The sequence below is a fragment of the Humulus lupulus genome, chromosome 7 (genome assembly GCF_963169125.1).
Source record: "Humulus lupulus chromosome 7, drHumLupu1.1, whole genome shotgun sequence".
Taxonomy (NCBI): Eukaryota; Viridiplantae; Streptophyta; class Magnoliopsida; order Rosales; family Cannabaceae; genus Humulus; species Humulus lupulus.
Genome location: NC_084799.1, coordinates 100,658,300 through 100,730,388, shown reverse-complemented (window position 1 = coordinate 100,730,388; position 72,089 = coordinate 100,658,300). Strand labels below are relative to the sequence as shown.

The window sequence follows — 72,089 nt, the reverse complement described above, 5'->3', positions numbered from 1 at the left end:
GGCTTCCTGTAGTTGACCATATTACAGGTCGCCCGATAGACATTCTCTCGCGAGTCTATCAAACTGGTATATTCCGTGAACTTGGGCTCATAGTCCTTCCGGGGCTTCTTTGAATGGTCTCCCCGGTTGGAGTTTCTTTCGCTTCGTTTGCTCCGCGATTGGCTCAAATTTCGTTCTGGGGCTTCCGCTTGCGGCTGCGGCATGCCAGGAGCGATACTACATCCGGTTTGTACAGCTCCGTACCCAGAGAAATGGGTTTGACTCGGTGTCTGAGCAGACGCGGAAGGCCCGTACACACTTGGAGTGAATTGGGCTCCTGGAAGCGTGAGGGCTGGTGCGGGAGCTTGCGAAGCAAAGCTCGGCGCAGTCATGGAAGGCGTTGGAGCTGGGGGAACTCCAAAGGCCTGCTGGTAGGCATCCTCAAGGTTGATGATTCCCTGAGCCTTTGACATGAATTCGGACAGCGTTTCTGCCCGTCTCCTCTGCATTTCCCCCCATAGCAGGGAGCCGACAGTAAGGCCCGATTGGAGGGCGATCAGCTTCATGTCATCGCTGACCTTGGTCTTTGCAGCAGCTTCCATCATTCTCTGAATGAAAGCTTTGAGGTTCTCAGTGGGTTGCTGCTTGATGTTGGTTAAGGAACCAACCTCCATGTCGTGGTCGCGGGCAGCAATAAACTGCCTCCTGAATGCGGACTGTAGCTCCTTCCAACTGTGGATTAATCCGGGAACTAATCATTTCCACCAGTCCTCCGCGGACTTGGTAAGGGTGAGTGAGAAGCACATGCATTTGGCGTCCTCACTGACACGCGCCACTTGCATCATTTTGTTGTATTTAGCTAGGTGGGTACGCGGGTCTGTCCTCCCATCATATAATTCTATGTGGGGCATTTTGAAGTTATCCGGGAGGGACGTTTCCGCGATCCTCCGTATACATGGTTCCAGGTCTTCCTCCTTAGAGTCTGACAGGGCCCCACTTTGCTTCCGGACCAGCTTGGTCAAGGCAGCAATCTGTTCCTCGAGCCTCTTCGTATCACTCTCCGGGAGGTCACGTCCCCGGAGCTTGTCATTAATATGATTTCGGAGGTCATCTCCGCGAGGCCGGGCCTTTTCTCCTTTGGCCTTTTCATACTTGGCCTCCAACCTTCTTCTTAGGTCCACCGTGGACCAGCTATCTTCGGAGTGCGAGTTCGCAGCCCGACCGTCCTGGTTGACGGAATCACTGGGGCGATTGTTCCTTCCCCTAGGCCGGGGTGCCTTAGCACCGGGCCCTTTAGGCATGGAGTGCCCCCTTGGGGCTGAAGGACGTCTGGGCTTAGGAGCGCCAGAGACCTTCTGCGCGCGGGGGGGGCAGTCGGCCTTGTGATTCACGCCTTTAGGAGGTGCAGGGGCGTCAGCACGCACAAGCTCTCCAACTTTTTCTTTGCCCTTGTTAGGGGCGGCTTTGGATGGTCCAGCAGCGGCTGGATCCGGCATAGCGGCATCAGCACCACCTAAAACAGAGGCGTCCTCGTCCGAGTCGCCTAGGTCTCTGAACTTGCTTTGGAGGCGCTCCATCATGCGCTGCATTTTTTCGGAGAGGCGCTCCTGCTCAGCAAGCTTGGCTTTGGTGACCTCCAGTTCTTCGGCTACTTGGACCAGTTCTGGGTCCTTCTCATAGTAGCAGCCGTCCTTGTAATAACCGTCTTGGACATACTCTTCTTCGTCTTCTAAGTATGTTGTATCTTCGATACTGACCCGATCCTGGCGGGATGTCGGGTCTTCACCTTGGTAGTCCAAGGGTTCGCTTTGCACCACATCTTCCATCACAGTATCGGGGTTGACCGTAGCATTTTTGTCAACAGCGGATTTTCTCGTAGTCACCATCTCTTTAGCACGAAGTGAATACAAAAAACGTACACAGAAAAAGAGCTGACTAACAACTTCCTACAGCTCTCAATGAAAGCACCAAAATGTTTACCGAGTTTTTCGGAAACGAATACAAACAGAATAATAAAAAGATAAGAACTGTAGAAATGCTGAAATGTAACTAAACAAACAGTGTTTTTACGTGGTTCAGGCGTTAACAAGCCCTAGTCCACGAGTCGATGTTATTATACTTGGAAAAGGTTACAGTAAGATGGCTGGTGCACAAGAACTTCACACACTCACAGTGTTTCTCTCGGGTTCTCTTGAAGAAGATGAAGCTAGAGAGATTTTAGTAGAGTTTTTGCTCTGTGATTTGTTGGTCCTCTCTCTTCTTGTAAAATGAAGGGGTCTTTATAGCTAGGGTTTCGGATTAGGGTTTTTCTCTACGTACATGAGTCTTAATTACACCAGCCATAAATAGAGATACAATTACTGTAGTAGCATGGCTACAAGACTCTATGTGGGTATATTTACGTGAAAGTATGGGGAACACACAAAGTCAGCCGTCTTTTCCAAGTTGTCAGCGGAACAGTAGGCGAAAAGGTACCCTTAGGCGTGCTGGGATGTGTGCGGCTTTGACCTGACGGGCGTGTCAGGCGGGATCCTGTGTCAGGCGGATATCATTCCAAATATGCCTCCTCCAGGACTCGACCGTTTGGCTTTGTTCCTTGCGAGGCACGGAACTGTTTCCGCGGAGACCACTTGAAGAGCTTCTCCTGGAAGGGGCTTCCCCGAAGGATACCCCTTCGGGAGTCCGGGAGAGTTGACGAGTTTCCGTGTTGTGTTTGCTTGGAAGAGTAATCCGGACACTACACGGGAGAGGCGAAGCCTTTCTGTTCATCCGCGAGCTCTGGTCACCTACCGTGAAAGACATCGATAATTCTGCTTCCCCGAGGACATCAATCTAAACGCTATCCGGAAATCTGGATAACACTAATGGTTCAGCTTCAGTCCACTTAGTGAAATAATCCACAGCAACTACCGCAAACTGCACTCCTCCTTTTCCTTTCGGTAGTCTCCCGATCAGATCAATTCCCCATACTGCAAAAGGCCAGGGACTTTGCATTTGCTTTAAAATGTTTAGAGGTGCTTTGGGTATCCTAGAAAATCTCTGACACTTATCACATTTCTTCACATATTCCATGGAGTCCTCGTTCATTGTAGGCCAGAAAAATCCTTGTCGCAAAATCTTTTTAGAGAGACTTTGCCCCCAGCATGATCTCCACAAAATCCCTCGTGTACTTCAGCTAACAAGTTTTTTTACTGGTCGGGCATCACACATCTAAGTAACAACATAGAGTACCCTCTTCTATATAACACCCCCTCTATCATGACATACCGAGCCGCCTATCTCATTGACTTTTTGGCATCATTGCGGTTATCTGGTAAGATGCCTTGTTCTAGGTATGTGATGATGGGTGTCATCCAAGTGTTAGTTACTGTAATTGGCATTGCTTCCTGCTCGGTGATACTTGGGTTTGCAAAGTATTCGACTGGTACTATATTCAGAGTGTCAACATCCTTTGCACTGGCTAATTTTGCCAAGGCGTCTGCGTTGGAGTTCTGCTCTCGTGGCACCAACTTGATTGTGTACTCTTCAAACTATGCTAGCAAGTCCTTAGCTTTATTTAAGTATGCCACCATACGCAAACCGCTCGCCTGATAGTCCCCTAAAATTTGGTAGACCACCAGCTGAGAATCACTATTAACTTTGACTGACCGAACATGAACATCTCTGGCCAGTCGTAATTCTGCTAAGAGGGCTTCATATTCTGCCTCATTATTGGAGGCATTGAAACCGAACCTCAATACACAGTGGATTTGATGCTACTCAGGTGTGATTAATATAAGTCATGCTCCTGCATGATGTTCATTCGAGGATCTGTCTACATAAAGTTGCCAGGTAGGAAAAGTATTTCTCTACCCAACTACATTTTCTGTTTGGTCGGTAATATCAAGAATTTTGGTGCATACAGCAATGAAGTCTGCCAGAGCTTGTCCATTAATGGTTGATCGGGGTTGATACTTGATTTTGAATTGGCCTAATTCAACAGCCCATTTAAGTAGCCGACTAGAAGTTTCTGGTTTCTGTAAAACTTGTCGTAAGGGCTGGTCGGTGAGCACTTTGATGGGATGCACTTGAAAATATGGCTGTAGTTTGCGAGATGCAAGTACTAAACAATACGCAAGCTTTTCGATCAACGGGTATCTTGATTCTACTCCTATTAACCGCTTGCTAACGTAGTAGACCAGACACTACACTTTATTTTCCTCTCGCATTAGAGCAGTGCTGACAGCATGCTCTATGACTGCTAAATAAATGAAGAGGTCCTCTCCATCTATGGGTTTCGATAAAACTGGAGGTTGAGCCAAATGTTTCTTTATGGCTTGGAATGCCTGCTCGCATTCCTATGTCCAATTAAATTTCTTGCTTCCTCTAAGTAAGTTAAAAAATGGGACACACTTGTCCGTTGATTTAGAAATAGACCTACTTAGAGCAGCAATCCGCCCAGTCAAACTCTGCACATCCTTAGTTTTGGTCGGGGATTTCATTTCTATGAGTGCCTTAATCTTCTCATGATTGGCCTCGATCCCGCGTGAGTTAACAATAAATCCGAGAAACTTCCCATAACTTACTCCAAACGAGCATTTGAGGGGGTTCAGCTTCTTGTGATACTCTCAAGTATTGCAAAGCACTCCCTCAGATCTCGTTCATGCCCCTCATCTTCCTTTGACTTTACCAGCATGTCATCGACGTATACCTCCATGTTTTTGCTGATCAAGTCGCGAAACATGCCATTCACTAAACGCTGGTAGGTGGCACCTGCGTTCTTCAAGCCGAATGGCATAACCTTATAACAGTATAATCCTATGTCTGTCCAGAAGCTGGTATGCTCCTCGTCGGGAGGGTGCATACTTATTTGATTATACCCAGAGTAAGCGTCCATGAAGGACAAGGTTTCATGACCAGAAGTTGCGTCAACCAACTAGTCTATCCTGGGTAGGGGAAAACAGTCCTTGGGACATGCCTTATTCAAATCAGTGAAGTCCACGCAGGTCCTCCACTTCCCATTGGACTTGGGTACTAACACTGGGTTAGAAACCCATGCCAGATAGTAAGCCTCCCTAATGAACTTGTTTTCCTTCATTCGCTCAACTTCTTCTTGTAGAGCTCTTGCTTGTTCCTTGTCAATCAACCTTCTCTTCTGCTACACTGCCAGGTAGTTTTCATCCACATTGAGCACATGGTTGATCACAGTTGGTGAGATACCCACCATATCCTTGTGAGACCAGGCGAAGACGTCTTGATTCCTTCGCAAAAATTCTACCAGCAGTGCTCTCACTTCCACCTTTAAATTCTTTCCAACTTTGACCACTCTGGTCGATTCGTTCTCATCTATCAGGACCTCCTCTAAGTCTTCCATAGGTCCTACTTCACTCTCCAAATCCCCAAAGCAAGGATCAATGTCCATTCTCTCGCTTTGGGCAATACCCTATTTGGTGACTTCATCACCGGATGGGGTCTGTTGCTCATTAACACCAGGAGTACTTTCTTGGTTGGTAACTTTTAAAAAAAATTCTTGGTCGGTAAGATTTACAATGTCACATTGGTCGATGTCCATCTCGTCTACTACTTCTTCTTTCTCCCCGCACACAATCATGTTATTCTCCTTGGTTTCCCTCCGTTCCTTAACCACTAAAGCATTGTAGCATTCCTTGGCTTCTCTTTGGTCTCCCTGGACACAACCTATGCATGCACTAGTTAGGAATTTCATAGAAAGGTGCCATATAGACACTGCTGCGTGTAGAGCCGTGAGTAGTGGTCGACCAATCACCACATTGTACGTCGACAAGCAATCTATTATCAAAAACTCTGTCATGATGGTCTCGTGTCTAGGAGCGTCTCCTGTTGTGACCGGCAACCTGATTATTCCGACTGGTGACAATTCTTCTCCAGTGAACCCGTAAATAACTTAAGAGCATGGCTTTAAGTCATTGACGGATAACTTCATTTTTTTCAAAAGAAAATTTGTAGATAATGTCCACCAAGCTTCCAGTATCAACCAGGCACCTTTTCACTTTCATGTTTGCAATGAAGAGTGAGTCATTATGAGGATATCTCACGTGTCTAGCATCATCCTCTATAAAAGTAAGAGACTCACTAGCGTACCGAGGATTCTTTGGAGGCCACTCCTCAACAGTCATGACTTCTGATGTCGCATCCAACTCATGTCAAAGTGTCCGGGCATATCTTTCCCTTGCTTTATTACTATCCCCAGCCAAGTGTGGGCCTCCACATATAGTGTCTAAAGTAAAATCCACAGACTTAGGTTGCAAGGGTGGAGATCGCTGTCGTTTGAACCCAAGATTGTTGTTGTTTCCTTCTCCTTGGGGTTTCTTTGCCTGGTACTTTTTCAACTTACCTGACCGGAGAAGAAATTCTATCTCGTCCTTGAGATGATTGCATTCATTCGTATCTTGACCATAATCTCAATGGAAACGAAAAAACTTGTTCATTTCTCTTTTACTCATCCCTTTCCTGATGGGTGGGGGTTTTCGGTAGGGAACCTCTTTGTAACGATCCAAAATCACTAATATGGCTTAAGGGCCTTGATTAGTGTGCCGGGAGGGCATAATTGGTTTATGTGTGTGAATTTATTGATTTAATGCATGATTACATGATAAGCATGCTTGTATGATTATATGAATATAAATGTGATTAAATGTTATACTTGTGAGAACCACATTATTGTGTGGGTAAATCTGCAGCAGGCGATTTGAGGCGATCCTAGGGAGCTAGATAGCGGGAAAGTCACAACGAGGCTTAATGCTTGACTTTGGACAAGTCAAGGGGTATTTCAGGTATCGGGTGGTTATTTAGATTGCCGGGTTATGAAAATAAATAATTGGAGATATATTTGAGGTTAGGAAGTCTAGGTGGGAATATTGGGGAATTTTACTATTTTGCCCTCGGGAACGTTTCCGGTACCCCGAGCTTTGGGGATAGCTTAATTGCCTAAGGATAGACTTAAGGAGCAGTAGAAAATAGTAGAACATAATAAACCGACTCTTTCTTCTTTCTCCCTTTCACTCTCAAAGGAAACTCTTGGAATCTAAAGGAACTCAACTGAAAGCTCTGTGATATAGGCTTGGATCTTGAGGGATTAGCTCAATTTTAGCAAAGGAATTCTGTACGCCCTGGATTTCCCACGGGCTGTTTAGCAGGACGATCCTCGGGCTAAACATGATTTAGCCCGAGGCTCCCACAGGCCAGAGGCTTTATCTTCAGGACGGGCCCTTTCTAGCTCGAGGGGATGGAGTTTCCTGCTCCCTCTTGTTGTTCCAGGAGCTGGGAACAACATCCGGCGACCACTGACGGATCAGCTCGGGTTATGGATTGCTCCGGTAGCGAGCTTCTCAGGAAGCTCTGACCCTATGGGAAGTCAACACGCAAGATAAACGTGCATAATCCTGCCATCACGTGTCCGATATCCCCCTGACTTCTCGGACACGCCGCAGGAACGTGCGTATTCAGACACCCACGGACGGGTTGGGCCGTGCGGCCCATTATCTCCTTCCATACTGATTAGACCACACTTGTGTGTCAGGTTTAGGAAGTAATCATGAATATCACAGACTTGATATGACAAATGGTAAGGTCACGGGATGACCTCCCTACCAATTTCCAGGTGCCTTCTCCTATAAATATGGAGACCCTGGGAATTGATAGGGGTTGGAGAAAATAGTCTTGTAAGAACTATATATTTGGTAAACCAATTACCCAGAAAAGATCAATAATATTGACTAGTGGAGTAGAAGGATTTTTAACCTTCGAACCACTTAAAAACGTGTTTAAGGTCACCTAGTTCTTTTCACAAAGATTTCATATCTGCGGCGGTTCTACTTTTAAGTACTAATCTCTTTCTCTTCTTCTCTTAATTACCTGTTGCCGAATAACCGCGTCAACAGTTTGGTGCTTTCATTGAGAGCAAGTCCAATTAGTACTACCACAAACATACAACTATGGTGACCACTCGATCCAAACATGGCAACGAGACAGAACAGCATGACGGGCAGGAGGCCCGCCATGTTGCCCTCCCCGAGGAGCAAGTTCCTGAAGTCCAGCAAAGGCCAGGAAAGCAGCCGGCCGGCCAAGACGACACTGGTAGTTCGACGCCCCGGCCGCCTAATCCGAATCCAGGTTATTATACTGCGGTGGAGATGGAGAATGCTCAACTGAGGAGCCAGCTAGCAGCAGCTGGTCAGCAAATCCAGGATATTCTGAGTCGACTACCCCCTCTCACAACCAACGATAACGTTGGAGAGAGGCAAGGCAAGGCTCCTAAGTCTCGCCGGAGTAATCGATCCAGGTATAGCCGTTCGGGTAGACTCCCTGCAGCCAACTCCACCCCTTCATCACGCCATCAAGAGGAGAACTTCAGGGAAAAGCCTCAGACCGAACCGCAGCAGTACAGCCGTTCGGTTAGGACATCAACCCCTAGCTCTCAGCCTTCCTCGAGGACACCCAGAAGAGATAGGGGAAATTCCCAAAGGAGGGCCGAGGAGATCCGGAGACGTCAGCCCGTCCCCGAAGAGCGTCCAGTTCCTCGTCCAGATTGCCCAGCGCGAAACCATCAAGCTGGCAGGGCCGAGAGGCCCCCACCAAATTTAGTCCGTCCAGACGGCACTAGGATCGCCTCTCCGGTCAGGCATCCTCCTTCTCCCATCAGATATCCGTCTCCTCAGACCATCCGAGACATCCCGACCTACGGAAATAGTAGGAGAGACCCGCCATCGGCCGGGCCTTCCCGCAGCAGCAGGGCGCCGGGAGGAGGAGCAGGTCGGAGCCGCCAAAGACGTACATCGAGCCTGTCCAGCAGGAGTCACTGGACCGGTAGTGCACGGAGTGATCTTTCGGGAGGAGACCTGCGACAGCGACTAAGTTCAGCACAAAGTCACCATAATACCCATGGAGGCGACCTTCGAGATCGCCTCAACTCTCACAGAGAGGATCGAGTTAGGGATGGTAGCCAGGCCCGCTCAGTTGGGGTCCGATCCGAAGTACGTAATGGCGGGAATGCCCCAAATGACCTATCTCCAGATAGGAGGGGCAATAACCCGCCTAATATGTACAACGGGTCCGGAGCTGTTGAACAGCCCCGGAATAACCCAGGATCTCAGGACAAAACCCTAGAGCGCTTAACTCAAATGGAGGAGTTGATGAAGAAGCTCCTGTCGGAGAAAGAAAAAGACGAATATGATTCAGGGGATGAGATGGAGCTCTTCGCCCCCAACATAGCAGCAACGGCATACCCTTCTGGCTTTCGTATGCCTCACTTGTCAAAGTTCAACGGGGATGGAGACCCATCTGACCACTTAGGGATGTTCAACACCCTAATGATGGCTCATAACATCGGGCCAGAGCTTCGTTGCTTGATCTTTCCTTCCACCCTAACTGGACCTGCCAGGCAGTGGTTCAAACAAAGTAAAAGGCACTCAATCAGCTCCTGGAAGACCTTTTCGGCTGACTTCAAGAGGGCATTCCGCGCCTCTCAGGCCGCCAGGGTCCAGGCCGACTCCCTAGCTAACGTGAGACAGCAACCTGGAGAAACGCTAAAAGCCTACTTGAGCAGATTTGCAAATGTCGCTGCTCGAGCCAGAGACGCCGACGACAGCTCCAAACTCATGGCTATGAGGACCGGGATCCTAGTAGGCGGAGATCTGTGGAAGGATATTCAAAGGAGGGGGGTCAGCTCAGTTAGTGAATTCCTTAACAGAGCCCAAGAATGGATAAACTTGGAGGAAGCTGAAGCTTCAGCCGCGGGGACCAGCCAGGTCCTCGAGAAGCCCGCTGGGGCGGGAACAGAGATCGTAGTAGCGACTCCCGACGTCACGCAGAGCAACCAGCCCGGTGGCGGCAAAAGAAAAGGAAATGGTGAAAACGTCCAGCACGGTCAAAAGAAGAATAAGTCCGTGGATAAATTCAAGCCCGTGTTCACAGCGTATACCGAGCTCACCCAAACCAGAGAGAATATTTTCCTGGCCAACGCTACGCGAGTCCCCTGGAGAAGACCGGAGCCAATAAAGCACCCTAAGGGAAAGAGAGACGCTTCCAAATTCTGCCGTTTTCATAACGACGTCGGGCACAATACCGACGATTGCAGGCACCTCAAAGATGAAATCGAGACTCTCATCCGAGCAGGTCCGTTGGCGCAATACTCGCGGAACAGGGTCCCCACAGGTCGACCCGCTCCGGAGATCCCAGCCAGTCAACCTGGACCTCGATTAGATCAGGACGTCCCTCCCCCCGTGGTCGAGGGAGAGATTTCCACCATCTCTGGAGGGCCACACATGGCTGGCACGAGCAGAGGCGCCCAGAAGAGGTACATAAATGAGTTGAAGGCCCACAATGGAGGGGAGTTCGTCCCGGAACAGCGTCAATCAAAACAACAAAGATTAGAGAAACAACCAGTCACTTTCACGGAGGAGGACGCGGGCCATGTCCAATTCCCTCATAACGATCCCTTGGTCGTGGCAGTCCAGCTCGCCAACCGGAGAGTAAGGAGGGTGTTAGTGGACAATGGGAGCTCGGTGAATCTCCTATTCCGTTCAACCTTAGAAAAAATGGGTCTGACCGTCTCCGAGCTAAAGGCAACCTCGATGATGCTATATGGTTTTTCAGGCGAAGGGTCAGCAGCGATAGGAACGATCGAGCTGGTGATCACCCTAGGCGACGAGTCCCGAACAGTGTCCAAACTGCTCGAATTCGTAGTCATTGACTGCTCCGCTGCCTACAATGCAATTTTGGGCCGACCAACGCTCGTTGCTTTCGAAGCTATCACATCCGTCCGGCACCTCGCCATGAAGTTCCCTACTTCGACAGGGGTCTGCACTATCAAGGGCGATCAGCTCGCTGCCAGGGAATGCTACAGCATTTCCATGAAGGGAAAATCTAAACCCGGGCAGGTGGCGATGGCCATTCAGGATGAAGAGGAATCGCAGGGACCCAAGGCGGCCCCTGAGATTAAAGAACCTCGGGTTTCCGAAGACGAAAAGCTCGCCTTAAGCGAGGACATTGACCCCCGAGTAGGCGAGGACAGGTCCGAGCTCCAAGCTATTGAGTATCAGGCGCGGGGTCCCAAGATGGCCTCTTATTTGGCTAAGGTAAAATCCGAATTGTCTACGTTTGGGCAAGGGTCGATCGAGCAGATACCTCGGGAGCAGAACGCCAATGCAGATGCTCTCGCCAAGCTCGCCACCTCGGGGGAGGCAGAAACCCTGGGGTTGGTGCCAATTGAGTTCTTGGACAAACCAAGCATAGACGGAGATCGAGCGGATATTGAGATGATTGACATCAGGCCGACCTGGATGACTCCCATTGTTGAGTACCTCGTCGAGGGCAAGTTACCCGAAGGGCGCAACGACGTACGGCGAGTCCTTTATCAAGCTCCGAGATATACGCTAGTCGAGGGGGTGTTGTACCGACGTGGGCATTCATTACCTCTCCTCCGGTGTGTTCTTCCAAGTGAGGCGAAGGCCATCCTGCAGGAAGTTCATGACGGATTCTGCGGAGATCACACTGGGGGGCAAAGCCTGGCCTTGAAGATCCTTCGGCAGGGTTTTTACTGGCCGACTCTGTCCAAAGACTCGATCTCATACGTAAAAAAGTGCGACAAATGTCAGCGGTTCGCCGCGGTTGCACGAGCACCCCCGGCCGAGCTAAAAATGATATCGTCTCCCTGGCCCTTCGCCATTTGGGGCATAGATCTAATAGGCGCCCTGCCCACCGGAAAGGGCGGGGTCCGTTACGCCGTGGTAGCCATTGACTACTTCACAAAGTGGGCCGAAGCAGAGCCGTTGGCGACAATAACATCGAAAAAGGTGCTAGACTTCGTGGTTAAAAGCATCGTTTGTCGATTCGGCCTACCCAAAAAGATCGTTTCCGACAATGGCACTCAATTTGACAGCGACCTGTTCACCGAATTTTGCGAAAAGAACGGAATTGTGAAAAGTTTCTCATCCGTGGCCTATCCCCAGGCGAACGGCCAGGTCGAAGCTGTCAATAAAACTCTGAAGGCAAGCCTCAAGAAGAGGTTAGGTGAGGCAAAGGGGATCTGGCCAGAACAGCTCCCCCAAGTTCTGTGGGCCTATAGGACCTCACATCGGACTCCCACGGGTCACACTCCTTTCTCCCTAACCTTTGGAAGTGAAGCGGTCCTCCCCGTGGAGGTAAAGGTCCTGTCGCACAGGGTCCGGTCCTACGAACAAGACAAGAACCACGAGCTCCTATGCCACTCCTTATACTTGATGGATGAGAGGCGAGAGGATTCACAACTCCAGCTCGCCCATTATCAACAGAAAATCACTCGCTACTTCAACACTAAGGTCAAAAGACGTGCCTTTAGCGTCGGCGATTTGGTCTTGAGGAGAGTTTTCCTGGCCGGGAAAGATCCCAAAGATGGGGTTTTGGGACCAAGCTGGGAAGGACCATACCAGGTCATCGAAGTCATCAAAGAAGGGACGTATAAATTAGCTCGACTTGGTGGAGGGGCGGTCCCGCGGACTTGGAATGCAATCCACCTAAAGAAATATTATCAATAAACATTTGTAAGACCTAGAAGGTCACCTTCCATGTATAAATAAAAATCAAAAGGGTAATTTTAAAGTAACAACGAAAGACCCTTTCCCAGTTACTTGGGGGGCATATGGTACCCGGATATATCCAGGTCTCCTTAACGACTTAGGTGTTAATTTTTATCTATGGATAAGAGTTATCACAAACTAAGTCCTATCCTGGTCTTAACCAGGTCATAAAACTTGGAAGTTAACAAAAATTTGTTGACCGTGGTTCTTCTTTAAAGAGCCCGGGATACGGATAAAAGTTGACGCGATCTGAGTTTTTTCAAAATAAGCTCCTGGTCTTAACCAGGTCATAAAACTTAGAAGTTAGCTAAAATTTGTTGACCGAGGTTCTTCTTTAAAGAGCCCGGGATACGGATAAAAGTTGACGCGAACTAAGTTTTTTCAAAATAAGCTCCTGGTCTTAACCAGGTCATAAAACTTAGAAGTTAGCTAAAATTTGTTGACCGAGGTTCTTCTTTAAAGAGCCCGGGATACGGATAAAAGTTGACGCGAACTAAGTTTTTTCAAAATAAGCTCCTGGTCTTAACCAGGTCATAAAACTTAGAAGTTAGCTAAAATTTGTTGACCGAGGTTCTTCTTTAAAGAGCCCGGGATACGGATAAAAGTTGACGCGAACTAAGTTTTTTCAAAATAAGCTCCTGGTCTTAACCAGGTCATAAAACTTAGAAGTTAGCTAAAATTTGTTGACCGAGGTTCTTCTTTAAAGAGCCCGGGATACGGATAAAAGTTGACGCGAACTAAGTTTTTTCAAAATAAGTTCCTGGTCTTAACCAGGTCAGAAAACTTAGGAGTGAACTAAAAATTTGTTGAATGCGGATCTTATTTAAAGAGCCCGGGATACGGATAAAGTTAACTCGAACTACGTTCATAAAAATAAAGAGATAAATTATGACCAAATGCATAAAAATATATATGTAAAACTGGTTAAGCAAATTGTCTCGAGGCGGAAACGCCTCACATAAAAAAGAGAATTACAATAAAAAAAAAAGTGTTCAAAATACGAAAACAAGAAGCATCCTAAGCCCCATCAGCTGGCCCTTCGGAGGTCGCGGTCTCACCCTGCTCCGCCGCGGCAGAGGCCTCTCCAGTCTCCGATGGAGGAGCCTCCTTATTCAGGCGGGCTTGAATCCGCAGCAACAGGAATGCCCAGAGGTCCGGCGGCATGAAGGAGAAGTCCGCGTCCGGATTGTGGGACCAGCAGTGATAGAATAAGTCCTGTAAGGACTGCTCCGACACGACCCGCTCGTCTTTCAGGGCGGCCTGGGAGGTCTGGACTTCGGCCTTCGCCACCTCAAGGTCTGCCCGCGATGCGGCCAGGGAGTTTTTAAGCTCTAGGTTCTCGGAGCGAAGCTTCTCTAGCTCGGATGCGGCCAGGGAGCGTTTAAGCTCTTGGTTCTCCGAGCGGACCTTCTCTAACTCGGCTTTTGAGGCCGCCAAAGCGTCTCTCACCTCCTGAGACTCCTGGAGGGCAGTCTGGCGATCTGCTTCCAAACCCTCGAGCTGGGCCTTGGTCCTAACGATGCCTCTATAGGCGGCAGCCATGCCCTGCAAGAAAAGAGTGATAAATTAGCAAACTGGAAGGAGAAAGGCGGCGTGTGAGTGTCAAAGCCTTAGAAGAAGGGGGCACTTTACCGTTAAAGTCATGTCCATAGCGGACTCTATAACTCGGACCGGGCTCGTTGTTTCGATGGCCCGGAGCTCCTTCTCCCTGATATTGTAATAGTGGCTGACGGCGTAGCTGGCCGACTCGTACACCGTACCCCGGAATGCTTCGGGCATCTTCTCCAGAGCCCGGGGGTCGACCGGGATACGCACGTCCGGGGCTGCCGCGGCCAGATTCCCGACCTCTATTACCCCGTCCTGGGCGGCCAGTGGAGATCGTTGGGGTGGCGGATGCATGAGTCCTGTCCTGGCGACAGGGAGGTTCGCCCCCGCGACCTGGGATGACGGGTCTCTCTCCTTCTCCGTAGCTGGGGATTTGGTGGAGACCCCGGTCGAGCTCTTGGACTCGCGAAGCCTCTTTAACCTCGGCCCCGCTGGGGGATTCCCACCAAACACAACGCCCCGCAGACTATTCCCGGGCTGAGACATCTCTTCTGCCAAAGAGCAAAAAACACGGTTATCAGCAATCATACAGAAATAAAGGCAATAAGAAAGCAAATACTAAGGGAGCCCTACCCCCCGAGCTGGAAGAGCCTAGGACGATTATCTCACGAACTGGCGAAGGTTCTAGGTCCGGTTCTGAATCAAGGCTGGACTCTTCTACGTACTGCCTAATCCCCGGAGCATAGACGCCCCTCTGGAGCGCAGGCCACGTGCGTAAATTGGTCCCGTACTCCTCAAAAATGGCCGACCTAAAGGCTAGGGTATTATCTACTACTACGGTACCCTTGGGCCGACTCTCTTGGTTGTCCAGCACGAGCTGGTCAACGCAGTGGAGCAGAAGCGTGTCTAGGGTCGGATTCCTTGGGTGACGATGGACGAGCTGCCTAGGGTTGAACCTAACCAGCCGGGGGTCTGCAGTGGCCCTATCTACGTTCTTAAATAAGTAAAAGTTACCTTGACCGGAAGGACCCGCGGCTGCTCCGGATTGGGCCCTCTCCTCGATCATCCCCTGGGCGACCTCCAAGCTCCTCTTCCTGTTCCTCACCAGAGGAACTTCCTCACCTTCTTCCTCGCCTTCGTCATCTGCGACCTCCTCCGCGACGGTCGGCCTGTTGTCGCGGGCTGGGGGAGGACCCCGGGGCCTTTTCAAATTCAAAGACTGATTTGGGAAAATCAGCTTGCAGAATACCATCGCCTCGTCTGTCACGAGCACGCGGTAGTCTTTCTCACTGGGAGGCAGGTTCGCCAGTGTGTCGTATTGACCCCCGAGGGTCACGGAGTTTTCGGTCCTCGAGTAGATGGCTGCAAGGTTGGTTGAAATCAGAATTGGAATAAGGGACGAGCTAAAATAAGATAACCGTTAAAAGGCGAGCTAAATGGAGGATTACTTACGAGGGCGGTTGAAATAATGATGATCGCAGTTTCGGAACCCAGTAGACATAAAAAACTGGTCTTTGAAGTCGTTTGGATGGCTCGGCAGCTCGATCACTGCTGCTGTGTTAGGGAAGCGGGTTAAGTAATAGAACCCGTCGCCTCGCCCCCGCTGGTCCGGGCTGGCTTTGAGGCAGAAGAAATATAAGATATCAGCAGGAGTGGGGACCTCCCACTCATGCTTTTGGAACAAATACCTCAGTCCCGCCAGCAGACGGTAGGAATTGGGGGGGAGCTGAAATGGGGCCAACCCCACATAGTTCAGAAAATCAGCAAAATACTGATCCAGGGGGAGGAAGGCCCCTGCCTTGAAGTGTTCCCCGCTCCAGGCCACGAACGACTCGTCGAGCGGCGTGCAGCTCCTCTCCCCATCCGCAGCAGGTCGGGCGATCACGGAGGTCTTCCCCAGAGGAATGTTGTGGTTAAGGAAGATTTTGGTGATCTTTGCCTGGCTGGTTATCTTCGAGACGATTCTCTCCGCCTCGAAAAACGCGTCAGGAGCCACCTCGGCCTGCTTCTCCACCGCCGGTCCAAAGTGAGGAATTGGCGAGCTGGTCACCACCGCCTTTCCTTTATCCTTCTGGGAGGCCGAACTTCCCACATTCTTCTGTGGCAGATTTCTCTTTGGAGCCATCTGGTCGCCTATCGAACAAAAGAAAACACTTTAGAAAAGGCGACCCAAGCAGGAGAGTGAGGCAAGTATTAAGTACACGAGCTGGGGTAAGCCCAGCCCGTGGAGAGTGGTGCCACGCGTTCCAAGGAACACGCGCCTATGCCCTCAACAGATCCCAGATTACTCGGAATTCGTGTGTCAGATGGCTCAGAGTAAGAAAAAAAAATTTGCCTTGGGGGGAAAGTTTCAACAGGCAAGGCGTGGCAAAACCGCTTTTAAGGCGTATTCCCTAAGCTACCCGGTTTTTGCACCCAAAGTTCCTACGGATCCTACCCAGAAATTGTTCCTAAGAGAGAATCATGGAACCCATGTTCTAAGGCGATGTCCCATGGCAAGTGTGCCCTAATCAAAGAAGGGCCATCACCCTCCATATCCACGCGACCCAGAAAACCTCTGCATGTGGCTACAGTAAAAAATTTTACCTAGGCTACAGTGGCATGCTTTCAAAAATAAACAGGGACAGAAGACTTACAGTATAGGGTTGGATGGTGAGCGAGGTTGCTGCGCTGGTAGGAGCTTCGTTGGCACAGTAGTCTCCAAGGCCTTGAAGGAACTCGCACGCTTAAGCTTCGTGAACGGAGAAGATGAGAGCAATGGAAATTAGGGTTTTGTTCTTCGGAAGGTCAGAGAGAAAAGAAGGAAATTTGAGAGGTTCTGAATGGTAAGGTGGTCCGTGCGGGGGATGACCACCCCCCTTTTTATACAAGGGGGGATCACGTGTAAAAGGCTCCTGGGAGACCCTCCACTCGAAATGTGAAACGACGGCTGGACAGTAGGCTAGGCCATTTAATGCGGTTCTCGTAGAGTGTACCGTCGCCACCCACGGCGTTCCACGTATCAGACGCATGCGAAAAGCATGGAATGCGAAGGGTTGTGGGAGAAGTCTAAAAGCTCCTACTGTGGTCTCCCATGTCTGACGTCATGGACCACGAGCAGGAGCTTGGGGGGCAGATGTACGCCCTGGATTTCCCACGGGCTGTTTAGCAGGACGATCCTCGGGCTAAACATTATTTAGCCCGAGGCTCCCACAGGCCAGAGGCTTTATCTTCAGGACGGGCCCTTTCTAGCTCGAGGGGATGGAGTTTCCTGCTCCCTCTTGTTGTTCCAGGAGCTGGGAACAACATCCGGCGACCACTGACGGATCAGCTCGGGTTATGGATTGCTCCGGTAGCGAGCTTCTCAGGAAGCTCTGACCCTATGGGAAGTCAACACGCAAGATAAACGTGCATAATCCTGCCATCACGTGTCCGATATCCCCCTGACTTCTCGGACACGCCGCAGGAACGTGCGTATTCAGACACCCACGGACGGGTTGGGCCGTGCGGCCCATTATCTCCTTCCATACTGATTAGACCACACTTGTGTGTCAGGTTTAGGAAGTAATCATGAATATCACAGACTTGATATGACAAATGGTAAGGTCACGGGATGACCTCCCTACCAATTTCCAGGTGCCTTCTCCTATAAATATGGAGACCCTGGGAATTGATAGGGGTTGGAGAAAATAGTCTTGTAAGAACTATATATTTGGTAAACCAATTACCCAGAAAAGATCAATAATATTGACTAGTGGAGTAGAAGGATTTTTAACCTTCGAACCACTTAAAAACGTGTTTAAGGTCACCTAGTTCTTTTCACAAAGATTTCATATCTGCGGCGGTTCTACTTTTAAGTACTAATCTCTTTCTCTTCTTCTCTTAATTACCTGTTGCCGAAGAACCGCGTCAACAAATTCAACCAGGACTAAGGTAAAGATTGATTCTCATTTTCTGTTGTTGAAATTCTGAGATTTTGGTTGTGTTCTAAGTGGTTTTTGGGTTTTGGATTTGAAGATTAAATTGAGGCTAGAACCTTGGCAGTTAGCTCAGAAAGCTCCTGGAGAATTGGTTCTGCAGCTGAGGTAAGCTCGAATCTAAGGTTTAAAGGTTGAGTTATAGTGTTTCCATGGCTGGGTTTTGAGTTCTTGAGTTAGGAAGTTTCAGTGACTGAAATAGGTTTTTAATGGGTTTCTGGTCTAGATTTCAGCTGGGTTGTGTTGTTGGAATCTTGTGGGAAGTTTTTGGGTAATTGAGTTGTGGAATTGGGGTAGTTTTGAGTGAGTTTTCATGAGGTTTGAGAGTCAAAAATGGAGATTTTTCTGGGTTCGAAGGGGTCGGGCTGCGGCATAGTTCTTGGTGAGTTGCGGCCCTTCGAAGCTGATGGGTTCTGAGGATGGAGGGCGGGCCGTGGCATGGTCTAAGTAGGGCCGCGGCCCTTACCTATTTTTGGGCATTGGGAGGCCTCTGGTTGGGGCCATGCCACGGCATGGGTGGCTAATGCCACGACCCTTAAGGGATTTTGGGATTTTGAGATTCTAGGCTTGGGAATTTAACCTAAGGTGCTCGGGGATTGAATCTTTTACCATGTTTGGTGAAGTTCAATGTTCCGAAGACTAGAACTTTGTCTAGAAGCTCATTTAATATTGTTGATGGTATCCTTTATCTTGGTTGTGACTAGGTGCTAAGCTAGGGCTCGGGGATTGGATCGCGCTCAAGGAGCATCGCTCGTAACTAGTTCACTTGGAAGCTAAAGGTAAGAAAACTGCACATGATTATGTATTTGTAATGGGACTAAGGGTTCCCTAATATGTATGCATTGAAAAGGATGGTATTATGCCATGTAAATAGTAAACCAACGGCCTAAGAGTGCCAAATGTTACACTTGCGCACAGGGCGCGGCTCGGCCACTGGTAGCCGAGGACAGCTTATTATGCACTGAGCTCGGTTTAAGCAGGCCGGAGTCAGTGGGGTAAACAGAGGGTGCGGCCTAAGTTGTCGGCCCTAGTTATTATGTGATTTGACTGTTATTAATGATTGGTTGCATCTTTGATTCTGATTACATGCTATGTGATTAATGTGGAATATTAGGTGGTTGATCATGCTTGATGAATTATACTCTTGTTATGATTGTTGAGACATGTATTATGTTTTCTTGATGGGCCTTGGCTCACGGGTGCTACGTGGTGCAGGTAAAGGCAAGGGTAAACTTGATCAGCCCTGACTTGGAGAGCTCTGTGAGCGGAATGTACATGACCAGCTGCTCAGCCGCCACGGTTGAGAGGATAACAGGAACAGAAAAGCTATAAATGTCTGTTTTGCCTTAGAGTGGCTGATGGTGGTCTGTATTTTGGAAATTTTGTAAACTAACTTTTAAACACTGTTCCTTTTTGGGATCTCATATGTAAATTTGTTTAAGTATATGAAATGTATCTCTTGAGATCAAAAGCATTTTATCCTTAGCACATTTATGGTTTAGTGACACGTTTTAACTAAATGACTTGATTAGCAAGTTCTGCACCTTTATAAGTACACAGTGTAGCAGTCCTGCCTATCCAGGGCGTTACACTCTTGGTGACTTGCAAGATATATCTCCGCCTGGCTGGCTGAGAGAGTTGTGTAATTAGTGAACTGAGGCTCATACTTGGTTGGCTTATCATTTGGACTTGACTTGACCTTCTTCTCTTCATGGCGGTCAGACCCGTTATTTCCACGTTTCTTTCCACCATTTGACCATTTCCACCATTCGTAGGAGGGTCAGTTGATCCGCCCGGATTGTTTATGCCCTTTTCCTCTTTCTTTATCTTGTCATCCAATTTCATATACCGCTCAATCAAGAAATTGTTGAAGTGTTGAAATTGGATTTCTATGTATACTATCCCACAAAGAGCATCGATAAGTGATTCTAGAGGATATGGCAACCATCTTCCCCTCATCTCTGACAATAGTTGCTCGGTTGGCTTCTCTCATGAACCTCTATATATAATCCTTGAGAGATTCATCATTTCCTTGTTTGATATCTACCAAGTGGTTGGCATAAACTGGTGGAGTCTGGGCAGCACTCAATTGTCTACAAAACTCCTTCCTGAATGTTTCCCAAGAGGTAATGGAATTCGACTTAAACTTCCAATACCATTCCTGGGCAGTATCTGACAATGTAGTCGAAAATATTCTACACTGATAATCGTCACTTACCCCGAGTAGTTTCATCTGGTCCTCAAATTTCCCAACATGTCTGATAGGATCCGCTTTTTCTATATACACCGGTAGCACCTGTAATGCCCTGGTTACTCCAGGACCGTTACTATGAACTTTGAACCGTGCATAACTCGCTAATATAGTTCTTTGGTTATAAACGTGCTTCTAGGTGTTATTAATAGGTTAAGGTGGAAAAAAAACAATCAAAATGAAAGGATATATTTTATTTAAAACATAAAACTATTCATGGGCCCATCAAAATATTTACAAGTTATTTCCAATCCAAAATGGTTATTACAGTTTAAATTTACAACCTGCCGACCTAAGCAACAAAATTAGGGTTAACCCCTAGTCCCTCTAAGAAACTCCTTGGCTGTGGTGGTCAAGTGGTCGCATATGTACACATCACCACCTAAGCTCTCCAATCAAGGCTAGGTGAGCTTTTCTTTCCCCTTACCTGCACCACGTAGCACCCATGAGCCAAAGGCCAGCAAAAAGACTCAATACAGCATATAAATATTATCAAATGATTATCATTATAATCATACATAGCTTATAGCCCTAAACAGAAGAGTGAATATCACTTTGTGGTTACGTTAACCATGAAGGAGCTCATAGCTCTAATCAGATGAGTGATTTAACACTTGAGGTTTTGGTAAACCATAATGAGTGACTGACGAGCAAGTCACTACGGGGCTCGACACCCATAGCCATGTGACAATTCAGTCACTGGGGTTCGCTGGCCCTGGCTCTAAGTGACTAGCCTTTGGCTAGACAAGCACTTTTAGTTTTCATCGAACTTGAGGTCGGTCCGACATTAATGCTCATTTGAGTCATTCAATGCAGATGTCAATTAGATCTAATCTTTATCGGCTTGCATTAAACACGCTAAGACCGTTCTTGACTTATGAGTCAATACCATGTGACCAGTGCTCAGTACTACTGCCGAACTTGACTAATGAGTCACAACTTCACAATTAATACTGACACCATTGCCAATTCTGACTATTTAGTCAGTGCCATGCACAAGTGAGCAAGATTTTCTAAGCATTTGATGTGCAATTAATGTCCACATTTAAACACTCAACATGCCTCATGAATAACCATGCATGTCATGTATGGGGTGCAGTTTTCTTACCTCTCATTCGAGGGAGAAATAGTAAAAGAACGACCCTTGAGAACGATCTATCTTTTAGTTCCTTAGCAGTCACCTAATCATAACCAAATATGGAATTCCATCAATAAAATGAGTAATAAAAGGTTCCTGGACCAATACCTAGCCTCTGAGACATCGAATGCTACTAAATCAGGTGGTAGGAACGATCCCGAGGCCTAAGGTTTGAGTTCCAATGATCAAAACACTACTTTGGCCATAAAAACCCTCAAGCGTCGCTGCCCCACCTCACTGAGCCACGGCCCCCAGCCATGACAGAGGCGCCAGCCTTAGGCACCTGCACCAAGCACCACGGCCCTCTTTCCCTAGTGCCGCGGCCCCCAAGCCCTTCAGCTCCACCGCCCACCTGGACCAAGCTCGGGCTGCAATGCCTCAAGAAAAGGGTCGCAGCCCCACCTGGAAACTCAGCCATAACCCCGATTTTCCACTTCTAAATCCTTCCAAAAACCTATCCAAACATCTCCAAATCCAAAAATCAAAGTTCCCAAACATCCCAATAATCCAAAATCATCAAATCCCAAGGCTCAAACAAATCAAAAACTCATCAACACACAAAATCCAAATCAGAGCTTAGAAACTCTAAAACTCAAAACATAAAGCTTAGATTACCTTTGATTAAGTTGTTTCTCGCTAAATCCTTCGATCAAGAAGCTTCTAATCTTTCCTAGGATTGCTATGCCTCGATCCTCGCTTGATTCCGACTCCTAAAACCCAAGTTTCCTTCGAAATTGCGACGAACGGTCAAAAAGGATAACGGGTGCCAAAGAAAAGGTGTTTTAAACGTAGTTTTTCTTCAGACAGGTTACTTCCAGCTTAAGTAGTCTCAAATAAATCCTAATGCTCGAGGTCCCAAAAACGCCCCCAGGGACAAAATAGTCAAAACTCCCAGAATTTCATCCTGATCTCACTAACTCCCAATATATCATCAAATAATCATTCTCATTATCCAATATCCCAATAATTGACCCCGTTATGACAAAACCGCTAACTTGCATCCTAAGATCGTCTCATGCCGAATAGCTCGAATATATCCACATAATAATGGGATCTCATCCATAAATCACAAACATGAACCAAATATACAAATATGCCCTCAACGGGCCAAATCACCAAAATGCCCCTTATGATGAAATGTGGACCCACATGCATGCATTTAACATCATATTATAATATAATTCACATAAATATGCATATAATAATTTAATGGAATAATAAATCAATTATGGCTCTCCCGGCCTACTAATCCAACCATTAAACCGCATTAGGGATTTCAGGGCATTACAGCACCGGTGCTTTATTTATTGTTGGCGGCTGGGCTGCTCTGATCCAAGCATAAAATGGACTGCCACTCCTATGGTCTACCGCATCTATCCTGGAAGGTCGTTTTGACAAACCCTGCACCGCAGCTGTTAGCACGTCAAGCTGGGCTTGGATGGCTAGTGCAACCAATGAGGCTCCAAGGTTTTGACCTCCTAGTCGGGCATTTCCATCTGGTGCACTATCGTCAAGTACTTCTACTTGATCGGTAGGGCGGTTCAGATCTTGCCCTTCAATCGGGACAGTCTTCCTCTTGTTGCTGATAATGTCCCTTAGATCCTTCTGGGAAGCATGTCCTCCTAACCGATCAAACACCGTGCTCTTAGATTTTTCAGAGGGCTTGCTGCGCGGGACCTGCTCTCTCCCACTACACAACTGGCCGAGATGTAGTGGCGACTTCTCGGCACATCCCAAGCGGTCCTTTCCTCCTTGTTGGTCGTTGCCCTCTTTCTCTTTTGACCGGTCGATGTGATGACTATTAGCCTCATCCCGACCATATCCATCTTTATACTGTGAAGTTTTCTTATCTCGAGGAGCCCTAGTCTAATTATGCCTAGGTGGAGTCTTCTTACTGCCCGAACGGTGACTTCCTAATCTAGAAGTTTCTGGTCGATGGCTCCTGGAAGGGGTTCTAGAATTCTCCCTTTGTGTCGAGGCAGTCTCATAGTGGACCCCATCATCTGCTCGACCAGTGGGATTGCTTCTACTTCTGTCTGGCCCCTGAGAATCAGCTCTGCCAATAGGGGAATTCTGACCAGCATTATTATTTCTTTCTCCCTGGGCGGCTGCTCGTGCGCGGCTTAGGCATTGGCCTGGGTCAGTTGAGTAGCTGCTTCCAGAGCAAGTGCTGCCTCGTGATGTCGTCGGTCGACCTCCTCCTGCCATCGCCTGATCTTTTCGCTTCTGGCATCCATTTCCCGTCTTTGCTGCTCAAATACAGCCTTTTGCCTGGCCATTTTCTCAGCGAAAGACTTCTGCCGAGTGTTGAATTACATCATCTCTTCCTAGAAAGCCCCTATGGCTTCCTGGAGTTGTTCGACCTCTGGAGTTGTCTCCTCAAGAAAGACCTTGGGCTAAGTGTCAGGGTTCTCAGGTGCAGGACCTTCTAATCTAATAGTTTCTTTTGTTGTTGACGTACCGGGCTTTCTGGGCGCCATATTGGTAGGATGGTAGTGTATTTCTTCTATTCAGGCTCTTAATGAAAGCACCAACAATATTGACCACGATTTTGGCCAACAACGAGTAGACGTAAAAACGATAATGAATACTAGCCTTGAGTAGAAAATAAAAACGACATAACCAATTTTATAATTGTTCAGCCCCAATTTATTGGTAATAGCCTAATCCACTTGGAGTTGTTGTATATGCACCGACACTTAAGATCAGATGAACTTGAGCCAACTGAGTCTCTTAAGTATAATTTGGAAAATACAATGTTTCTCTGTCTAAGTTCTCTCAAGAAAATGTCCCAAGAATGTCCCAAATCATAGTCCCAAAGTCTCACAATTAGAGAGTCTAAAGGTCTAAAAGTCTCCAAAAGATCTGATCTCCTTAAATGATGCCATGAGCTCTTTATTTATAGGCTCATGGATCGTACATGTAAAATCTCCCGTTTTGCTGGAGTCCTTTATTGTTTTAACCAACTTTGAGTAATAAATGAATTTAAAATATAACGATATGGCTATTACTTCTGGATATTTGAGAGATTCGCGCGATAGTTACGAGCGATTTGGGTTGAAGTTGTTACTGAGATTCTGTAAAGAAGTCACTGGGCAGTTAACTCCTAAGATTCTGACACATCCGGTCAGCTAAACCTTTCTTCTGATGTAGCTGGTCAGGTGAAACCCTTTTTCGAGGTGACTGGTCGGGTGAAACCCCTTTATGAGGTGACTTTTCGGGTGAAACCCCTCCTGACCAGTTAAATCTTACCTGGTCGGACAAACTGCATGTCTGGTCGAGTAAGACTTCCTCCTGACCAGACAAAAATTCTTATCCGGTCGAGTAAACCATTTCCTGACCAGGCAGAACCATCTTTTTTACCAATGTCCTTCCCTTGGTTAACATACTTACTAACCATTAATGCTCAATTAGGTAACCACGAGTTGCCACCTGTCACATCTGATTTCCATGTCATTAAAATGAAATGTTAGGGATAACAACCCTCAACGGGTCAAAATTATGAATATGCCAATTTTTAACAAAAGCGGGCCTTTAAGCACATTTAATACACTTAAACATGCACAATCAATCATATTATAATATAACTCATGTAATTCACATAATCACATAAATATTCAATAAAATCACATGATATCACATATATTCCCAATTAAGTTCTCCTAGCACACTAATTAAGGCACTAAGCCTTGTTAGGAATTTTGGGATGTTACAAACATGTTCCAATAATACTTAAGTTGCTAATCTTCTCACCAAATCTATTTCAAATACTAAATTTATTGAACTAAGAGACAAACTCAGGGTTCACTCTTTATCCAGCCTGAGTTTGAAGGGGGATATTAACAATGGTTAGTGGTTTAGTTTTTTAATATTTTTAGTTGTGTTTGTTGGTGTTGTCTGCTAAGTTGACAATCTGTGTATTCCAACCTTATTGGTCATTGTACTCTGTGTATTTCAACCTTACGTAATATCATACAATTCTTTCAAAATCTTTCTTTAATAGGCGGCGTGAGGCATTGAGTTGCTGGATCAAAGGGTCATGGTCGATGGATGGCACAACTGCGTTGTGGTGGTCATTAATGGTGGGGTGCCCCCACCATGAGCTTAGACGGGGCCTCAATGGTTGCTTGGACTTCGGTCAAACTATTTATGTTGGGATTATTCGACCAATTTTTAGCTGTCTTTATTTATGTTCAGTTTTGTATTTAATATTAATGTTCTTGGTTTATTAGTGTGGTTCTTAGTTTGGAATTTCAACTTTCTCTTTGGATTTTTTTTCCTATGTGGAATTGGTAGTAATTATTTTTGGTATTTGTTATAATCTATTATTTTAGAAACTATGATTCTCTTTAACAACCATGAGTTTAGCTTGTGTGTTGTTTAATGTTATTGGTCTTTGTTGTTGTTGGCTTAGTTTTTGGGATATTGGTTTGTTGTGACTTATGGCAGAGCTATTGTACTAAATTAGGTCTGTGTTACTTATTAAATAAAAAATCATCAGACTTTTACTTAAAAAAAACTATTAAATTCACCTTAATCTCAAAGCTATAAGCCATCTACAACATTATTGAGATCGGCACAAGTACAATCTATTACAATTAATGTTTCAATATCTTATATGATACACGAATTCTCTTTGGACTCTTTTGTGAGGACTACAGACATTTCTACTTGTTAAAACTTTGTTGTGTATCTGTATCATATATTGTTATTATTATTAAAAATGATGATTTGCATTTGAAGTTGTTACACCTAAATTTCGAGAATAGAAATTATGATCTCGAAATACAAGCTCGTAAAATGTAAGCTCAAAATAAGCAAGTGTGCCAGGGTTTGACAGTTTCGCTCGGCATTAAGATGACGATGATGGAATTGGTGAGCTCATAACTGCATGCGGTCTCGAAGATGTTTCGAGGTTATAAGTTAAGCTTGAAGCTACAAATACAAGGGTTCAACACTTGTATAAATTTCTTGGTTTATTCTTATAGGCGATCGAACACCAGCCAGCAAGGTTCGAGCCTGAGCATTGCAAGCTCGAAGAGGGTGATCTCGATAAAGTTACTTGCTAAGGACGAGGTTAACCAAAATGACGAGCTTGTGATGTTGGTCGATCTCGAAAGTATATAAGTTATATGTTCGAGGTCGGTAATCTAGTTTGAATATAGTTATTGTTTGAAAATCCATATTTCTCGGGGATTTGTTGTAATCTGATAATGAATCCCAATTATCATGGGATATTATGTAATTAATGCATTTATTTGTATTTATTTGAAATTTGAATTATAACTTCTCGAAATATGGGGGAAGATATTTTGTAAACCAATTTATAAATGGACTAGAAAAATTCATTTGTGAAGAGGCTGGATTATGGTACTGGGAATACTCTGCAAAAATTGCTTTCTAAAAGCTTTGAGAGAATTCCACCATTCAATAATATTGACTCGTGGAATAGGTAGATTTTAACTGTTGAACCACGTAAAATATCATGTGTTTTTATTGATTTTCCTAATTCTATGTTTAGTGCTCTTCTATTCTAAGTTGACGAAAAACGGCGTCAACAGTTTGGCACTGTCATTGAGAGCATTAAGCAATATGTTAGACTGTTTAATCAGAAACCTCCTGAATCATCAATGGCCACCACGAACAACCCCAGCATTGGTGGGCGACCATTGCCTGAAATACCAAAGGAGTAAACTCCTCGTGCTGAAGACTACCCACGTCGGCCTAGAAAGTAGCCCATGGCTAACCCGGGCCCTGAAGAAAGAAGTGATTCATCTGATTCCTAAGGGCTGCCTACTCCCAGGCCTGATGAGGATCTCTACTATAATCCAGAAAGATATGTTCCTATTATGGAACTGGGGAATCGCCAATTGCGCAAACAATTGGCAGAGGCAACAAGGTGCAACGAAGAGCTGGCCAAACAGGCTGCTGAGGCCCAGGCACCACCTTGAAGACCTAGAGGACATCCTCGAGGGAGCACAGCTGCTAGGAGAGCTGAGCAAGGGACCCAGCAGGCTCAGCCGAGGCCCCGGAGAAACACTTAGGTTGAACCTACTGATAACCTGACTGTAGAGCTATCAACAGGGACCGGGAATAACCGAGCTCCTCCAGTAGCTCAGAATCTGAATCCTAAGACAGTAAGGAACAACCCGGAGCCTATCCGAGCCAATTCTGGACCATCTAGGCCCAACAATGAGAGCCAGCCACCGTCTCCCATAAGACATTCACCATCTCCCATAAGACACCCCTCACTAGTTTGAGAGGCCCCACGACCTGCACCACAGAGGCCGTCTCGTAGTGGCAGTTGGGATGGAAACTGTCAGACCAGACCCGGACAGAGGAATGAGAGGGAGGCTACCCGAAAACATAGAGCTCCTCAACCTTCAGGTTGCCAGGTTTCAAGATCACAAGCGGCTGGGGCAAGGAGGCCAGCGGGTGACCCACCTTATCATCATTAAGCCTCACAGTCAGAAAGGACTGAAAGCTTCATAAGCGGGAGCTCAGGTTACACCCGGTCCGTAAGTATATATAATACTGAGCCTAGAAATACTGGGAATCGAGGGAATCATCCTACCCTTCGAGATCATCTGAACCATAACCGAAGGCAAGCTAATCCCACAAACCTGGATTTGCGAGACCATTTGAACGATCGAAAATAGTCAGCGTATGGAAATCAGAATAACCCTAGTTCGGGACAAGGAGCTAGAGTTTTCATAAACAATAACCAGCTTCCTCAAGTTCAAGCTCGACCCCCAGTAGATTCGATCCAGGAGAGAATTGACCAATTGGAAAGGGCATTCAGGCTCTTGGAAGATAAGCGAAACAGAGATAAGGCTGAAGAGTCCGATGAGGAGCTCAAGCCTTTTGCCCCACATATCTCAAATACCCCATTTCCACAAGGGTTTAGGATACCCCACGTAGCACCATTTGATGGGAACTCAGACCCGTACAGTCACATGAGCACCTTCAATACCATCATGCGAGCCAACAATGTTGGCTATAAGCTCTGATGCATGCTGTTTACAGCTACTCTTACAGGACCAACGAAAAATTGGTTCAAGAAATTTAGAAGACATTCGATCTCGTCTTGGGATCAGTTAGCAAAGGAGTTTATGAAACAATTCAAAGCAATGGTTGGAGCCAGGCCCGAGGCCTCGGCCTTGACTAATGTCTGACAACAGCAAGGGGAGTCACTGAAAAGTTACCTTACGAGGTTTAATATAGAAGTGGCTCGAGCCCGTAATGTCGATGATAGTGTCCACTTAATGGATGTCAGAGTTGGTATATTACCAGGGAGTCCCCTTTGGGAAGATTTGCAAAGAAAACCCATAAGGTCGTTAACTGAGTTCAACTGGAGGGCCTAGAGGTTTGTCAATGTAGAAGAGGCGAGGTCGGTATTAAACCTGACCTCCCAGCCAGTAACTACAATGACAAACGTTAACTCAGCCTCGACCTCGGTGGCCCCATCAACGTCAAAACCCTTTGGGGATAACCCTTCTAAAAGAAAGAAAAATGAAGGGAATAACCCCGAGGTTGATGGTGGGAAAAAGAAGAAGGGAGACAAGTATTTCTCCGTCTACACAGTGTATACCGAGCTCAATGAGACTCAGGAAAGGATATTTCTCACCAATGAGAATCAGGTCCCATTCAGGCGACTTGGCCCAATGAGGAATCAAAAGGCAAAAAAGGACTCCAATAAATATTGTAGATTCCACAGAGATATTGAACACACAACTAATGAGTGCCGAAAACTGAAGGATGAGATCGAAGGATTGATCTCAAGGGGATATTTTAGACACTATGTAGGAAACCAAAATTCCAATCATGCCTCAACAAGTCAAAGGGCAGCAACTGCACAACCTGCCCAACATAATAACTCCCGAGCACGGGAGGATGAGCGACCTCCTCCAATTGATGGAGAAGATGTAGTAACCATCTCGGGGGGACCTCATATTGCAGGATCAGGCATAAATTCCCAAAAGAGATATGTTAACGAGCTAAAGACTAGAGATGGTTCTCCCTACGAGCCCGAACCACGAGCTCCAAAGAAGCAAAGGGTTGAAACTCAACTCATCACGTTTACTGAAGAGGACGCGTCATGTAGCGTCCCAAATTTACTAATAAGGCTTTGGGCCTTGATTAGTGTGCCTGGAGGGCAATAAGAGATTTATTATATGAATATGTGAATTTTTTGAGTATGTGATTAGAAATGCATGTTTAGGTTAATTAAATATGCATGTGGGCCCCATTTGGTTATTAGGGGTATGTTTGTAATTTTAGCCATTGAGGGCATAAATGCAATATTTTTTTATTATTGTAAATTTTGTGATATATTTGTGTTGCACGATCCGAGATAGTCCTAGGGAGGGGTTTAGCTAGAAAGTCACAACGGGGTTAAATACCCGACTCGGGGCGAGTCGAGGGGTATCTTGAGCATTAGACATTTTATTGGGTTATCGGGTTATGAAAATAAATATTTGGAGATATATTTGAAGTTAAAAAGTTTAGGAGGGATTATCGGGGGAATTTACCATTTTGCCCTCGGGGATGTTTTTGGTACTCCAAGTCTTGAAGGTAACCTTAGAGACTTAAGTTAAATAAAACAAAACTAAGGAAGCATTCAGAAATTTTGGTGAATCGACTTAAACATCTCTCTCTCTCTCTCTCTCCTTCGATTCTCTCCCTTCTCCCTCTTGTGTTTGAAGATTTTGATGAGTTAAAGAATTGGCAAGTTAGTTCTTAAGGGATTGAAGCTGGCTGTGGTTGAGGATTAGTTCAAGGGCAAAGCTATCAGTTGAGGTAAGGATTCTAGCACTTAATTAATTGAATTATGCTGAGTTCTATTGATGTATCAAAGTTATGCATGTGAGCTAGGTGGTGATCACTCTTGAGTATCTAGATGAGGTTTGGGGTTAATTCTTGCTAGGTTTTGTTACTAAGACTATAATGGAACTTCTGTGGTGAATGAGTTGGATTGTTAGATTGAATTTGGGGTAAATTGGCTTGATTTTGGTGATGAAAATGGAGGATTTTTCTGGGTTTGAAGGGTCGGGCCGCGGCATTGTTCTTGCTGAGTCGCGGCCCTCTAGAACATTTAGGTGGCCAGGAAGAAGGGCGAGCCGCGGCACACCAAGGATTGAGCCGCAGCGCGCATGGGCAGAATTTTGAGGCTGAGCCTCTAGTTGAGGCGGGTCACGGCATGGGATCTTGGGGCCGCGACACTTAGTGGGGTTTTGGACCCCAAGGAGGTTTTAGGCTCGGGAACCCAAAAGTTAAGGCTCGAGATGGATTTTATCACCCGGATTGATAGAATTCAAGGTCCCAGAAATTAGAATTATAACCTAAAGTTATTTAATGTAATAGAACTTTATGGATGAATGTTATTGATGCATTGTGACTAGGTTTTCAACGAGGCTCGGACTAGGGGACTGTGCTCGGGACATCGGTGCTTGAAAAGCTCAGGACACAGGTAAGAAAACTATTGTACCCATAGAGCAGGGTGAGGCCCTATAGTTTGTGTTTCAGGGCATGGCCCTATATGATTGTGTTGTAGAGCGTAGCCCCATTGGTTATGTTTATACGTGTTTAAGTATTTGTTTAGTTATGCTATGTGTGCATATCTGTGAATGAACGGCAAGGGTCGAGAACGGTGAAGGGCGAGAATGGCAAGGGCCGAGAATAGCGAAGACCGAGAACGGCGAAGGCCGAGAATGGCGAAGGCCGAGAATGGCAAGGGCTGGGAACGGCGAAGGCCGACAACAGCAAGGCCGAGTACGGCAAGGGGCTGGGAGCAACGTTAAGCACACAGAGTGTGAGTTGCCAAGGTGAGACCCTATTGGATACCTGGGATATCCTCACGGTGTAGACCGCGAACCCAAGGCCTGGTAAAGCGCCTGGGACGGCATGGCCGTTATGTGTTTAGCCTATTGACGGTTTTGTTATGTGCTGAATGATAGATATGCATACGTTATTTGCTTGTGTGGGTTTTTCTTGCTAGGCTTCGGCTCACGGATGCTCTATGGTGCAGGTAAGGGAAAGCGGAAGGTCGACCAACCATGACTACGGAGAGCGTGAAGCGACGTGTACATGTTTGGCCTACTTGGCTGCTAGGGCCAGAGGTATTTTTGGGAGATGTTTGTATTAAATCTAAATTTTGTCATTTAGTCGACTTTAATCATATTTTGAGTTGTAAATATTTCTAAACAGTATTTTGGGATCCCAAATGTTTAACGCTTTATAATTTTCAGTGAATAACTACATTTTCAAGTTATATGACTTTTATTACAGTTTAGCTACACTTTTAATCTAAAACCTCGATTAGCGAGTTAATTGCACATTTTAAACTCACTTAGTAACGACTCTAAGGCAGTAGGGCATTATAACTTGGTATTAGAGTGAGCCACGGTTTATGGTTCTTGGAGATTGACCGAACATGTACGCTCACTATCAGTGACAAGCTTGACTCAGGGTTGGTTGGTAATGATTAAATTATATGCTTAAATGCCCTGTTTGCCTGCTTATTTTATATAGAGCATGATGAATGAATTAACATAAGCATGATGTCAAGGCATTGCCGCCCCTTTGAGTGTTGTATGTTATTTGTGTTTGTGGATTGCTGTTATGGTTGGTTGATGTGAATTGGGAGGTGGTTTTGGATGTTGTTATCATTCCTGATACAACATGCCTGATGAGCGTCGTCGTTGATTGCAAACATATTGTTGAGATACCTCAACAATCATCTAGACTCCACGGCAGTAGGGCCGAGGATGACAACCAGGGTCAGGACCCCCCACCTGCCCCACAGAATTGGCAACAGATGTTTGCTGAAATGAAAGATAGACTGCATCGAACAGAGGAAGAACTTCGACAACTGAGGCAGCAGGCCCCTTCTCAAGCCACTGGGTTGCCAGTTCAGCAGGCTGTGGCGCCAGTGCCAGTTCAGCCTGTTATGGAGAACAAATGGGAACCTTTGTATGAAAGGTTCATGAAGCAGCATCCTCCCACCTTCGAGGGTGGACCAGACCCACTGCGGGCAGAGCAGTGAATGAATATGATTTCCTCCATCTTGGATTTTATGAGGGTGGTAGGGAGCGAGAGGGTAGCTTGTGCCAGCTACATGTTCAGAGAGGATGCCTGTATCTGGTGGGATGTAGTGACTCAGAGAAGGAATGTTGCAGTTATGACTTGAGAAGAGTTCAAAAACATCTTCAATGAGAAATACTATAGTGTTGCAGTCCGAGCTGCAAAGGTTGACGAGTTCATCAATCTGACTCAGAACCGGTTGACAGTTACTTAGTATGCTTTGAGATTTGACCGGTTGGCGAAGTTTATGCCAGGTTTGGTGCCAACTGATGCACCTAGAAGGGATCGGTTTGTGTGGGGGTTGAATGTTATGATTGCCCGTGATGTGAAGATTACTTTGGACATAGAGACTGCTACATATGCTTAGGTAGTGGACAAGGCCCTTACAGCTGAGGGGGTCGAGGACCAGATTTGGAGAGAGGGCACTGCTAGGCACGATGCCAGGAGGATGGTGCCTCCTTTGACTGGATCCAGTCGGGGTAGTGGCCTCATTGAACAGTAGAGAAAGGCCCCAAATTCTTTTGTTCCTCCTAACTCAGATAGGAGGGCACGAGGTGCTTTCTGTGGCCATCAGGGTGGACGTGACAACTGGAGGAGTTTTCCAATGTGTCCTCGCTGCAGACGACGACATCAGGGAGAGTGCAGGATCAGGGCCTGCTTTACTTGTGGAAGTATCATTCATTTGAAGAAGGACTGCCCACAGGCTAGGAAAGAGGAGCCGAAGTAGGGCGACAGTCTCGCTCCTACCAGGGTATTCACCTTGACTCAGACTGAGGCGGAGGCTAGCCCCCCCTCGGTCGTGACAGGTCAGATTTCTAGTGTTGGTTCTTCTTATACTGCTTTGATTGATTCGGGAGCTACCCATTCATTTGTGTCTGCTAGAGTGATAGATCAGCTATGTAGACCTAGTATTTTATATGCTAGGGGTTTTCAGACTTTGTTGCCAACTGGGGAACTGGTGGTCTCTAGGAGATGGATTAGAGCATTGCCAGTAGAGATAGACGGTAGGGAATTGTCTGTGGATCTGATTGAGCTGGTGATGGACGACTTCGATATGATTTGAGGGATGGATTGGTTATCGAAGTATGTGGTGACGATTGATTGGAAGCGCAGGATGTTGACTTTGAACCAAAAGGGGAGGTACCCTTTGTATTTGTGGGGACAGTCAGTGGACCGCGGGTACCAATGATTTCAACATTGAAGGCTAGAGACCTGATGTAGGAAGTTTGCATAGGATTCCTAACGAACATTGTGGATACCTCTAGGGTTGTGTCGGTTGGGTCGGGTGAGACCAGATTGGTATGTGAGTTTCCAGATTTATTTCCAGCTGATTTGCCAGGGTTGCTGCCACAACAGGAGATCGAGTTTGTTATAGAGTTGGCGTTAGGGGCGAAACCAGTATCCAGGACACCTTACAGAATGGCTCCGGCAGAGTTGAAGGAGTTGAAGATTCAGTTGCAGGAGTTACTGGATTTGGGGTTCATCAGACCGAGTTTCTCACCATGGGGTGCTCCGGTGTTGTTTGTCAAGAAGAATGATGATTCTCTTAGGATGTGTATTGACTACAGGGAACTGAACCAGTTGACCATCAAGAACAAGTACCCACTGCCTAGGATCGATGATTTATTTGACCAACTACAAGGAAAGACAATGTTTTCTAAGATTGATCTCCGATCAGGTTACCATCAGTTAAGGATCAAAGAGGAGGACATACTAAAGACCGCTTTCCGCACAAGATATGGACATTATGAATTCCTGGTTATGTCCTTTGGATTAACCAATGCCCCAGCAGTTTTTATGGACATGATGAATAGGGTTTTCAAGGACTATTTGGACAAGTTTGTGATTGTATTTATTGACGACATACTAGTATAATCTCAGTCAAAGACAGAGCATGAGCAACATCTACGTTAGGTATTGCAGCGGTTGAGAGAGCATAAGTTATATGCTAAGTTCAGCAAGTGTGAGTTTTGGCTACCGCAAGTCACGTTTCTGGGCCATATTGTCAGTAAGGAGGGGATTTTGGTTGACTCAAGTAAGATTGAGGCAGTGAGGGATTGTCCTAGACTGAGCAGTGTTCCTGAAGTTAGGAGTTTTCTGGGATTGGCAGGGTATTATCGGCGGTTCGTTGAGGGATTCTCTGGGATAGCCACACCGTTGACTGAAATAATGAGGAAGTAGACTAAGTATGTGTGGACAGACAGGTGTGAGAACAATGTCAAGGAATTGAAGCGGCGACTGATCACCGCTCCAGTATTGAGTCTACCGATAGATAATGAGAAGTTTGTGGTTTACTGTGACAGTTCCAGACAGGGTTTAGGGTGTGTGTTGATGCAAGTTGGAAAGGTGATAGCCTATGCATCAAGATAGTTAAAGGAGTATGAGCAGAGATATCCCACGCATGATTTGGAGTTGGCAGCGGTGGTATTTGCACTTAAGATTTGGAGACATTATCTGTATGGTGAGAAGTGTAAAATATACATCGACCATAAGAGTTTGAAGTATTTCTTTACTCAGAAAGATCTAAATATGCGCCAGAGACGATGGCTAGAATTGGTAAAGGATTATGATTGTGATATCCTATACCATCTTGGGAAGGCTAATGTAGTGGCTGATGCATTGAGTTAGAAGGGCCCGAGACAATTATTCAGTTCGAGGCAGATATCTAATAAGTTAGCTGAGGAGATGACTAGAGCGAGTATAGAATTGGTGGTGTTCCCACCTCGAATATTTGCGATATTCCGAGTCATCCGTGGACTGACCTTCTTCTAAAAGGCCGCAGGCCCAGAGCTGGTCTTCGTGAAGGAGGTAGGACAAGGACCTTCGACCATAAGGCAGTTGAAGCATGGCTGCCCTATGTTCTACCATCGTTTTTGATGGGGTGGGGCGGTGGTAATTGGTTGCAGGAACAAATAAATGCGAGTATCTCGAGCCTAGCTATTCAAGGGAAAAAGGGACAAGTATGTTGAATACTTACAAAGCGTTGGAAGGAGTAAAATCTGGAAGGAGCGAGGCCGTCTGTCCAGAAAAATGCGAGCTTGAAATTCGGAGGGTAATTTGGCATATCCTTGAAAAGCCACTTTTCCTTCGAATAGCTCGATAGGTAGTAAAAGTCATCTCCTCCACGAGCTCGAGAAGGGTTGCTCTTGAGACAAAATATATATAATATCTCTTGTGGTGAGGGTCTTTCCCACTTCAACTCGTGGTATAGTGACCTGAGGGCTGACAAAACCCTGAAGGAGTTGGTCTGGAGCGAGCACGATGAAATCCAAGAAGTTCTTGAAATATGACTTTTGGGGTAGCAGGGCCCCCGCCCTCATGTGCTCGCGACTCCAAGCGGCGAGCTTGATTTTACAGTCGAGATTGCCATCTCTTGGGGCGAAGCAGCTCCATTCGTTTGAGGTTGCTGGTTGACACATCAGGGTGCCAAAGAGCCTAAGGCCGTGATACACCAGCAACTCGGATATCTAGCTGATAGATGTGACTGAGCTCCAGTAGTGCTAAGCCTCGAAGAACTCCTCCTTTGAGGTGGGGACTGAGAAAGCATGGGAGGTGGAAGGATGTGTTGAAGAGTCTTCCATTAGAGAGAATGAGAGTACACCAGGCTCGAAGGCGACGGTGACTTTGAGCTTGGGGTCTAACGGAACAAGCTTGATCTCGGGGTCTGGATCAGGATAAACCGCCACTCGGAGTATCTTTCTCCTTTTCTCCTCGACCTCGTCTATTTGGCGTCAAAAGCAATCTCGAATATCCTCTTGCTCACACCTTTCTTTGTGCTCATGTATCAGCCGCTGGTTTTGGGTGAAGGGCGATTCAGGACTGGGAGTTGATGGGAGGTAAGAGATAGTGAACTCGGCCCCCCATCGATTCTCGGAGTACTGCGACATCTAACAAGAAAGAAAAGGGTGAGGGCCCAGTATATTCGAAATCATAAGGAAAGTATAATTTTGATAACCCGAGCTCAAAAGCTCGAGATAACGAGATTGCCACAATCGAGACTGAAGCCTCGAAAGGGCGAGATTAAACTTGAATGTGATCCCTGAACTATTGTAAAGTTCGGGATTCGAGCGTGTACTCACACAAGAGTGGGGAGGTTGATGTCAAGAATCCTGGATTTTCAGGAAAAAAGCTAGCGGTTACCCAGAAATGTGATATTTTTGGGATTTGTACATATAAAACCTTAAATAAAAAACCCTTATTTCTTAAGCTACACGAAACTCTTTTAGGCTAGAAAAACCACATTTTTGCATGTTTATACTAGAGAATTTGGGTCTAATAATGTGATTTTGATTACATTACAATAACTCGGATTAGAAGTTTGCCTAACATCGATAAAAAAACCTTGTAAAACTAGTGAAAAACTAGTAAATATACTCACGGTACAAAGGAAACACGTAATATATATATATATATACCAAAGAAAGAGAATCAAGAACAAAAACTTATGCAAAGTTGTCCATGGATATAATGAGATTGACGACTGAAGGGGCAGTTGCAGGAAAGAGCTCACAGAATCGAAAATGCTGGAGTTAATTTGTTCCTTCGGTTTGGAGAACATGCAAGGAAAGAAAAAAAAGAAGGGAGCTCTGGTCCGTTCTGGTTCAATTTTTCTTTTCTCTGGATAATGAAATAAGAGTGAAGACGAAGTAGAAAAGGGGTATATATATTATATATCCCAGAGGGATGTCAAAGGTCGGACAAATCTAAGCCTTTGGTTTGATTTGGAATTTGATCCGACATATGGGGTATTGGCGGCAAAAAGTTGAGATATGAAGAGACACGGGTAGAAGTAGGGAGTACTCAAGTACTCTGAGTGCGCAATCCTTAGCTAACGCGTGTCCATACTCCAGTATGGTTGGTGGCACGGTTTTCGAAAGTAGAAGTTGAAAAGTTTCCTTCTCATAGGATTCGAACTAACACTTTTGAGGGGGCAAAATGTTAAACCCAAATTTCGAGAATAGAAATTATGATATCGAAATACAGGCTCGTAAAATGTAAGATCGAAATAAGCAAGTGTGCCACGTCATCAACATTTATGCGTATTGGGTTTGGCAGTTTTGCTCGGTATTAAGATGACGACGATGGAATTGGTGAGCTCGGAACTGCGTGCGGTCTCGAAGATGTTTCGAGATTGTAAGTTGAGCTCGAAGCTACAAATACAAGGGTTCAACACTTGTATAAATTTCTTGGTTTATTTTTATAAGCGGTCAAACACTAGCCAGGAAAGTTCAAGCCTAAGCATTGCAAGCTTAAAGAGGGTGATCTCGATAAAGTTACTTGCTAAGGACGAGGTTAACCAAAATGACGAGCTCGTGATGTTGGTCGATCTCGAAAGTATATAAGTTATATGTTCGAGGTCGGTAATCTAGTTTGAATATGGTTATTGTTTAAAAATTCCTATTTCTCGGGGATTTGTTGTAATCTGATAATGAATACCGATTATCATGAGATATTATGTAATTAATGTATTTATTTGTATTTATTTGAAATTTGAATTATAACTTCCCAAAATAAGGGAGAAGATATTTTGTAAACCAGTCTATAAATGGGCTGGAGAAATTCATTTGTGAAGAGGCTGGATTTTGGTAGTGGGAATACTTTGCAAAAATAAAAATTTTGAGAGAATTCTATCATTTAATAATATTGATTCGTGAACTAGACAGAATTTAACTACCGAAACACGTAAAAAATAGAGTGTTTTTATTGATTTTCCTATTTCTATGTTTAGTGCTATTTTATTCTAAGATGAAAAAGGAGTCCAGAGAAGTCTATTATTTTTGTACTATATAAATACCTATACCATCCGTTTCTTTCCTCGAAAAAAAGAGGTACAAAAATTACACACTAAAGTGACCTGCCCTCCTACTCCAACCTATTTTGACAAGGAAGTGAAAAAAAACTAAATGAATCAATCAGACTTCTCAACTGGCCCTTTCCTTTTTATATTTAAATAATTTATAATTGCATTTTACTTTATTCTTACGGTTTAAGAACTAGAACAATCCTAAGCTCATCCATCACAACTCGGTAGCTTCTTCGGCCATATAAGCACCAAAACAGCATTAGTTTACAAAAGTGATTCCTATTTTTATCCAAAAAAAAAAAACTACTACTACTTTATTATTAGACTATTGTAGCATTGCTTAAACCTAACCATTTTAAATTGATCACGCAATAAACTATGACTTCAAAATGACACAAAAACTAGTTCCAATTTATAATTTGATTATATTTGTACACATTTGTTCTTTAAGCCTTGACTCAAGCTTACAAATTTTATTGTTAATAAAAAATAAAGAAAAAAAATTAAAAGTGAGAGAGAGAGAGAAAGAGAATAATACAATGATTCACTGTATAGGATCAAATCAAACGCGTCACTCACCTAACAAGACCACCTTAAACCCCAAAAAAGAAAAAAATTAAATGAAAAAAATACGTGTATTGAAATGGATTTAATATATGGAAACCAGGCTCACAGTGTCGACAAAGCCGGATTAAGAGAGAGAGCCCATAGAAGCCACAAAGGTCAATCAGAAGAGAAAAAAAGAGGGAGAGAGGGGTAAAATTGGTAAATAAACGAAAATCGAAGGGCATACAGAGGAAGTGGGATAATATTTAATTGACAGCGACGCAGGAGTGAAGGCCAGCAGCAGCCAAAAGAGCCATCCAAACAAGAGCCTTTCTTTCCCTCTCACCTCTTATTGTGGTTCTCTCTCTCTCTTCTGTGCCCTTTTTTTTTTATCGTGCGCTTCTCACACAAACTCATCCTCTTAAGGAGATTCGTCTTCGTCTTCGTCTTCATCTTCTTCGTCTTCTTTTTCTCGATCCACCCCAACTGTAAGTCGAAAGCTTAATCTCAAACCCTAATTTCTCTTTCCGATCGATCAATCTGTCTCTATTTTATTTTTCATCTTTCAGATCCCTAATCTCTCTTTCTCTTCGAAAGAATACTTTTTGATAAATGTTTTGTTGATTGATGTTTTTTGCTTGTGAATTTTGTTTTGTTGTACCTCTAGATTTATCTCGATTTCAGTTTTTTTTTTGCATGTTGACGATTTTATCTGTTTTTATTTTTTTTATTTAATTATGAGATTATTTTGTCAATTTTGTATTCGATTGGTTATAATTTGATTTCGGTGACGTTATTGATGGTGGATTTGTTGGATTACGGATTTCTGTATTTTGCTTTGCTTTTGTTCTGGAATGGTGTTTGTTGATGATTTGGGATTTTAGGGTTTCAATTTTGGGTTTTTTTTATTTGTATTATCATCTTATTTCGATTGGGATTTTTGTAGGGTTTTGACGTTTTTTTTCAAGGGTTATCTTATTAGTTTATTTGAACAATAATTGGCCAGTGGCTCGCTAAAATTAATCTTTAATTGCATGTTTACTCGTGTCTTTTGGCATCGCATCTTCTTTATTGCAAATTTGTTTGGGAGAATTAAAGTAAAAGAAAGTGGGCACTGAGCTGTTTAACTTTAGTTGCATCTTTGGAACGTTGAATGACGCATTCTGGTGGCTTTGGATTATCACATTCTCTTTATATTTGTTTTCTGAAGGCTAGAAGAAGACATTGTACACTTTATTATATTTTAACCTTTCTGTTGATCTACATTCCTGCTGACTTTTTTTAGGCAATCATGAGCGACGAGGGAGAAAGGACTTGTCCTCTTTGTGCTGAGGAGATGGATTTGACGGATCAACAATTGAAGCCTTGCAAATGTGGTTATGAGGTGTGTGACACTAATCTTATAATTTGGTTTGCCCTCTTCTATTTGGGCATTTTTTAATCATTTATTCAATTTGATACGTTCATTGTTGGATTTGTGGAAATTTGTTGAGCTGAATCGAAGGTGGAGTCTTATGGACTCTCATTCGATGCTTGTTTAGGTCTGGTTTTCCATATTTTTTTAAGGATTCATACTATTCTATATATAACAATGTAAGCTCTAGATTTTGTCCTTTTGCACACTCTAGTAAGAAGCCTGTAGAGATTCTTCACCCCTATTCTCATAGGTTTTGTGCCAGAATTTTATCTTCTCTTCCTCTATATTAATGCACTGCTTGGGATGTTAAACTATACATGTGAAACGTGTTTCCATAAATGCTGAAGCTTCGTATGTATGTCAATTTGCTTCTCTGCAAGAAAAAATTTAATCTCTCTTAGACAACCTAGAGCCAGTTTAGCTTAAGCTTTTTAACAAGATAAAAGCACTTACTAAACAATTTATTGGCCAAAAAGGTGTTTGGTTAAACCAAAGAAAACAAAAACAAAGATATTATTGAACAATCTGGGCTAAAGCTAAACACTGAAGCTAACTCTGCAAGATTCTCCTTTTACCCAAATTGGCCCTTAGGTTTACTTGGTTTCTCAGTTTGAGACCAGTTCTAAATATTTTTTCTTTTTTGTACTTAATTGCAGATATGTGTTTGGTGTTGGCATCACATAATGGACATGGCTGAAAAGGATGAGTCTGAGGGGCGTTGTCCTGCATGTCGTGTTCCTTATGACAAGGAAAAGATAGTAGGGATGGCTGCAAAATGTGAAAGGTATTTATATAATGAACTCTATTTATCTCGATGGGAAAGAAACTATAGCTTTTTCACAGAGTTTGATTTGAATGTGTTTGTTTGTTTGTTTGTTATTTTTTTTCTTTCCTATATAATTTTTTCAGCAGATTGGTGTCTGAAGTCCATATGGAGAGAAAGATGAAGTCACAGAAGGCAAAGGCCAAATCATCTGAAGGACGGAAGCAGCTCAGCAGTGTACGAGTGATTCAAAGGAACCTTGTTTACATAGTCGGCTTGCCTCTTAATTTGGCAGATGAAGAAGTATTCTCTCTAATCTGTTTGCTATATTAAGCTTGTCTTTCAGTGCAATTTGCTCTGCATTTATGATTTTTCATGCCTATGCTTGCAGCTTCTTCAGCGTAGAGAATATTTTGGTCAATATGGGAAGGTTCTCAAAGTATCAATGTCTCGGACAGCTGCTGGGGTCATTCAACAATATCAAAACAATACGTGTAGTGTGTAAGTTATACATCTCAGTATGTCTAAATTTTTTCAACGACATGTATTGAGCTTCATTTGCTTCTACATTTTAGTGCTACATTTATGGAAGGTCTTACCTCGATTTCACCTACGTTTGCATATATTCACTTGGCTTCTTATTTTGAGCTATTCATATGTTCATTGGTGGTGCACATGAGAAATGGATTGTAATGTGTTTGTTGTCATGTTTGGTAGCTTCTAACCATGTTTTTTGCGGTCAGATATATTACTTACTCAAAAGAAGATGAAGCCATTCGTTGTATTCAAAATGTACATGGGTTTGTCTTGGAGGGTAGATCTTTGAGGTACATGTTTGTTTATATTGTGATCAGCAACAGCAACAGCAACATAGTATAACAATGAAATTATATCAGAATATATGTATTGATATATTTCTTTACAATAAATGTTTTAGGGCTTGCTTTGGAACCACAAAGTATTGCCATGCTTGGTTGAGAAATGTGGTATGACATTTTTTTATTGCTATTAAAAAGAACAAAATTAAATACAATTATGATCAAATATTTTCTATGTTGATGTTTTGTTAACTAAGGATTGACTTTCTATTGTTTTCAGCCATGCACAAATCCTGATTGTCTGTATTTGCATGAGGTTGGTTCTCAAGAGGATAGTTTCACAAAAGATGAAATAATTTCAGCGTACACAAGGTATATTTGGAACCATATTGCTCGCCAGATAGTTTGTCCTTAGGGCCTCTATAATACCATATGTTTGGGAGCGGGTTTTCCTCTGAAGTGACATTTTATGTCAAGTCAAAAGTGACGAGATGTTTGAATATTTTCCATTTTATTTCAGTAGCCCATTTATTGGAATTTACTCCCTTTATTTTTAAGGATGGATATGCACTGCCCATCCTTTTCTGTGGCCCTTCTAGTGTATTTCTTTTTTCTTTTATAGGATGGATATTCACTTTTGGTCAACAATTACAATCCAAGTTAGCAATCTATAAACATGATCTTCAAGTGCTATGCTGATGTTTATCAGCTGGTCTATGCTTTTTATGGTTGGTCGAAAATTACTTTTAGCCTGGAAGATCAATATTAGTTTAACAACTCCTATGGTCCAAGTTAGCAATCTCTATATCTGATCTTAAGGTGCTATTGTAATGTTTATCATCTGGCCTATGATTTTAATAGTTGGTGGAAGATGTGCTAAGCCTGGAATATCATTTTTGAAGGACTAATATGTGGCTCCTTTCCTAATGTCATCCCTCAAAATTAATTGAGATGGAATTGGTGACCAGCTTTAGCCTTTGGATAAAATGCTTTTACTGCATTTAAATTCCTATTTTTCTTCTTATTTTTTTCCTAAAAATATATCCATGAAATTATGTAAAATTTTACAAACGTGTTGGTGTAAAGAGTTTAGATTCATGAAATATAAGTTTAGTTATACATCTTTACTGCCTGTTGCTAGTTAAAATTCTTTGTGCTAATTTAAGTGGTATATGTGGGGTTCCTGTTTTATACTTGGTTAACTTGCTGATTTTAAAGGAGTAGGGTCCAACAAATCACTGGTGCTGCAAACAATGTGCAACGACGCTCAGGGAATGTTTTGCCACCACCTATAGATGATTATTGCGATAACAGTTCTGCTTCTTCTGGAAAACCTATAGTGAAAAATGGTTCAAGTGTAAGTCATTGGTGCTGTCTTTTCTTTGAACTACTGTTCTGTTGGTGCTGTCTTTTAATTCACTCATGCAAGTTGCTATTTTGTGCTCTTGCATAGAGAGAGCATTTAAACTTCATGTTTAGAGTATTATGTTAGATGTGTGGCTATAGGAGGACCTCATGGCTGAAGTGTGCTTTATGTGATTGATTATTGCTAACTGCTGGAGACTTGTAACTGTGCAGTTTTTGTAATGCCAGTTTTGAACCATGGTTTTTTTCCATAGATTTAGATCAGATGTGTAGAATGAAGTTTTTGGAAGCTCTTGTTTGAGGGCTGATGTTACCTTAATGCTGTTAATTTACAACTTTAATGTTGCATTATAGGTGGACATTTCTATCTGATTGTATTTCATTAATTGTGCAGAATACTGGAAACATTGGTAAAGGTTCTCCTCCAAATGGAAGCACGGGTAAATCTATTGTGCTACCAGCTGCAGCCGCATGGTATGTGGTATTTTTTTGGGGGGTGTTATGCTTTAATTTATGATTTGAAGATCTTATTATTTATCTAAATGTGGCAGGGGAATGCGTGGTTCAAATTGCCAACCGCTAGCTGGAAATTTAACATGTACAAATGAACCTTTCAAACAGAAACTTGACACAGTAAGTAATAAACTGCCATTTTCATCAGCAGTTGCAGGTGGTACTCAGACTTTCATAATCCATGTTGATGGAGGGAAGCGGCAACCACTGGTTGATGAATGCCAAAACATTGATGCTATAGTTAAATCAGAAACAATGAAGCCTATGAAACAGCACAATAGTTTGGATTATCAGAGCAGTGTGCCTGAAAAACTTGTTGGACCTGATGATTCTTCTGCTGAAAACTTGAGCAGCCAGTTTTCTTCTTCACCAGTATCGAGAGATAATGATGGAAGCATTAATATGCTAGCAAACATTTCAAATACCACTGACCAGGATGGGCAGTCCTCTACTTCTGGTAATGAAAATGAACTGATCACCTCGGAAGGTCGGGTCCAGAATTTGTGCTCTGAAATTTCTTCATTGTGCATTGATGTAAATGTCATGGATGAACATTCTGGTAAAACCCCATCTAATATTTCATTTTTGGATCACTCCCTAATCAAATCTTCAGTGAATCAAGGGTTGCCACCAGATTACAGTGAGCAGTCTAGAGAAACTTCTACTTTATCTCAAAAAGCTGGAACAGCTAATGAGATTTGTGTTAGTAGAGATCAGCCTGTCTGGATAGCAGATTCACAAACACAAGTAATGCATAGTACATCTTCTGAGTTGGAAGAGGACATAATATCTTTTGATAATCAACGACTTAAGGATCCTGAAGTTGTGAGTCGTTCAAATTTTTTACCAAATTCTACTAATTCATTCCATACATCAAATCATTCTTGCTCTCCTTTTCAACATGAGGTGTATGCTGCAGTTAATTCAAATACAGACCGTCTATTTGTGGATAACCAACTTAGAGATGGTCCATTTCTATCTGCATCTACAACTTCATTAACATCTAATGGGTACCCAAATAACTTACCGAGCAGCTACATTGGCTCTGAGAAAATATCAGAACATTCCTTTTTGCATTCGAATGAGGATAATGGGAAGCACATGGGAAGATTCCTGGGTGATGCAGCTAATACTGATGTTAATTGTGTTGTAGATAAAGGGGAGAGTAGCATAATTTCAAATATATTATCACTGGACTTTGATACTTGGGATGAATCACTAGCATCACCTCAGAATTTGGCTAAATTATTGGGAGATGATGATAAACAGTCTGGATCTCACAGATTATCAAGTTCTTGGAAGGCACAAACAAACAATCAATCCAGATTTTCTTTCGCAAGACAAGAGGAATCTGTACATCCTGCTTTTGATGTACAGCCGTCACATAGTTTCCTTGGGCAATTTTCGAATAACCATGCTTTTAATCATGATTTTTCTGAGAACAGAGATATATATCTTGATAAGCTTGGCTATGGTAATGGTTTCTCTAGTTGTTTTGGAGAATCTGAGAATCATGCCAGCGGCAACCATTCGATTTTCCCTTCCAATAAGCCTGGTGTGTAGATTGGACTAAAAAACTCTTAATGTTACTGGAATTTAATTTCTGTACTAACTTTTACTGTCATTTGTTCTACTTGTTACTATTATGATTTGGAATTATGTGCACAGTTATAGTAGATAATATTTAATAAATTATGTCAAAACACTCTTAAACAAGTTTTTTCTTTTCTGTAAGAAATTATCTTCCCTTTAATGAAACTAAACTTGAGCTAATTTGGGTTTTTTTTTGCTTTGGTCAGTTGCTTATCTTTGCCAAATATGAGTTATTTGATAATTAAAAGAACTTTATTTGTGTGGCTAAGCCAGTTATGCTACAAGAATATTTCGCTAATCTAAGAGTCATTTTCTGGATTGCTTTTTTGTTTGGTTATAGCTTGTGCAGTTGTGACTAGTTATCGATTTATTATCTTTTCTATGATGCTGCAACAATAATAGTTTTCTAGATTTTGGTTGTTTACCGTTTCTTTCTCAATGTCTGCAGCAGTTTCAAGGGCCCAGATTTCAGCCCCACCTGGTTTTTCAATGCCTAGCAGGGCACCTCCCCCAGGCTTTGGATCTCATGATAGGATGGAGCAATCTTTTGACTCATTTTCTGGTGAGTTGACGTGATATGTTTTAACTAAAATATATCTCAGATCAAGTATTCATTTTTTTTTTTCTAAATTCTCAGGGAATCGCTTGATTGATACTTCATCAATGTTGAGAAATGGTTATCAACAACAGGTGACTGGAAACATGGGTAGCAATGCAGACATTGAGTTCATAGATCCTGCTATATTGGCAGTTGGTAAAGGAAGGCTTCAAGGTGGGCTGAACAACCCAGGCTTAGAAATGAGATCGAACTTTCCTTCACAATTAGGCTCTCTTGAAAATGATGCCAGACTTCAGCTTCTGATGTCAAGATCCCTCTCCCAACAGCAGAACCTTAGATTTTCTGACATGGCGGATAATTTTTCTCATCTTAGTGATTCTTATGGAATATCTTCAAGGCTTGTTGAGCAATCACAAGTGAACAATGTATCCCCATTTGCGCAGTTGTCTCTCCAACAGTCAAGAAATGGACTTATGTCGAATGGTCACTGGGATGGGTGGAGTGAGGTTCAAGGTGGAAATACTTTGGGCATGGCAGAGCTTCTTCGAAATGAAAGACTGGGATTTAATAAGTTTTATGCTGGAGGTTACGATGACTCCAAGTTTCGGATGCCCAGTTCAGGTGATCTATACAACAGAACATTTGGGATGTAATCCTCGCTCAATTGATATCTTGACTTGTATTTGAGAGAAGCTTGAGGGTGTATTACAAGGGTTGAGAGAAGCTTGAAGTTTACAAGGGTTGAGAGAAGCTGAAAGGTGTATTGCGTGGTGTTGTGGCCATCAATTGACTTATAACTGGTCTCAGTGAGCAGCTGATGTAGGATCGAACTCCCAAAAACATGGGGCTTTTAATCTTGCAGGTGAGAACACATTCTTGTTTAGTTTGTGGTCTAGATGGTTATTCAATATTTACCCATTTACCAGTATTTGTTCCGGGTAAGTAGAGGAATGGATCAAATCATCCCAAGCAAGGTAATGGCTTCAAGATTGCATCTTTCTGGCATTTGAGTTCAGAATATGAAGTTGCTGACAAGGTGGTTAAGGGTTTATATCACATTTTGTGTAACTGCATATTTTGATTTTGCCCTCAAGTAAATTTCTTCATGTTTAATTGACATTGCTGGCTAGCATGTCTCTTGCTTTGGTAATGTATTAAATCTCAGGGTCCTGGAATTCTCATGCCCCTAAGTTTAATTTGTTTGAATCTTGGGAAAAAGAAAATGAGAACCGATATCCATAATAGTAGATGCGCTAAAGGTGTGTACAGTTGCAATTTCTTCTGAGAATGGGAGATGCACTGTTCTTGCCTATATTTATTTGTTAGATGTCTGCAAAGACAGCGTGTGAGGGTATCGGGTGTTTGCTTGACTTGTATCTTTATGCAAATTGCAGGTGAAGTATGCTGTGATCTACTACATATATTTGCTTTGAAGACCATTGGAGATTGCTGTAAATGATTCGACTGTTCATCAACTGGATGTGAAGTTATTAGCATCCATCCTATATATAGAAGTTCTGACTGAAATCCGCGCGTTGCTTTTGCTCTCACAACTAAATAGAGGAAATCTGACCCCCTTCTCTTTTTAGGTTACCGCCTTCACAATTTACACATACTGAGGTTATATTCAAATTGATTTGAACCCAACTTTCATCGCTTATCGCCTCAGTGCTTTCTCTTCAAACTCGTTTGGGTATTGTTACAAATTTTCCGCTGTTCTGATAATTATATTATATATATATACAAATATTGCTGGCGTGTTTATAATCCGATTACCTTCCCTACTATTCTAGTTTAGAGTTCTTGGTTACCAAGATTGATGGGGTCAGAGGCATTTAGTATATCATGAATTGGAAATATTTGATGGGATTTATGGAATCGAATTGTTGAGACTGGTGTTCGACAAAGTCATCATTCTGCTGTAATCAGTTCAAAAAAAATTATATTGTCAACTGAGATCACTTTTAAAGAAAAAAAATTCCGTACATTAGCTAAACTTCCTAACAACCGCTTGAAAGTCTGCTTAGTTCAAATGGTTTTGGTTTTGGATTTGGTGTTCTTTATGTTAGTGGAAAATAGACTTCAAAAGGGTTAAAGATGGACTCGATGGCATTTTTCGGATAACAATATATAATTAAAATTGTCCAAAAAAATGTATATAAGAAAATAAGAAATCATTTCACCAGTCTCTTAGAAAAAAAAGATAGTTGAGACACTCCTTGATAATTATGTATCACTTCATCAAAAATAATATGTAATTATGTATTATGTCAGCAAAAATGTTAATAAATAATAATGTATCATTCAACACTAATAATTTACTTATCATCCAATGTCGACATATTTGTCAACAAAAGGATCTGAACTAGATTTATAGCCGCAGAATTTTTTCGTTGTACTATTATTAATGCATCTCTACAGTTATTCTATGAAGAGTATTGCTAAGGGCACTGCCCGTGATAATAATTATGCCAATATCGAAACTTACGTATTGTAATTTAACAAGTAATATTGAGTATTTCTAGCCACAAGGGTCACCTTATGTGAACACCTTTCCATGAAGCAATCTTCATTGAGTTAATTGACAAGGAAGCAATCTTGAGTTAATTGACAGTGAGGATACTGATTTATATTTACAACCTCCAATATACAATGAATTTTCAAGAAGACTAATGTGCATTGGCTACCCCTCTTGCATGTTAGTTATATTGACTATTGAGAGAAAGTTCAGTGCCAGAGTGGATCCTACTCCGTATTTACCAGCAATGAAATGGGGGAGTCATCCATCTAACGAGAAAATGGAGGTGCCAAGAAATCTATATGACCAAGGCTTTGTCACGAGCTGGATTCGAACGAGCACTAGCATTAATATCAGATGTCTCACTCATGTCCGACTAATATAATTGATAAGTCAAGGATATATATGTTAATAGAGTGTTTTCCTTACATATTTTGGGTCATAATGTAGAACTTTGAGCTCGTTGGTTGATAAGACCATCCAGCTCATTGTTATATTGAAATGTTGTTTTTCTTTTTTGCTGTGTTTTGCTTAAAAATACATACATTTGTTTGGTAATTCTATTTTAAGATTTAGTTTCAAAGTGTAAAATTTGGTTTAGTAGCATTTCTTTATATATTTATTGACAAAGTTTACAAGAATATTTTCTAATGATTTTATATATATACAAGGAAAATGATTACATAATATTTCTCATAATTATATAAGATCAAAATATACGAGGAAAGTCAACTAAATCTCTACTGTTAACATCATATAAAACAAAATAAATAAATATCTTCACAAAATCTTTGACTTATTCAACACTCTCCCTTAAGTTGGTGGATGGATTTCACATATGCCCAATTTAAGTTGGTGGATGGATATCTCGCTAGCAAATGCTTTAGTCAGAACATCCACTAATTGGTCTTCAGACTTCACAAAAGGGAATTTAGTATCCCTGCCTCAAGCTTTTCTTTAATGAAATGTCTACCCACCTCCACATATTTTGTGTAATCATGCTGGATAGGATTATGAGCAATCTTTATAGCAAATGTGTTGTCACAATATAGATTCATTGCCACCTTTGGCTTAAAGCCTAAATCTTTCAACAAATTTCTTAACCAAAGCAACTGACATACTCCAAATGCCATACCTTTGTACTCGCCTCTGCACTTGATCTTGCTACAACTAGTTATTTCTTACTTCTCCAAGTCACAAGATTTCCACCTACAAAGGTAAAGTATCCTGAAGTAGATCTTATGTCATCGGCTGAACCTGCCCAATCAACGTCAATGTAGCCTTTCACTTCAAGGTGACCATGATTTGAAAACAATATGCCTTTTCTTGGAGCAGACTTCAAGTATCTCAATATACGTTCAACAACATTCATGTGTGGTTTACGTAGTTCATGCATGAATTTGCTAACCATACTAACTACATATGCAATATCTGGCATTGTATGAGATAGATATATCAATTTTCCTATAATTCTTTGATATCATCCTTGATTAGTTGAAGTTGAACTTGCATTTTTAAACAATATGTAATTTTGCTCTATGGGAGTATCAACTGGCTTACATCCAAGCATTCATGTCTTAGACAATAAATCAAGGATATATTTTCGATGGGAAAAAAAATTCCATGTTGAGACTGCGCTACCTCAATCCCAAGAAAGTATTTAAGGTCTCCAAGTTGTTTCATTTCAAACTCAGAAGCCAAATACTGGCGCAAACCAGAAATCTCCTTGTTAGAGCTATTGAGCTCATTTCAGCTGTATTTGTTTTTCTGTTATGCTGATGTCATCGGTTAGTTACGTAACCGACTTACTCATTTGTAATATCATCTTATATATATAGAGGAAAGTCTCAGCTTCTTGATCACATTGATCAGAAGCACAATTCACACATATCACAAATTCTCTCTCGTTTCATTTCTTGCTCTGCTTCTCTTATATGGTATCAGAGCATTCCGCCATGGCTACCGACGGCTCCAGTCATTCTGCTGCTCAAGATCCAGCTCACGATCCAGCTCCGCCAGTTCAACCACCGCCTCTGGTAGCTCCGGCGGCCGATCCTGTTGGCCTTCCCAACAATCACCTCCTTCCTCTTCATCTCCGACTCGATCGGACGAATTATTCTTACTGGCGTGCCTTAGTTCTGGCTGCTGCCAGAGCCTACAATGTCGAGAGCTTCCTTCTCGGCACGTCACCACCACCACCGATTACTCTTGCAGGTAATACTCTGAATCCTGCTCACTCTCAATGGATTAGACTCGACCAATTCCTCATGCATTGGTTAATGAATTCGGTTTCTGATGTGATGCACGGTCATTCTGTAATCAAATGCTATCATCGCTTTGATGTGCATTTTGTTCCTGATCCTCCTGCTTCATCTCCACCTAATACATCTCATACTGAGAATTCACATGCTTTACTTACTGCATCTGGTGCATCTGAGTCTTCACCAGGTGCTTGGTTTTTGGACAGTGGTGCTACGAATCACATGGCCACTGATCCTTCCTCCCTCGCTCAGAAATCAGATTATAAAGGGAAAGCTAAAGTCATTGTAGGTAATGGTTGTTCTTTACCTATCACTCATACTGGCTGTAATTCAATTCCTACTCTTGATTCAAGTAAGTCTTTATTACTCAAAGATATACTTCACGTACCGAGCCTTACCAAAAATTTATTGAGTATATCACAATTTACTCATGATAATAATGTGATATTGGAATTTGACTCCACTTGTTGCCTCATTAAGGACAAGAACTCGAAGCAGGTCCTTCTCACGGGTACTCTCCATGAAGGCCTCTACCAGTTACAGACCTCTTTTCATAATGTTCCACTGAATAAAGGCTCCTGTGGTTCGACTAATAAAGCAGCTCTCAACTGCACTACTGATAGCAATCCAGTGCCTTCTGGCTCCAATGCAGCTGCCATATGGCATCAACGACTTGGCCATCCGTCTCCACCTGTATTAGCTAAAACTTTATCATGTATTTCACCTTCTGTTACATGTAAAAGTTTTAGTTTCTGTGATGCCTGTCAAATTGGTAAGATGCACCAATTTTCTTTCAAACCGAGCAATAATAAAACTACTTCTCCGTTTGAGTTGATTCACAGTGATGTTTGGGGCCCCTCCTTTTATCCATCCATGGATGGTTACAAATACTATCTCAGCTTCGTTGATGATTTCACAAATTATGTTTGGTTGTTTCCGATGCATGTGAAATCTGAGGTGTGCTTGTTATTCAAGACCTTCAATACATATGTTGAAAGGAAGTTTGATATGAAGATTAAATGCGTTCAAATGGACCTTGGAGCAGAATACAAACCCTTATATTCGTTCTTTCGCAGTCTCGGCATTGAGCGACGAAATTCCTGTCCTCATACACACCAACAGATGGGTAGAGTCGAACGCAAGCATCGCCATGTGGTTGATACTGGCTTGACATTGCTGGCTCAGGCACAACTTCCTTTATCCTTTTGGTGGGAAGCATTTACTTCAGCTGCTTACTTGATCAATCGCTTACCTACCCCGAATTTGGAGTTTCTTTCTCCTTTTGAGAAGCTTTTTCATACTCCCGCCTCATCTTCTCCTTCTCCTGATTATATCCTCATTGCCCAACCTGAAGTCCATTTGCCTATTGCTCCTATTTCTACTAACACACACTCCATGGTCACCCGATCCAAAATGGGTATTCATAAGCCTCGGGTGTTCAATACTGAGTTGTCTACGGACACCGTTCCCACTACGGTCAAACAGGCTTTAACCATTCCTCATTGGTATGATGCCATGAAAGCTGAGTTTGAGGCTCTTCAACGAAACAACACTTGGGTCTTAGTCCCACCTCCTCCTGATTCACAGATAGTCAGCAATAAGTGGATTTTTCGTGTCAAGACAAATGCTGATGGTACTTTAAATAGATATAAGGCCAGACTCGTTGCACGTGGGTTCGAACAAACTGAGGGTCAAGATTATTTTGAGACATACAGCCCGGTTGTTAAACCATGCACCATACGCATGATTTTTACTCTTGCTGCCATGAACAGTTGGGATATCCAGCATGTTGACGTCAATAACGCGTTTTTAAATGGTGATCTGCATGAAACTGTTTACATGCAACAGCCCAAAGGATTTGTTGACTCTTGTTATCCTCATCACGTTTGCAAGCTTCAAAAGGCTTTATATGGGTTAAAACAGGCCCCCCGTGCCTGGTTCGAAAAGCTCAAAGACTGCCTGCTTGCATGGGGTTTCCTTCACTCCAAGTCTGATCCGAGTCTCTTCATTTCTCATTCACATGGACGTTTACTTCTCATTCTCATTTATGTCAATGATATACTTGTTACTGGCCATTGTTCTGATGATATTCGACGCATCATTGGTTTTCTTCATCAGAAATTTGCACTCAAGATACTGGGCTCTGTTAAGTTCTTCCTTGGGTTTGAGGTGCATCAAGATGAGTTTGGTTTCCATGTCAATCAACACAAGTATATACTTGATGTTCTTTCTCGCACAAACATGTCGGCAGCCAAGCCTCAATCCACTCCCATGTGTTCCAGTACCAAACTCAGTGCTCAATCTGGTACTCCTCTTGACAATCCGTTTATTTACCGAAGCACGGTTGGTGCTTTGCAGTACCTTACATTGACCAGGCCTGATATTGCTTACTCAGTAAATCGACTTAGCCAATATCTTCAACACCCTACAAACGTCCACTGGTCGGCCTGTAAGCGTATCTTGCGGTACCTCGCTGGTACCTCATCTCTTGGCCTTCGTTTCCGGAAGACTTCCACTCTTACGCTTCAAGGTTTTACCGATGCCGACTGGGCTGGGTGTTTGGATGATCGCAAATCTACTTCTGGCTTTTGCATTTATCTCGGTGATAACTTGATCAGTTGGTCTTCTAAGAAGCAACCCGTTATTGCTAGATCGAGCACTGAAGCTGAATACCGTTCTTTGGCTCTTGCTACTTCCGAGTTAATCTGGATCCAATCTCTTTTGTCTGAGCTTCGGGTTCCTGTTTCTTCCACTCCCATATTGTGGTGTGATAATGTCAGTGCTCGTTCTCTAGCCAGTAATCCCGTTATGCATGCCAGAACGAAACATATCGAGATCGATTTGCATTTCATTCGCGATCGTGTTCTGGCTAATAAACTTGAAGTTCACTATATCGACTCTTCCTCTCAAATAGCAGACTTACTTACTAAACCTCTTCCTCACAGTCAGTTTCAGTTTCTTTTAGACAAGTTAACACTCTCACAACCGAGTGTAACTTGAGGGGGGGTGTTAGAGCTATTGAGCTCATTTCAGCTGTATTTGTTTTTCTGTTATGCTGATGTCATCGGTTAGTTACGTAACCGACTTACTCATTTGTAATATCATCTTATATATATAGAGGAAAGTCTCAGCTTCTTGATCACATTGATCAGAAGCACAATTCACACATATCACAAATTCTCTCTCGTTTCATTTCTTGCTCTGCTTCTCTTATACTCCTCATAATCATCATCTATCACCACCATATCTCCAACATAGATAAGCAAAACTGTAATCTTGCATCCCTTATGTTTTAAGAAGAGGGTATGATCCGAGTTACTTTGTTTGTAGCCAAAGTTCTTCATGGACTTGGTGAATTTGCCAAACCAAGCTCTTGGAGATTGTTTCAATCCATACAAGACTTTTTTTTAGTTTACAAACCTTTGTGGTGTTTGAGTATTTTGGTATACCATGGGGAGGATCCATATATACTTCTTCAATAAGATCTCCATGTAAGAAATCATTTTTTACATCAAATTGAAGAAGTGGCCAATCTTGATTAACTGCTAATGACAAAAGAACTCTCACAGTATTAAGTTTGGCAATTGGTGCTAAATTTTCTTGGTAATCTACACCATAAGACTGTGTATATCCTTTTGCAACTAATCGAACTTTGTATCTCTCAATGGTCTTATCTGCTTTATGCTTTACTGTAAATACCCATCGACACCCTACAATCTTCTTTCCTTTTGGTAATGATACAAGCTCCCAAGTAGCATTTGTTTCCTAGTGCTTCCATTTCGTCTATCATGGTGTTGGTCCATCTAGAATCTACTAAAGCTTCATGCAATTTACTAGGAATAGAGACAGAAGACAACTGGAATACAAAAATGTATATGACTTGGATAACTTGTGAGATGACACATGATTGTTTATGAGATATTTCACTTTAACTTTATAATCAAAATTAATCTCATATTTAATGGGTGGTTGACCACGGGTAGATCGAGGTGGAAGTTGATAAAGAGATGGTTCAGGATCAAGGCCATGTGTATTAACAATATTATCAACATTAGTACCAGTGATATTAGAGATAGAGTTAGGAGATACCTCTAATGAGTCCCTTGGAGAAGAAGATTGGATCATTGGGTTCGTTGTAGGAGTATGAGGTAATGTACTATCATGATCTTGACTCTCACATCTTTTTCCAGCTGAGCAATCGATGGCGATTGGATTGACTTTTTATATTGGGTGATTATTTTTAGGTGGAGGTAATACATCAAAAATCCTTATATCATCATCATATGATTTGACACTTCATTATTCTTCTCTCCCAAAAAGGATGAATATGGAATTCTTGTTGTATAGAAAAGCTTATTTGAAGAGGGGTGATAATGTAACATCCGACTAATCCAGGACCATTACACCGTGTGTTTAAAATAGTGCTTAACTCGTTAAGCGAGTCATTTAGACTCAAAAGTGTAATTAAAATTAAAGAGTGGTTTATGTATTAAAATTTTTGGTCAAAGGAATAAACTTTTCATTAAATCTTTAAAAAGTTACATGGGATCCCAAAAAGGGTTATCAAAAAACAATTACATTCAGAGTTTACAAAAATAGTCGACCTAAGCAACAAAATTTGGACTTACACCCTAAGTCTCTCCAAATCCCTCGACCGTGGCGGCCGAGTAGGCCGAACATGTAAGCGCCACTCCAAAGCCCTCCAACTCATGGCTGGTCGACTTTTCCCTTACCCTTACTTGCACCATAGAGTACCCGTGAGCCAAGGCCTAGCAAGAAAATCCAACATGGCATAGTAAAATAACCAATCAAAGATAAACAACAAACATCATGCTTCACAGATAATAGATGAACTCATCTTAATATACAAGCAATTTACACGGCCTATGTTGAGCGAAGTGCCTCTCCCGACACTAAACATACAACCACATGCCGAGTGAGTGTGTACAACACTCCACAATGGTCCCGGCCATCATGGCCTACATTTTGCATGTATTGCTTAATACAACCTATGCCGATCAATCACAATCATACATAATGCAATTGTTGATCCCAAAAGAGGGTGTTTTAATATTTAAACTCGCAAGTGCACGATTCGTTTCGGAATATAATTGTCATGTAAGTACGAGGTCGAACCCATGGGAGTTGACTAACATCAAAAGAAACTATTTCAAACAAAGCAATAATATTCTAACCTAGTTCCAAATATTTGATGAGATTTTGTTTTAGAAAAATAAAAGACAAGTAATAAAAAGATTTAAGATTAAATAGAAAAATGGTTTTTAAATGATATATGTAAAATAAGATTATTAAGATATTAGAATCCACAAAATGCAAGTTCAATAGTATTTATAAGTATAATGATTCCCAAGTTTTGATATAGTTGAAATAAATCACACTATATATTTTTTCAAAATATATTTTCTATTCAAGCACAAGTTACTCTTTAAAAAATGTAGGATTTTTCTTCACTTATAGAAGATATAATTTCTAAGCATTAGTTGTGTTACAACCTAATGAAACTACAAAAATTCAAAGAGATTATGTTTAGGCAAAATATGATACTTATGCTCTAAGAATTAGATGTGAACAATTTAATGAAAAAAATTTAATCAAAGAATATCATATTTTTGCATAATGAAGAACTAAGTGTAATATGCTTTAACACTCAATAATAGATGAAAAATGCATATCTTTGATAGAAAAATCCATAAACAATGTTGTACAGATGGGAAATCAACATACAACAAAAAAATACTATCTAGTTACATTTTGCTTCATCATCATCTTAATAACCTTTGAAAAAGATTAGAAGCTCATAACTAGATTGAAATAAAAATTACAAAATAACATACTTGACATGCTCTTCAAAAGATGAAAATGGTAGAGAAAATAGTGAAAAGAAGAGAGAAAAATATGTGTAGAAGATGTTGAAAAGATGAAGAAGAAGAGCACCCCAAATGGTCTTACAATACTCTATTTATAGGCAAAATATGGAGATTAAATTAATCAAATTAAAATAAATAAATTGATTAATTTAATTGTGTTGGGAAGTGGTAGGATAAATAGAGTAAGTGTAAGAGTATTGGAAAGATAAAATGTTTGGTTGGGTAAAATATTAGTGAAAAGCTAGGGTAAAAAAATGAATTAAGAATGTTTATTTAGGTAAGAAAAATAGGAAAGAGTGAATTGATATTTGAGTGAAAAATATTGGGAATGAAAAACATGCTTTTTGGCATTTTGGTGGCTATTTGACACCTGGTTTAGACAACTCTGGCATGTGGGCCGAATGGGCTATGGGGCTGCTTTGTGTTGAAGAGGGAATTGGAGGAGCTCTTGGGCCCAAATGAGGCCTTAGTGGTTGACGCAGGCCCACGGCTGGCAGGAAGGCTGGCGTTGGAAGCATATGAAGAGGTGAGCTTTGGTGTTGATGCTATATGCTGAAGGAAGTTGAGGCTGGCGTGGAGAAGGCTTGCAGCTGAGATTCTTGGGTCACGACAGCAACAACTGGGAGGAGCAATGGGCTGGTGACTTGGGCCTGCTGAATGTGTTTCAAAAATGCCACTTTCCACTTCTTTTTCAGCTTTTTATCATTTTTTCCACACAAAAATACAATGAAATCCCTACAAAATAAATATAAAATAAATTATAATAAAATATTTTCAACTATAAAATAAATCAATTTAATTATTTGAAAATATTAATTATAACTTAATTTATATTTAACACTTAAGCTCAATAATATAACATTTTTTTACCACAAATTAAACTACAATAATTTAAATAATTAAACTACAATATATTACAACAAAATAACTATAAAAACACACAAAAAGCTAATAAATTCAAAAAAAGTAATTAACACTTAATAATTTAATTAAAAACTTAAGAACTAAATCACTTTTAACTTAAAAAATGTGGTAAAATAACTCTAATTTCTAGAGTTATCAGCAATCAATGCAACAAGCACAAATATAGAATGGTGTACGCAACCCTAATTCATCATTCAAATAAAATAGTTATAACTGTTACATATCAACATTGGGGCACGTGCCTTGCTCTATGTGCATGTGCCAATTTTCTTACCTCGAGTCTTATGCTGTAGACGGAGAGATCTTGAGTGTGATCCTTTTCCCGAGCCCCACGGAAACCCTAGTCATAACGTAAATGGTGCGCTTATTAGGGACTAAGTTCAATCACGAGTTCCAAAACTAAACCCTAGCTCTCGGGACCTCTAATTCCATTCAACATGGTAATGAAATCGTCCCTTGAGCCCTCAAGTGGGCCCCCAAATCAGTTCCTAGAAATCCCGAGCCCAATTCCCAAAAATCAGAAAACTACTGTTTCGGGACACATGGCGCGGTCGCGCTAGGCCCCTGGAAACCTAAATCGTGCCCATAATCTTGGTGTTCTTCCCCAATTTGAACCATATGACCCAGCCCCAAAAACTCGACCTAAATAGATATTCTAGAAGTTTTCCACCAAAATTAACCTCAATACAGTTAGCACCAACTGTAGGCAACATCAAGATGCCATCAAAACATCAAACACACATCAAAATTGCAACTTACCATCTTAGAGTTCTAAGCTTAAAACCTTGTTTCAAAATCCAAAAATCCAATCTCAAATCACAGAATCCAACAACAAATCAAAACTGAAAGCAATTATAGTCTGGTTTCTAAACTCAATTGACCCATCTAAACATCCAAATTACACCCCCAAATCCCCAAAACCTCATCAAGAACACCATTAGTGTACGAGTTCAAGGAATTACCTCTAATATTTCAAAAATTTCAGCTGATTTTTGGGCTTGGCAGCTCTTAAGCCCTCCTCTTGCTTCTCAATTCTTCCAGAAATCCTCAAATCATCAAAGACTTGCTCTTAGCTTCTAACTTTGGGGAACTAAACTAAAGGAATTTGAGAGAAAAGAAAAGGAGTCCTAAACGTATATGGTCGACTGCCATCAATACTTAGCCAAAACTTCCCATTCCTATGGTCAAAGACCATTTTTCCTTCAACCTTAACCTCAAAGCTAACCCCCAAGGGTATTTTGGTCATTTAGCTTTAACTTTCCAGTAAACCTCAAATCACAACACTAATTCCCAAATTTAATCCACTAATCTTCCAAACACAAATATTTCCTCCAATTTATTTTAGGCTATTTAGGTTTTTTTACCCCCCGAACTATTACCACTACCGTATCGTGCCCCCTAAATTTTTCAGGCCATTAAAAATTCCCCCCGAAATATTCACAGTAATGTAAAGAAGGACTTCCGTTAACTTTCAACACATGTGGCTAACAGAAGGCTGACATGGCTGTTTATATGCTGATGTGTCTTGGCCATGTCAGCGCCACGTGTGTAATTTTAAAATTAAAAAAATCTATAATCATATTAAAAATTAGTGAATTAAACACTAAAAAATAGAATTAATAAATTAAGCCATTTTTTATACATTAAAAAAAATAAAAACCATATTTAAAAACAATAAAATTACACACATGGCGCTGACATGGCCAAGACACATCAGCATGTAATGAGCCATGTCAGCATTCTGTGTTGAAAGTTAACGGAAGTCCTTCTTTACATTACTGTGAATATTTCGGGGGAATTTTTAACGGCCTGAAAAATTTAGGGGGCACGATACGGTAGTGGTAATAGTTCGGGGGTTAAAAAACCTAAATAGCCTTTATTTTATTTACCCATAATTCCAAAATATGCAAAATTCTCAAAATATCCCTAGGCTCAACCTTAGCCAGACATTTACCCTCGTTATGACTTTTCTGCTAAAATTGCTCGACAAGATCCACTCAAGTCGAATACGACATATATTCACATAGTAATGTGGTCCCAAGTACATAACACAGAAATTAAAATATACCATCAACGAGGCAAAATTACGAAAATGCCAATTTTAACAAAAACAGGTCTTTAAACACATTTAATACACATAATTACCCCACGTGTCCTCCCGACACGCTAATCAAAGGACTTCATCTTATCCGGAGTTTTGTGAAACTATATATAACAACGATAACTTGATAACCTTTTTGAGTTGACCCATAGCCAACAAATACACATTTTAATGCACCTAGAATCAAGCTTGGTGCGTTATGTGCGTTATGTGCATGTAGGTGAACATACACCACACAAACAAAGACACGAGGAGCCAAATGAACCACTGAAGGAAGCGTACAGTGGTCAGAAATCACATCCAAAGGACTCTTAAATTTGAGAATACTAGAAGGTGTGCGATTAATTAAGTAGACAGCCGAACTCAAGGCTTCACCCCATAAATGAGATGGAACATGACCACCAATTAAAAGAGAACGGGTGATCTCCAAAAGGTGTTTATATGGATAAATCTATACCGATCACAAGTCATATGGTCTGGAGCTCCAGTGTCAATAATCCAGTCATATGGTCTGGAGTTAGACACACATGTCTTTGCTACAAATCCGGTAGCCGTGACTAAGTTGCTATTTGGATTTTGACCATCTGCTTTCGGATTAGAAAACATATGAGACGTCATCTCACCCTTTTGATACCATTCAAGAAAACCATGGAGCTTAAAGCATGTATCGATCCCATGGTTATCGCCATTGCAATGGGTACACTTACGAACCCCTTTCTTTGGCAATTTTCGAGCAGCCATAGCAACCCCTTCATTTGGCATTTCACCAAGTATAGCCTCTTGACGATTCGCCCGGCACAAACTATAGCGTAAATGACCTGCAAGCTTTGAAGTGGTAAAGTAGAAAGGACACGACTACGAACCCCGTCCAAATTAGAGTCAAGACCAGCCAAGAAAACATACACACGTTGAGAGTTAATTTTTGTGGTATATTTCTTAATGCAATTGGCTTAATCCATAGTACAGTTCTCAATAGCATCATATTCCTGCAATTATTTTTGCAATTTGCCAAAATAAGAATTTACAGAACCTCCATTTTGACAAACAGTAATTACCTCATGATATAATTGATATGCCTTTGATGCATCTTGACTAACAGAGCAAGTTTCTTTTGCAATCTCCCAAATTACCTTGGCTGTAGACAAGCGAATAAAAAGTGATCATATCTCTTTGGTCATAGCATCCAAAAGCCAAGATTTGACCATACAATTTTCTTCCTCCCATGCTTCATTTCATATTCTTCATATTTTGTATCTTTTGGAGCAGCTTTAGAAATAGCCCCAACGCTTTCTGCCTCTAATTTTGTTTTGAGCATTCAAGGACCACTCGATGTACTTCGTACCGTCAAGTCGTTCCGGAGTAATTAGTTATGGCATTTCTTGCATATGAAAGGCTGGTAAAGTAATAAGATCTCTATCTGACAAGGCATCTAAACTGCCATTTTTTTAACCAGTCATTGTGAAAAATAACAAACAACAATAAAATGAAGCTATATAATCAGGAAGAGGTAAGATATATAGTATGCAGCGGAATAAGAATTATATGATCAGAAAATATAAACATGAAACCATGCTCTGGTACCATGACAAAGTTTACAAGAATATTTTCTAATGATTTTATTGATAATTCTTTGAGAATTATATATACAAGGTACACAATTACATAATATTTCTCATAATTATATGAGATCAAAATATACAACCTGTCAGGATTTGGGTAAAATCTGGTTCGAACCCGACATGGTTCGGATTGGGTTCGAGTTTTGAAACTAAGAATACTCAAAATCGAACATAATTAAAAAAAATTTAATTTTTGAAAAAATTAATGCATTTTTCAAAACAATTTACCAATGCCTAATTTGTAAAAAAATCAACATTACTAAACTAACAACAAAGTAAAAAAAAACATGTGAAAAGTAAAAAAAAAAAATAAAAAGTGTAAAAAAAAATAGTATTTTTTAAATTATTTTACCAAGGCCCATTTTTCAGACCAAAGTCCATTTTTGGACCAATCCCACCCGAAACTTGACGAAACCCAAAATCACCCAAAAATCGAAAATTTCAGAGCAGGTTCGATACCCTATTTTCCCACCAAAAACCCGAACCTGATGCATCCGAAACCCGACAACCTGACCCATGTGCACCTCTAAAATAAATACATATATTCACAAAATCTTTGACTTATTCAACATTTATATGTATTTAATTTTTGATTTTTTAGTTGCATTCCCATTCTTTACACTTTAGTAACACTTATGTCCTAAAAGTTGATTTTGTATCAGTTAGGTCTCCAATCTTTTTAAATCTTAACATTTAGGTCCCTAAATGCTATTTTTGTTTCTTTTTTCTTTGAAAATACATAAAAATTTCAAAATGAACGGTGAATAGTTCTTAAAATATTTGGACATTTAATTTATGACAATAACAAACATGACATGAGAAAAAATATTTTCATGTTGTTTTTAAAAAATATTTAATATTTTTATAAATAAATTAATATTTTATTAAAAAAATTCTTACATTATTTTATAATTAATATCAATAACTATATTATCTCGATTATCTTAATATTATAAATTTTTATTATGTTTTTTTATTTCATACATTTAAAAAAAAACTCAATAATAATATATATAAAATTATTTATGTGCATATATAAATTATGATTAGTTATAAGTTGCATTATAGAAAAAAATTACAAAATAAAAAATAAATATGTACATTATAAATATTGATAATCTCGTGATAATTCAGTTATTAATATTAAAATTTTATAGGTAAGATTTTTTTAATGAAAATTTAATTTAATTTATAAAATCATTAAATATTTTTTAAAATATCATGAAAATATATTTTTTTCAATGTCATGTTTGGTATTGTCATAAAGTAAGCGGGAGTTTTTTTTTTTTTAAAAAAAAAATTGATTCACTATTTTTTTTATATTTATTTATGTATTTTGAAAGAAAAAATAGCATTTAGGGACCAAAGTGATACGATTTGAAAAGATTAGGGACCTAACTGATACAAAATCGACTTTTGAGACCTAAGTGTTACAAAGTGTAAAGAATAATTACTGCAACTGAAAAAACTCTTAATTGGTTTTTTTTACAATGGTAGTGTGTACAAATATTAGTCTGCTTTATCTTTTTATTAGATATGTGTTTTGTTTTCTTTCTACATTCAAATCTTTTTTTTTAAACATCTTGTTCGCACTATGGTCATTGTTGTACTGAATGCTCAAACTACTTAAAGTATGTTTGAGATTAAATTTTTTTTGCAAAAGATATAAAGAGAAAATTCTTCTTTGATTCTCAACTTTATTCTTTAAGTTAAAGTGCAATTTTAATGATATAAGAATTTAACTTAAATTCAGATTCAAAGTATAAAGAAATTGAATAAAATTTATGTATATTATTCAATAGTCATGATTCAAATTTTAAGCCTTAGGCTTGGTTGGCTGGGCTTTTGGAAACCACATTTAAGTTTTAGAACTATTTTAAACTTGGTTGGATTTTCAATGTATTTTGGTTTTTTTATTCTTTTGTTTTTTGAAAAAAGCTCTTTGAGAAGAAGCTAGTAGTTTCTTAAGGGAGAACTTCTTGGGAAGCAAAAATCTAAAAGTGTAAGCCAAGCCAAATCAAACAAGCCCTTGGTATATTTCATTGCTTTCTTTAGCTTCTTCACAACAAAAAGGTGACTAAAACTAGACAAGTGCCTAGTAACTTGGGCTCAAGCCTATTTTTTAGAGTTTTTTTCTCTTTTAATTTCGTTGTACATATTTTATAAAATAATTACAAAAGTAATAATATATAATAGTCAAAATGAAAATAATTACAAAAATAATAAAGAATACCCAAAATATAATTAATTATCCTAAGAAATCCCACCAATTGTGGGGTACCCGAAACAGTGGGCATTTGTCAGCTTAATACATTAAAAGAGAGTAATCTTAGAATTTCGAGTTCTCTTTAATTATGGGATCTTTTAATTACCTTTTAAATTATTTAAAATATGTATTATTTAATTTTTAAACATAACTTCATTTTTAAATTATGTTATAATAACTTGTTATTGTGATGATTGGTTAAATACATGGTGAAATTGGTTAGACACAATGAGGTACAAAAACCATAACGATTTCATAAAAGTCAACATGTGAGAGTTGACTTTCGATATAAGCATTCATAAATCATCTTTTTGGATCCAAAGTGTTTCTTTGGAGTATATGAGAGTACCCAAAAAAATTGAGAGCATTTGGGGATGTTTTGAGACAAATTTTGGAGCGTCAAGTCAGAGGCATCGACGATGCGTCACCTCATTTGTGAAATAAACACCCAAGCGATGCATCGCTTGCCAGGCGATTCGAGTCCACACAGTGACATGTTTTTGGTTCTAAAATTAAAATTAAAATGCTCTAATATCATTGGTTGAGTCTAATGAGGTTCCTATACTATCTAAAGGGTTTATTTGAGTTAATTTGTGACTTGATCACTCACCTCTCTCTCTCTCCCTCTCTAAAAGAAATTCTCTCTATAGCTTTCAAGATTACTAGTTTTCTCCAAGATCTTCATCAAGAAAGCTTGACTTGTATGAAGATTCAAGGCTTGTGAATCCCAATCTCATTCAATTGTTGTAGCTTCAAGCAGTTCCGAGGAGAAGGCTAGGAATAGAGATTTTTTGACAACAAATCTTCATTTGTGTCAAGCCTTGTTAATTTTGTGGTTCACATAAAATCATAGACTTGTGATTTTATGTTTGAAGGTTCTTCTTCTTCAAGAAAGGTCTAATGTAAATTTTATTTTTTGTGTTTATGTACTTTGTGATTATCTTCCATTAGAGTTTAGATTACCTGTGATTATTTCTTTGAGTTGTAATACTAAACTAAGGTTATAAGCCTCTAACCCCCAACAATCAAAAATCTCTATTTCTAAACCTTTGTTTTGTATCAAAGTTTGTCTATATCTAAGGTTTATCTACTAACCAAAGCTATGAAAGAAAAATCATCAGTCTCATCCCTCAAGTTCATGTCTCAAGATCTAGCGAGACTAAATCGATTCAATGGTTCAAATTTTGTTTGTTGGCAAGGCAAGATCAAGTTTCTTCTCACAACATTGAAGGTGCACTACATTCATGACAAAGATTTTAAGACTTTGGAGTCTCCAAAGGATGATGATACTCAAGAAGTGATCAAGGAAAGGAAGTAAAGGGAAGAGGATGAGCTCATATGTAGAGGCCACATTCTCAATGCTCTATTGGATCGTCTCTATGATCTCTACACAAACACTACATCGACAAATGAGATTTGGGAAGCTCTTTTGAAGAAGTACAAAACCGAAGAAGAAGGAACCAAGAAATTCTTCATTACTGAATACATGGAATTTAAATTCTTTGATGGTAAACCTTTACTCCCCCAAGTACATGAACTTCAAGTTATTGTGAATAAGTTGTCCACTCTTAAGAAAATATTGTCATAACCCTTCATTATGGGAGAGATTATAGCTAAGTTACCTCCATCTTGGAGAAGCTATAGAAAGAAGATCCTCCATAAGAATGAAGAAATATCTTTGGAAGAGATCTTGAAGAACCTGAGGTTGAAGAAGAGTCTCGTTCTAGAGACAAGTGTATGGAAGAGTCCAATGTTGGGACATCCAAGGCTATTACCATAGAGAAACCCTCTCAATCCAAAGGGAGAACTCACAAGAAGCCACAATCAAAGAAAGATTCTTACCTACCCCTACGAAGAATGAATGGAAATTCAAGGGTGTGAGAGGACCTTGTTTTGTTTGTGGCAAGAGTGGCCACATGACTAGTGAGTGAAATTATCGAAAGCCCCATAACTATGTATCCAAGGTCAACACAACCAAATAGGAGTTGGTTGCTACCTAGAGTGAGGTGAATGCCATCCGAGGGAAAGTGAAAGGATGGTGGTATGACACTTGTGCCACCATTCATGTAACTTATGATAGAGAGGTCTTCAAAACCTTTGAAGAATCAAGAGATGACCATGAGATCCAAATGGTTAATGAGCATAGATCTAAGGTGTTAAGCAAGGGGAATGTTGATCTTTACTTCACATCCAGAAATAAGGTTTTATTGACCAATGTGTTGTATGTTCTAGATATGAGTAGGAATCTTGTGAGTGGGCACATGTTGAGCAAACTGGGCATCAAAGCGATGTTTGAGTCCGGCAAGCTAATTTTATACAAGGGAAACTACTTTGTGAGGAAATGGTATATTTGTGATGGGACGATAAAGTTGTGTACCAAAGATAATTGTTTTGATAATTATGCATGCTCATCTTCCTCTTATATGCTTAGCTTTGATTCTATTACTTTGTGGCATAATAGACTTACTCATATAGGATATAGTACAATTAAAAGAGTAATGAAATGTGGTTTAATTGTATGCAATGATGTTGAGCATGATAAATATGAATTATGTGTTAAATCTAAGATGATAAAGAAACATTTTCCAAGTGTTGAAAGGAAAAATAACTTGTTAGATTTGATACATAATGATTTATGTGAATTGAATGGAATAATTACTAGAGGAGGACATATGAATTTTATTACCTTTATTGATGATTGTTCTAGATTCACATATGTGTACTTGCTTAAGAATAAGGATGAGGCCTTTAGCATGTTTAAACTCTATAAACACGAAGTTGAAAATTAATTGGAAAAGAAAATTAAAGTGATTAAAAGTGATATGGGTGGTGAATAATTTTCTAATGAATTCAATATGTTTTGTGAGATGCATGATATAATACATGAATGTGCAACCCCTTATACACCCCAACAAAATATTATAGTGAAAAGAAAGAATAGAACATATGTTGAAATGATAAATGCTTTGCTATTATATGAAAATTTGAGTTTTACGTTATGGGGAGAAGCCTTGCTTACCGCTTGTCATATTCTAAACCAGATTCCTATAAAGAAGAATCAAATTTCATCATATGAGATATGGAAAGGAAAGAGGCCCAACCTAGGGTATCTCAAAGTGTGGGGGTGTTTTGCTTATTGCAAGAGCACGAAGCCTAAAAGGGCCAAGTTGGGTCCAAGGGCCATCAAATGTGTATTTGTAGGCTATGCCTCAAATAGCAATGTGTATAGGATATTAGACTTGGAGTCTAATGTGATAATTGAATTAAGAGAAGTTGAGTTCTTTGAGAATCTTTTGTATATTGACAATAAGTCTCAAGAATCGATCTCATTAGTAGGAACTCAAGATGAGTTACCTTCAAGTGTTGCAGAGCAATCAATATTGCCTAGAATAAGCCAAATGATTAAAGATGGTGGATCACAAAATAAAACCTCTCAAGTGGAGACTCGTTACCTAGTAGAGGGAAACCACAAGGGAGACACTTGGAAGTATACTTCAAGTGGAGGATGATGCTAAAACTTTCCAAGAAGCTATGTCCTCAAGGGACTCTAAGTTTTAGAAAGAGACAATAAGTGATGAGATGGATTCAATTATGTCTAACCACACTTGAAAGATTGTTGATCTACCATAAGGATCAAAGCCAAAAGGTTGCAAGTGAGTATTTCGAATAAAATACAACACTAATGAGACCATTCAAGCCTATAAGACAAGATTGGTGGCCAAAGGGTTTAGAGAATAGGAGGACATATATTATTTTGATACCTATGCACCAGTAGCAAGGAAAACATCTATAATATTGTTGTTTGCCTTATCACCAATATGCAACCTATATGTTCATTAAATGGATGTGAAGACGACATTCCTAAATGGTAACATTGATGAGGAGGTGTACATGGAACAACCGGAAGGGTTTGTTCTAAGAGGAAATGAGCATAAGGTGTGTAAGCTCGTTAAATCATTATATGGTTTAAAAAAAGTACCAAAACAATGGCATGAGAATTTTGACTAAGCCATTGTTTCATATGGGTTTAGACACAAAAGTGCGGACATGTGCTTATACTCTAAGACTTGTGATGACTATGTCATTCTAGTGTGTCTATATGTTGATGATATGTTGACATTAAGTAATAACATGAAAGACATAATAGAAACAAAGATGTTTCTATCTTCTAACTTCAAGATGAAGGATCTTGGAGAGGTTGATGCCATACTAGGATGGGTATGCCTTAGGTCAAGCTCATTATGTTGAGAAAATGCTTGAAAATTTTGGTCACCTTAATACCAAAGAGGAAAACACACCCTTCGATTCAAGTCTAAAGCTTGAAAAGAATGAAGGGAGAGTGGTGGCTCAACTAGAGTATGCAAGTACAATTGGGAGATTGATGTATTCCGCTCATTGTACTAGAGCGGACATTGCATTTGTAGTTAGTAAACTAAGTAGGTTTACTAACAACACAAATATCTTACATTGGAAGGCAGTGGAAATAGTATTTGGATACCTTAAAAGGACCAAAGAGTTATGCCTCCAATATTCTAAGTTTTCTAAGATACTTGAGGGATATTCTGACGCAAGTTGGATATCCAATGTAGGTGATAATCTCTCCACAACGGGTTGGGTGTTCACCCTTGGTGGGGGTGACATTTCTTAGGGATCTAAGAAACAAACATGTATATGTCACTCAACCATGGAGTCTGAGTTAGTAGCTCTAGCGACAACTACCAAAGAGGTCAAGTGGCTAAGAGATTATACCGAAAACCGCAGTTGATGTATATGTTAGTAACTAGTTTACCATGTGCGTAGCGGAATGCACGGGGTGGTGGGCCCAGGGATTTCAAAAACTATATTATTTAAACAGTCTTTAAATAACTGGATCCATTAATATGCATACATTAATCAATGACATAGAAAAAGATAATGAATTTTACCAGTTGTAGAACTATCAAGATTCTTTGCTATCTTTTTGCTTCTCCTACGAACATCCAATCCTTAGCAACCTCCAAAATACTCAGACCAAGATCTTCCAAGATGTATCTCTATACCTTAAGACGCGAGTGGACACATAGAGTTATGGTGAGAATTATAATGATTCTCAAGATATTCTCAACACATGAGATCTTTGTATTTTTCAGGCCTGAGACAATTTTCAGGGATAGAGAAAAATAATACGATATCTGTTTTTCTCTATGTGAAAGGCTTAGAATTTTCTTGACTCTTTTAGAAACAGTTTTCTATGTGATAGATTTATAATAGAATAAAAAATTCAAATTATAAAAAAATTATTAAATTAAATAAATAAAAATATCCGAGACCCATTCTTGAATATTGTTACACGCCAGTCACAATGCAGGCAATGTGATTGGCGTGTAACACATGCCATTTTCAGGGTATGCAACTAATTTTATTTATTTATAAAAAATTATTTGAAACCTCATAACTGATCTGATCAGATTAATGTTTTAATTAATGAATAAATTTCAAACTAATTCAAACCAATTTTGAATTATCTAAATTGACTTTTCAAATTATTTAAATAAATAAAACTAATTAGTTCAAAATTAATTATTCTAATGATTTAAATGGTATTTTTGAAAATTACAATTATTATTAAATAATTAATTTTGAAAATTAATTAATTTAAAAAATTAATATATTAATAAATTTATCTCAATTACATATTTGACCATGAAGATCAAATTTCTTCCAAATATGCTATTTTCCTGACTTTTTCCAGTTTCAACTCTTACCTTTAATAATGTTAATAAAGCCATCTCCGGGACCTAGGAATCTATAATTTTAAGCTCCAATAAATTTATATTATTAATTAAAACTCTTTAATATAATAACCTTAATTTATTAATCTCAATATTATTCCACTAAAAGTATGATATTGCACTCTTGCAATTATAAATATTTATTTATTGAGTACTTTTTAAATATAAAAAAGCGTTCATCGATTTAATCATTGGGTACAATTCAGTCCTCTATTAGTGGTTCATAATTAAAGTAGGGATAAGATCACCATTTTACCTATTTAATTATTTCTTATTTCCTTAAGTACCATAACTTTACTAGTGAAGGTTAATTCATATTCTGATTTATGAATTTGAGCTCAATAACCTTTCAGTTCCAAAAGCTAACCCTCAAGAGAACCATTATTCAATTCCTCTCGGAAATGTATAGATTCCATATTTGTATATTATGTCCCCAGCCATTCACATCAATGAGTCATCAAAACAAAAGTTTTTAGCTTGATCATTTTGACAAACCATAACGAGTGAATCAAATGACTCAAATTGTAATGCCTTGCGTTTAGGACACTGGGTAAAACCCTAGTTCGCGTATTTTAATTCCTTGTATTATGTATTATGATTTTAATTCCCTGTGAGAATGTCAGGTGAACATTTTATGTTACAAGAAGTTGTGATGTGTGAATGCTTGCTATGCTGTAGTAAGTGCGATTTTTTTAGAAACCAAGACCTTTGGTCGTGGACCGGGTAAAAAACCCCAATCGGATAAAAATCTCGGATTAATTAAATAGGAAATACTATGACATAAAAATATGAATTTTGTCTGACACTGGGACTTTATAGTCGAGCCAATAAATTTAAGAAAAATTGATTGAAGATTTAATTCCAATTTACCAGGTTAAAGAATGGAAATTCTTGTCCGAGCCCTAAGGGCATTTTGGTCAATTTGACTAAATTACCAAAACTATGTGTTATGTGACAAAATTTATTTTTGGTCACATTTATTTAATTAATTTTAGCTTGGGATATTTAAAAACTATAGGGTAAAATTTTGGTTAAAATTAGAAGTAAAATTACCAAAGGGCCCTTGAATGCCTTAAAGTGTGGTAAAATTTGGCAAGAGCATAAAAGTCTTTTCACAAGGGAGGAGAGAAAAAGGTGGGCGGCTAGGCTATGCCTATGTACTCAAGTGTCTTATGACACATACCCTAGGGGAGAGCAAGAGTTTCACTTACCCTACAAGTTAAGGGCTATTCCCATTTCTCACATTTTCCTCAAATTTTATTCTCTAAAAAAAAAAATAGAAACACAAAAACCCTCTCTTCCACTCTCACTCTCACTCCCCAAACCCAAAACCCCTTACTCACACTCTCCCATTTCTGAATTTTTTTCCTCTCTTCAAGCTTGCCCACTTACCTCCATTGAAGGAAGGAGATCTTCAAGAGTTCTAGCATAGTAAGTTTCAGATCATAGCTCTTCCTTCTCTTTTCTTTTTTCTTTCAAATCTGAAACCCTAAGGGGATTTTCTGTGCATGCATGTGTTTCTAATGGCCATGCATGGCATGGATCTCATGTTTTAGGGCAAAAGGAAAGTGGTTCTAAGGAGATTTCAAGGTTTGGAAGCTCTTTGGTGCTTTAGTGAGAACCAAGGTAAGATTTTAGGGTTTGGTTAAGTTTTTTTCCACTCATCTCCATTTTCTACCTTAACACTCTCTAAAAAAATATGCATGTGAAACCTATGGGGCTCGGTTTGAGGGTATAGAATCCAAGAAGGATGTTTGGACAAGCTAAGGACAATCATCTCCAAGCTAGAACCATCAAAGGTAGATCTTTGGTTGATTTTGAGTTGTTTTTTTTTGGTTATTGATGATAGATCTAGTTGTATAGGCTGTTTTGTTGGTTTTTTAAGTTTATTTTATGATTGAGGGTTAGATTGGTTGATTTTCATGCCTGCATATGGCTAGGGTTTTGCTAGTTGTATTTAGTTTTGCTAGAATGTGTAAAAATGCATGTTGCCAAGTTTTCATGGTCTGGCTTCCAATGGGTCAAATCGTACCCTACTACCTCTGTTTATAGAAATAATTGGTATGGTTGCATATTTCTAGATGAGTACTTGAGTTTAGGCTTTTGAAAATAAAAAAAGGTGTTTTCAAACTGAAGTTATGAGCTTTTTGGCATCTTGATGCAATCTGGAAAATTTCTGGGCAGCATGCACTGCCCAGATTGTTTTGAATATTGAACATGTTTTACAGAACAAAAAGCTATGAAATTTGGTAAACTGTTAGTTTAAATATGTATAAAGATCACAGAAAAATTTAGAGGAAAATGCAAAATGGTTTAAGTGTATTGGTTTTTCAAAGTTTGCCTTGATAATCTGAAAAGGAAATTTCTGGACAGCAATCACCGCCCAGATTGTCTTACATTTTTTAATGGGTTTCCCTATCCTAAAATTATGAAATTTTGCGAGAAACTAAATTAGATATGATTAAAGATTCTGGTACAAATTTAGAAAAAACTGGGGTACGATGTAAGAGAAATATTTTTTCTAAGAACCCTAAAGATTTGAGAAAAACTCCTGGGCAGCAAGTACTATCCATATTTCTTTAAATAGTTTAATAGATTTTGCCTTCCCAAATTTTTTGAAACTTGGTGATAAATTTTTTAAGATAGATATTAAGGCACTGGTAAAATGTTAGATTAAAATATGTTACAGTTTAAGAGTAGTAATTCTTCTAAGTTACCTAAAAAGGGGAAAAAATAGTAATTTCAAACCTTAACAAAATACGAATTTTGGGAGGTTAGTTCTCCTAACCTAAATTGAATTTTTGACGTGAGCTTTCGCCTAGTTCCTGTTATTAGGACACA

At 40.8% G+C, this 72,089-nt stretch overlaps 2 protein-coding genes and 1 long non-coding RNA gene across 9 annotated transcripts; 1 reads left to right on the top strand and 2 right to left on the bottom strand.

Moving 5' to 3' along the window:
* Positions 1-39,163: 39,163 nt before the first annotated feature.
* LOC133788492 (uncharacterized) lies at positions 39,164-47,790 on the top strand. Of its 7 annotated transcripts, none has more exons than XR_009873233.1 (14): positions 39,164-39,360; positions 40,158-40,256; positions 40,946-41,073; positions 41,202-41,355; positions 41,444-41,553; positions 41,796-41,879; positions 41,990-42,038; positions 42,151-42,242; positions 43,095-43,227; positions 43,630-43,709; positions 43,787-45,303; positions 45,790-45,903; positions 45,979-46,762; positions 47,295-47,790. XR_009873233.1 is itself a non-coding variant. In XM_062225990.1 (13 exons), the coding sequence occupies exons 2-13, from the start codon at positions 40,164-40,166 to the stop codon at positions 46,551-46,553; spliced, it is 3,138 nt and encodes a 1,045-aa protein (XP_062081974.1). In that variant the 5' UTR covers positions 39,164-39,360; positions 40,158-40,163; the 3' UTR covers positions 46,554-47,225. The 7 variants fall into 7 exon arrangements, 1 of the variants encoding a protein (XP_062081974.1); XR_009873230.1 differs by having other exon boundaries at positions 43,089-43,227; XR_009873232.1 differs by having other exon boundaries at positions 41,199-41,355.
* A 1,545-nt stretch (positions 47,791-49,335) lies between these two features.
* LOC133792022 (secreted RxLR effector protein 161-like) lies at positions 49,336-49,856 on the bottom strand. The gene is made up of 2 exons (XM_062229932.1): positions 49,604-49,856; positions 49,336-49,496 (listed from the first exon to the last, which is right to left on the bottom strand). Exons 1-2 carry the CDS (start codon positions 49,854-49,856, stop codon positions 49,336-49,338), a joined length of 414 nt encoding a protein of 137 aa, XP_062085916.1.
* Positions 49,857-59,590: 9,734 nt separating this feature from the next.
* On the bottom strand, positions 59,591-61,755 carry LOC133789810 (uncharacterized). Its single transcript, XR_009873715.1, has 2 exons — positions 60,723-61,755; positions 59,591-60,578 (listed from the first exon to the last, which is right to left on the bottom strand). It is a non-coding gene; the product is annotated as an uncharacterized LOC133789810 (long non-coding RNA).
* Between the last annotated feature and the right edge of the window lie 10,334 nt (positions 61,756-72,089).

Excerpts from the sequence above, each read along its gene's own strand:
- LOC133788492 (XM_062225990.1), top strand. The coding sequence starts at position 40,164 with ATGAGCGACGAGGGAGAAAGGACTTGTCCTCTTTGTGCTGAGGAGATG. Across the intron at positions 40,257-40,945 it reads CTTGCAAATGTGGTTATGAG|ATATGTGTTTGGTGTTGGCA; the intron begins GTGTGTGACACT and ends ACTTAATTGCAG. Across the intron at positions 41,356-41,443 it reads TTAATTTGGCAGATGAAGAA|CTTCTTCAGCGTAGAGAATA; the intron begins GTATTCTCTCTA and ends CTATGCTTGCAG.
- LOC133792022 (XM_062229932.1), bottom strand. The coding sequence starts at position 49,856 with ATGCCAGATATTGCATATGTAGTTAGTATGGTTAGCAAATTCATGCAT. Across the intron at positions 49,497-49,603 it reads AAATCTTGTGACTTGGAGAA|GCTTTAAGCCAAAGGTGGCA; the intron begins GTAAGAAATAAC and ends TGAAAGATTTAG.